This window comes from Porites lutea, chromosome 10 (genome assembly GCF_958299795.1).
Source record: "Porites lutea chromosome 10, jaPorLute2.1, whole genome shotgun sequence".
In the NCBI taxonomy this organism is placed as follows: domain Eukaryota; kingdom Metazoa; phylum Cnidaria; class Anthozoa; order Scleractinia; family Poritidae; genus Porites; species Porites lutea.
In genome coordinates, this window is record NC_133210.1 from 8,479,891 (window position 1) to 8,551,979 (window position 72,089).

Consider the following 72,089-nt stretch of genomic DNA (forward strand, 5'->3'; position numbering starts at 1 on the left):
GTATATTTTACGTAAAATTATTCTTCCATCCGACAGCACGAGTGTGAACTGTCATGCCATATCTGTATCAATTCTGTTGCACCGACAATGTTAACGCTTTATTGATACTCTTTTTCAGTTACCCTTTAAGATTGTTCCGGTAAGAAGTTTCAAAAACACCAAGATTTGCCAACAAGCGGAGCTGTTGATCTTGAGCAGTTCACAATCAATGGAAGCCAGTTTCCTGCCTTCACCAACTCTAGAAAGGATACTGATAGATACAACACAAAGTCATTCATCTACAAAAAGAACAACTTTACTGGAAAATTTTCTCTCTACCAAACTATATCGGAGTAGAAGATATGGAATACTTTACAATTGCTGATAAATATTATCTTGCCGTTGCCAATTTCCAATCACATCTACGCGGCGACTAAAGTCAGTTATTTATCAGTGGAACGGACAAGAGTTTGTTGTTTTTCAAAATGTTGCAATGAGAGGAGCAAGCAAATTAAAGTTCTTTAAAATAGGGAATGAATTGTTTCTTGCCATTGTAAACTTTGGATAATGTAGTACAGGAAACTGGAGACTTAGTTATTTACAAGTGAAGGAACAAGTCGTTTGATAAGTTTTCGGAGATATCCCCAACTCTTGGAAAGTTTGAAGGGGCCGCGTCATTTGCGATTAAGAATAAAACGTTTATTAGCTTTCGCGGGTATTCTGCTGGAGGTGAGGAAGTGGTCAGGGACGGGGTTCTCCAGACTACAAACCATACAAACGTATGAAGCTCGAGATGTGAAGTCGTTTCAAATGAATGGGCAAATATTCCTTGCAATTGCAAACTAAATTGGTGATGGAAGGAAATCCAACATTTTTACGCGGAATGGAAATGAGTTTGTCTCATTCCAGTCACTTTTTACTTTTGGAGCCATTGCCTGGCATCCATTTGTGATGTACGGTGAAACCTTCCTGGGTTTAGCCGATGCTTATGGAAACTCAATTGTGTATCAGGCCATTGGATCACGGTTCGTGAAGTATCAAGAAATTTCAACTCAGTGGGGCTCATGGTATAACCGCATTTGTGCACGGAGGTCACACCTACCTTGTTCTGGTAGTTAAGAAAAGTTCAATATTAACAACACAGTATACCAAGCTCACTATTTTACCTAAAAAACGTTTATAGAGCAAAGAATAAACCATGTAACATGATTTGTCAACGTTAAGTCTGTAGTAATTGATCACTAAACAAATGTATAAAATAACAAAAGAAAAAGTTGAATTTCAAGGGTTTTTTATGACACATTTTGGTCAGTACCAGCCATAACTGATACAAGATAAAACGTAAGATATCAAGAAACGAAAGATAGCCTGCGAATACAGCCGTCTCTCCTCGCTACTCGCCACCAGGGACGTTTTGCGGGGAACTGAGAGATGTCTGCGATTCGACCCCAAAAATTCCGTACTAATGACGTACATTTGTCCGGATTTTGGTCAACGAGTGCTGATTTGCCGACGTAGTATTGTTATTCTTTTAGCTATTGTTTACAACTGACAGACCAAAGACAAAAGATCACAAAGATCAAATGAAAACGCCATGAACCTAGTGAAAAACATTCGTATTCTTTTCTACAAGAAGCATTCGAGCTTTGCTACGGCTTGTTCGGAGAAGAACTCAGAACTTAACGATAATAGACTAGAAGAACAACAGAACAATATGACCAACATACTTCTTGAGGAAAGAAACTGGAAAAGTTTTAAACTGAATTTCCATATACAGTCTTTTATGTCAAGTCCTCTTTAACGAGAAGCATATCAGTGCTAGCTTCTATTTCGTGTAAGAGATCGTTTTGCACACCAATATAGCCGCCGTGACGTCATTTCAAAACGATCTATAGAAATGAATGGAATCCAATTTGATCTGTAATCACACGAGTGATCAAGAAAATCGGACGACCGCGTAGCGCGAGTTCGATTTGTTTATTCACGAGTATGATCACAGACCGAACTGGACGACACGAAGTTTTATCGTGATATTTAAGAGCGACTCCGCGTAAGTATCAACTAGACGTGGAAATAGCCAAAAAATGACCTGGCCTCAAACTCGGCCAGAATAAAGCCCTATGGGCCCTAGTTACAAAATCGTTGGTTTAAGTACGATCGAGTGGATAGTATTTTTTAACGAATTTTTTTCTTCCCGAGGCCTAAAATGGGCAAAAATCATGCAAAATTAGAGTCATATTCAGTAACTCGTACATTTTAAAATAAAGTTGGCTACTGAAATATAATGACACTCCACATTTTTACTATCTTTCCTCTATAATTTTAACTGATTAGTTCGCGATTTGGTAAACAAGAGATTTTTAAAGAAATTTTCAAAGTTGTTGACTCAAAATCGCTTAATCAACCGTCAAAATTTAGCACTTTTTCACGAGCTAAAAAAGCGGATTGGTACATGGCTTTGAACACCAAGGCTTGTTTAGCCTGAAAGAGCATTCTTTTTTCTTCAAATTAGCGAAATAAAATTTTTGGGTAAATGAAATCACGAGCGCTGACAAAGCGAAGCAAATGTAAGTGTTACACTAAAAACAGGCGAAAAACGTGACCTCTGACCGAAGCACAACCAAATGCGAATTACGGTAGGCGCCAAACCTTCAATTATTCGGTAAAGTCACAAGTAATCTGTTCCGTTTTCTGAATTTTATGCAGCGATTTAACGAATTAACAATTTTTAATCCAACGATACCCACCTGAGACTGTGTTAGTTTAAGAGTCCACAGAACTTCTCAGAAGATTCCTCGGAAAGACCTCAAGAAGGAAATGAATGAAGAATTTGAACTTATAACTGTAACAATTTCACTTGCCGCCACCGCAATGAACCAAAACAGCTGTCGAACTGCCACAGGCAAACCAGCTTTCAGTGCAGTCATGCAAGGCTTGTCACGTCACGTAATTCTGCCCAGCGCATTTGGGAAGGAGGGAAGAAACAAGAGCCATAATGGGTCTTGGGAAGAAATTATTGAACGCCGTGCGCTAAAACATTTATGAAATAAAATTAGCTTTGGACTGTTTCATTTTTGCCCTCGCTTAAGGTGCCTCTTCCGCCTCGGACTTGATGAGCAGGTGTTTTTAGGGGATTTGCAATTTCTCCCTCCCCACAAACGAAAAGTGTGAATTTTTTTTTCATCTTTGATCTCAACAACGTTACCCTAAATTTTCTGATTTTCCCTTCGCTTTATTTACAGACTGGTATAAATGACACATATCTTGGTCTCAAGTAAGGGAGGAAATATGGGAAAACATGACTCCCCTGAAAAGCCACCAAGGGAGGCTAAATGTTTGGTTGCCTTTTAGGCCAAATTCGCTTCATGGATCCGGATTTCTTGTCAGTGGAACTTGTGGAAGGCACAAGTGCAATAACTGGATCCAAGTGTAATAAAGGTCCATCCGTAACAACATTTGAACCCAAGTGTAATAAAGGTTTCATCTGTCACGACTGAGAAAATATGAGACATGTCCACAACGTCCTAAATATGGTTATCTTAACTTAAAAAGCTGACATCACGGTTCATGTGACCAAACTGAACTAGAAAAAAAAAGGAACGAGAAAAAATACCATAGAATCTAGCAATGGTTCTCAGTTAAAGTTTTGGCAAATTTTTGCTATGAAACGTGCTTTTAAAAAAAATTCATCGCTCCAGAACAAATAAATATGTCATTCCCGTTCGCTCACATAAAATGTCAGGCGAAACAATTTTAAACCCAGTGGACTGATCTGTTATTATTTTTCCCCTCAGTCTTCTTGTCATTTTCAATATTTCACTCACAGCTGAATTTTATTGATAGGATTTCATGACTGTCAGTACTTTGCAAAAATAAGTTCCCGCAAATAAAAATTACAGCAAAAATATTTCCCGCAAAAATTTACTCCAGAGGAAATACTGTATTCCCTAACTTAAATTCACTACACAAGAATACAGTACCAAGAAATCGTGTCTGTTCAATTGCAACTGGTCTCTTTTTTTCAGAAACAAATACTGACACACCCTTAGTATTGTTTGAAAATATGTATTTCTATTGCACGTACTCAATGAAAACGAGAATATTACAATGCTGGGTACTGGGTACTTCCTGAAATCGCAAAAATTAATCCCCAACAAGAAAAACCAGTCTGTCCTAATCGCAAAAATTAGTTCCCGCAAAACAAAAAAAATCGCCAACCCGCAAAAATAAACTCCCGCAAAAATTTCGTTCCACACGGTACTTGGAAAAATGATCGGTCGTTTCATCAACCAGGGTCAGGTCGTTATTTTTTGTTTCTTACTTGCGCCAGTTCAGGCTTATTAGACTACCTTTGTAATCACCAATGATGTTTATAATTACGTACTTTAGTTTCAAATTCAATTTTGGTAACGACCCCACAGTATCAGCCCCCGACAAAGGTTTGTGTTGCAAACCGACTAATACCGTGAAAAATGATATCATGTAATATATTCTTAAGTTTGTTTGTATTGGCTTTCTTTTCTCTTTTCGTCGATCAGTTCCTTCGATTTGTCCTTTCAACTTATCCAAATCTATTTTTGAGATCCGGATGTGGCCACTAGTTCATTGGCTTCCGAAGAGCTCAGTCCCTGTTGTTGGCTTTTAGCGGGGATGTTTCAACACAAGGAACCACCGAACCACAGGAAACCAAATGATTAGAAACGGCTCGCAACAAATATTCCTCTTGTTCTTCTAGGATACACATGATCAGCACAATTTTCATAATACATAAATAAAATGTTTTTCGTCCTACAAGTGAGCCTCTAATATAACTCGAAAAAATTGATTTACTTGCACACGCTAGCATAAGCCTTGATCGGCTCCGAACTCAGAGTAACATCTTTGCAGGGGGAGATCCAAGAATTTTTCATTGAGGTGGGGGGAGGTCCAAATTTTGGTTCAGAAAGTACTTTTGAATCCCCACACTCCCTCCCAGTAGTCACTGAGAAGGCGAGAGACGACTACGTGTTTCTCAATCTGTGAGAGTCAGTTGCCGTTGGCCCGGGAAATACACAGACTACGAAGGGTACCCAAAGACAATCACATTTTTGGATATCCCAGGAATTTAGTTTGGTGGCAAAATACAACACGCGTTTCATTAAAAAATTCAGCCAGTTAAACAGTGAAATACAAACCTATCGTTATAAGGACTTTAGTCTCAAACAAGTATCAGGTCTGATGGAGGGGGGGGGGGGGGGGGGGCTCGGATCCCCCTGGATCTGCCACTGCTTTGGTGCCCTTTGATATCCTTTCTACAGCATTCGGTAATTCGAACAAACCAATTGCTAACTACAGATGCACGTTCTGAACTTGAAACACAATAATTATAAACAGCAGATAAAATAAAGGAGGTGCACTGCGCTCCTCGAGCAAAAACAGGGGAAAAAGTTATTCTTTTCTTCAACTAGTTAGAAAAGATACAGTCCAAAGCTAGTTTTATGTCATAAATGTTTTAGCGCACAGCATGGAAGAATTTCTTCCCTCCTTTCCAAATGCGCGGGGCAGAATTACGTGACGTGACATGCTTTGCATGACTGCACTAAAAGCTGGTTTGCCTGTGGCAGTTCGACAGTTGTTTTCGTTTTCCCGTGAAGGCAAGTGAAATTTTTACAATTATAAGTTCAAATTCTTCATTCATTTGCTCCTGGAGGTCTTTCCGAGAAATCTTTTGAGAAGTTCTATGGACTCTTAAACTAACACAGTCTCAGGTGGGTATCGTTGGATTAAAAATTGTTAATTCGTTGAATCGCATAAATCGCTGCATAAAACTCAGAAAACGGAACAGATTTAATACGCGTGACTTTTGTTGTATTTTTTACCGCTTTGTGGACTTTTTGACACTTAATACTTTAACACAGCTTTATTTACAAAAAAATCTATACACGTTTCGGACCAATATTGTTTCGAGAAGTTACCGAATAATTGAAGGTTTGGCGCCTACCGTAATTCGCATTTGGTTGTGCTTCGGTCATAGGTCACGTTTTTTCTCCCGCTTTTAGTATAATATTTACATTTGCTTCGCTTTGTCAGCGCTCGTGATTTCATTTACCCAAAAAATTTATTTCGCTAATTTGAAGAAAAAACAATGCTCTTTCAGGCTAAACAAGCCTTGGTGTTCAAAGCCATGTACCAATCCGCTTTTTTATCTCGTGAAAAAGTGCTAAATTTTGATGGTTGATTAAGCGATTTTGAGTCAACAACTTTGAAAATTTCTAACAAAATCTCTTGTTGACCAAATCGCGAACTAATCAGTTAAAATTATAGAGGAAAGATAGTAAAAATGTGAAGTGTCATTATATTTTAGTAGCCAACTTTATTTTAAAATGTACGAGTTACTGAATATGACTCTAATTTTGCATGATTTTTGCCCGTTTTAGGCCTCGGGAAGAAAAAAATTCGTTAAAAAAATATTATTCACTCGATCGTACTTAAACCAACGATTTTGTAACTAGGGCCCATAGGGCTTTATTCTGGTTGAGTTTGAGGGCAGGTCATTTTTTGACTAATTCTACGTCTAGTTGATATTTACGCGGAGTCGCTCTTAAAGCTTTTGATTTTTAAAATTAAAACACTAGATATTCCAAGAGTTTTTTCGCCAGAAGTGAAAAAACAAAATCAAGTGTGTGCGCATGATGGCGCGCACCTTCCAATAGATCGTTTTCACATGACGTAACGGCGGCCATATTTGTGTACAAAACAATGACTTGGCGACCATGTTTGTGTACAAAAAACATCGTGTGGGAATTGAACTCTTTTCACGCGTTAAAACTCTGTTTTATTCCAAGCAATTTGCAGAGCTGCTGACCACGTGATTGAGGCGACAACGGCGACGTCCATGAAAATGTCACTGAAAAATAGACTCCGTATCCTTTCAAACCATTTCGCGATTTTCCGAAGTCGTCCTGTTACTTAAAAGAAGGGGATTTAGACTGGAACTGAAGAGAGGGGGCAGCGCCCGAGTTCAGAAAGAGATCATAGAATTTATTTCCTTGCCGTTCTCGTCCTCAAAAATTTAAAATTTGGTCATTTCACGTCGTAGTTGTGCAGAGATGGCAAAGAATTGTACAAAAAAGTGTGGCAAGGATGTATCGAATACTTTGTTTTTGTAACTATCTTTTAATATTCTTTTCTCAAAATAACGAGCTTCTTATCGCTGAAAACGCTTCACTGCTGAGCAACTTGTTTACTTCAATTTATTCGAAAAAGCACCTAAGTAAAATAGCACTTTATGCCAAAAATATTAGGTACGGAGCAAACGCGCCGAGGAAGAAATTTAAATATCCAACCTAATGTAAACGTTAAAAAAATAGTAAGTGCTTATTCAATCGAAAAGTATCGAATGTTTCTTTTTACAACGTTTGTATTTCGTACAATGTAAACTGTTTGTTCCTCCCGGCTTTTCTTACTATTATTAATTATTATTAAAACTATATACATCGTCGTAAAAATATTTCCATCATTTTTACTCTCTATTTTGGCCTGTCACTGGAGACATGCCGTGTGGTTCTTTTTAGCTTTTTTAAGTTCTCGTGGACATTTTCACTTTGCGGATCCAGCTTCAGAGCCTTTCTGTAGTATATACCGGCTTGCTCGTGTTTCCCCCATCTGTGATATAACACTCCTGTCAAGTAAACAAAAACGATAGCGTTATATCTTGGAATTAAGTTGAGACTGCGTTTAGGCACAGATACAAGTTACTTAAAAGCGACAATAGATAATCCGAACGGTACAACTAGCTTTTTCATTACTATATTAGTTATTACCGTAAACTACTTGAAAAGCATAATAAACTTTGTCCAGTAAAGAACATGCTCAGTAGCGTTTACTTCAATGGTTACACTTTATAATCGACCTTAAGCTGCGATCAGGCCTCCTTTTTTTCGGGGAAGAACGAAATTCGGCGAGATAGGGGCGGACAGGTAAAAGCAAAAGAAAGAAGGACCGCCTTATCGCAGGTTAAATCGACCTATACAGCATAATAAACACTACAACAGGAAAATAATGCTCAGAAACTTCATTTGGATGGTCACACTTTAGGATTTAAATCACAGACTCAGAAGTTAGTATTATCTTGAACATCATAATAAAGGGCACCAAAGCAAAGAACTCCTCAGTAGCTTTTACCTGAATGGTCACGTCACATTGTAGGATTTCATCCCCAGTTAGAACCATTTTTACAGCAAAATAACCAGAAAGAGTAACAACTCAAGGAAGTCTTACCAAGATTTCCATAAATTTCCGCGGAATTAGGTTTCAGCTTCAAAGCTATTAGGAAGTGTTTCTCAGCCTCCTACAAAAGAACAAATAATTACTCAACTTCACTTTAATTTCCCTCATTAAAGATTCGTACAGTATGCAAAGAAATGCAGGCTAACAGGATGAGCGAACTTGAATACGCTTTGGGTTTCGCGTTCCTAACTTTAGCCTGCCCCACAGACGAAACTTAACTCTAGACTGTTCACAGTCCCCTATTTTCCTGTAAGATTGTCGAGATCGAGCGCTTTGCGTTACGGGCTGCCGCCTTGCTTGAGTGTCGAAACTACTTAGGGGGCGGGGCGGTTTGGGAGGAAGAGCTATAATCCCTGACGCCAGCCCCCTCGGTACATTTGCAAATCAAGATGGCCGCCATTAATTGTGAGACGCGCTATATCTCGACGATCTCACGGAAAATAAGGGACTGTGAACAGTCTAACTTAACTCTGGTTAAGTCTGGTTACTAACTGGGGTTAAGATCACATCTGCGACGCAGGCTATACTGACTAAATGCAATTTAATATTCCTTGGAGAGTTCTATGGGGAGAACATTGAGAAATAGACATGTGTCCATCATTCATCGTGTGCAACAGTCAATAATCAGCGATCTAACCAGATGCCAACCTATGGTCTCCACCCTCCCCTCTCTTCCCTTTTTCTCTCTCCACTCCACCCTCCCCGGGAGCGGGTTCACAGCCTATGCTATACATAAATTCATTAAGCACGAGAGACGCTGCGTTTGAACTGATCCCTCTCCTCGCAGAGGCAACTTTATTGAGGAGGGGGTGGGGGGGGGGGGGGGGAGAAAGCGCGCGGGGGACGATTTCCCGCCTATTTTCACCTCCCATTATACCCGTGTCTAGCCTGCGAACAGCAGACGCATTTCCGGTCGTCGCTTCTCTCCCTCCGAAAAATTTTTCGGAGGGAGAGAAGCGACGATCGGAAATGCGTCTGCTGTTCGCAGGCTAACCCGTGTCCTGTTTATTTTATTCTTGAAATACCACTGGAAGCCTTTACGGGGAACACAGAACCAGACCTACAATCCCCTTCACCGGCGTCTTTGTCTGATCGTAGTGTAATTCTGTAACGAGTCACGTACCACAAACTCATCTTTCTGTCCGAGCATGTTAGCAAGGTTGAAATGAACTGACGGCTCGTTAGGAATATGGCTTTTAGCCTCTCTGATCACTGTTATCGCCGCATCTCTGTTACCTAGAAAGGGAAACCTGCCAGGCGTTACCTTAAAATTTAACTCGTCTGTTAAGAAACGTCTCTTCGCACATTAATTTTTTTAGTACACTGAGTTGTGAGCGACCAACTAAAATGCCAGGATTGTGTCACTGTGGTTGTCTAAGTGAGGTGGAGGCTTGCGAGAGTTTTGTTACTGGGGATCCGCCAGAAAAGGGACTTACTCATTTGAAGATCTAAGTAGGGGTAGGAGGAGAGTGATTAACTGAAAATACCCTACTATGGAAAAAATGTTTTTCAAGACTGTAGTTTAACCCTTGCAAGTTTTCCCACACCTTACAATAATTTCACTGTTTTCTTTAAGGGTTAAAAGGGTAATTAATCACTGATTAATGGGTCCAAAAATTAAGTCAGTTGCTCGGAATAGTCATCATCTGAATAAAAAACCGCAGGCCGACGTTGCACTCATTTTATCCCCCCTCCCACACCGCTCTCTCTCCATAAGTGCTACGTTTAGTTTTACGGGTATTTCAGTTCCTACACCGGAGAGGACAGACGTCAAACAAGGATAAATAAATGGGAATCGAACTCAGGACCTCTAGCATAGAAGGCCTGGCACTAACCAACATGAACTAACCTGAATCCTTACTCCTACGCTAGGAAAACGTTTGCTTGAGTTCTTTTTCGCTTTCCTAAAAAAGTGAGTTCTTTTCTCCCTTCCCTTATACAAATCGAAACAAATTTCCATGGTTGGCACTCAAGTGAAACCACGATCATCAAGTGAATGATTTCACTGCCAATTTTTGAACGTTTTCACATCATTTCTATGATCGATAAGAGTATGGACCATGGAAATTTATTGTCGATTTGTCTTGTACAATAACATTAAGAGTCTTTGACGTCCACTCGTTAAATAATTCTCCACAAACTGCGCGCAAGAGAAAGAGGAAAACAAATTGCGCCACCATCACGTAATTTCCATCACGTCGGACCATTGGAAAAGTTATGGGGGAAGGGGGGGGGTGGTGAAGCATCATAAAAATATATTTGTGCAAGGGAAAATCTTATGAAAAAAATTCATGCAGGCCGAGTACCCCCCAAAAATATTCCCGCACTAGCCTAAAAAAAATTCAAGCAAAGGGAAATGTTCACGAAAAAAAATTGATGTGGCTCGAAAATTTCCCATCCACTCTCCCCAACCCCATAATTATTCTAATGGTCCGTCCGTTATCGACGGTTATCGACCATAGCTCTCGACCAATCAGCACAAAAATCGCTCAGTTACCGTAAAATCCTTCCTCCCCACCCGTTAAAAGGCTCCTTGCAGACATTTACCTGACTTTTCTAAGAGCAGAGCATGATTCATCCAGGCACCCACATGATCGTTTTTTAAATTGATGGCTGTTTTAGCGGGGCTCCCGCGCGCGCGAAGCGCGCGTGGGACAGAGCCCCATACTCATGGAATATGGTCAACCTCTTTTCGTTTGGTTGTCACGTGATTGACCGAGCGTACGTACGTACGTACGTACGTACGTACGTACGCGTCTACAGATTGTACGGGTGGGGTAGGGGAGACTATCAAAAGGAAGGGAGGGGTGTCTCAGGCGTGTCTTGGCAAGTCCACATCTTTAATATAGGATTTTAGGACATTCACAATATGGTCAATTGACAGCTGTCAAAACAGGATAGCCACTGACCAGTATCCCATGACCATATCGCGGGCTCATGTGTCAACTCATCGAGGTGACGTGATTTATTTGGAAGCTGTCCGCTGACCAGTTAATTGTTTTACTAGATCGCGAACAATGTTCAATCTCATACTTTTACTAGTTAAACTGATAATGCACACATATTGGACATCAATGTTTTGATCAATTGACAGCTGTCAAAACAGGGTACCCGCTGACCAGTATCACTTGACCGTATCGCGGGCTCAGGTGTCGACCCTTCGAGGTCAAGCATTTTTTTTAAGTTATCCGCTGACAAGTTACTAGTTTTCAAGTGATCGCAGGCTCAAGTTCAAGTTTTTTCAAAGTTCATATGAAATATGTTGTGTTTATGTGCTACACAATTAAAATTTTGATTGCAAACTGACCTCGGACGCGAAAATTCAGCCAGCTGTTACAGGCAGGGAAGACAGTTGCTTTTGACTTTTCTCACCATGGTCACGCGTTGGTCACGCTCTACGTCCAATTTTTATGCTCTGATTGGTCAAAATTTGACAGGTGAGTTCATGCGGGAAATTTATGCAGCATCTTGAATCTTGTTTACTTTGACAGCTGAAGCTGACAGAGTTTTGTGTCAACTTGTGATGTTTTTAACTGTCTTTTTCCACTGGATGTGCAAAATGAAATTCAGCTGCTATCAGGAGTCCTCTGTTATTCATGGCTAGTTTGTTTATTGGGTTTTTGGTTGAGGAATACGTCGCTTGTCAAAGTCGGATATCCGATTTCGGATGGCATCGTTTTCGTTTTCACCTTGCTTGATGCGTAAAAGGATTGCAAAGTCTGAAGCGATACTGGCTTTTCTTGATACCTTTCAGGAGCTGCATCTCGAATGGTAAGCCAGAGAAATTATTGTATTTGATGTTTGTTTTTTTGGATCTAATTTAATGAAGTCGAGCGGAGTTTATGCGGTCATTTAGTTTATGCACGTTTGTAAGATTTGAGACAATGATCTGACCGAGTATCAGGTTTGATATAAGCTTACAGAACTTTAAAAAGCCTTTCGACAGTTTCTCACCGCAAATAGAAAGAAAACATTCCAAACAATATTTAGTTATAATTCTGGCCGGAAAAGAAAGCTTTGAGCGATTTTCTTGCCTCGAGTTCGTCTTTGAAAAAAGCAAACACCGGGAAGCCGGCTTAAAACATAAACTTAAGCTTGAAGCTTGAAGACTCAGGATTTTTAGGGATACTTTAAAATTTGTCTTCCTGAATGAAAATTGTTGTTTTTGTATATGTTTCACCGAATTATATTTCTTTTATTGATTGTTAGTAGTCTCTCTTGTAATTTTAATCGCTGTGCCGATTGTTTTCAGTCGTTCAGTGAACATCGCTTGCAGGAGTACTCAAAATGCCGCGCGTTAATAAACCATTAAATAAAAAATAAACAGAATAAATTCTTTATAATGTTGGAGCGTAACTCTGTTAATGTTCATTCAAACACTCGCCACAGCTCACACTACAAAAGTGAGAACCGGATGGCCGTATAGGTGATTTTGGAAATTTTTTTAACAGTTTATGAATATTGAATGAGTGCAATTTGTATTGTGAAATACTGCTTTCTGTCCGAGGTCTGCCGGTATGATAAAAACAGTGCCTCATACTACTGTTTCACCTGAGATGTGATGTATAAATGGTATAAAAGGTTGGTTTACACGCACCCAGATTTGTTGACAAGATTTTGCAAAGTAAACTTGTCGAACGCAAAAAAGTTGGTCTGATTTTTTTTTCCACTAATTAATCTACGGTGATTAAGAGCCGTTATGGCTCTTAAATGTGATCGAAGATGATTACCAGTTTTTGGGTGTACATATGAGGCTATCAACTCGATGTAAGATTTGGTTCACTCTTGGGCTGTTTGCAAATTATTTTTCTCTAAAATCAGGTAGCCTTTCCCTCAAAAGTCACATAAATGTGCTCTAAAGTTAACTGAATTGTGGAATTCGAATACAAGTTTATTGTTTAATTTAAATTATAAATTTATTAATGGGAGCCTCGCTTTTAGCCCTGGCTAAATCTATATATTAAATGCGGCAATGGCTTTTACAGTTTTGTCTTGATCGATGTACTGGAGGTGAAGATTTTAAGGTCAGTATAAATACGCATGAAAAAGCAATGAATGGGAAACTATCCAGGGTTCACGTAAAAGGATCATTGTATCTGCACTGCTTGCACTATGCATTTTGAACGTTTAAAAACTATTGACCTTTTTTTCTTACCAGATTTCCAAGGTTGAAAAAGGCGTCTGGATATCTTGGTCTGTATTTTATAGCGTTGCTGTAGCATTTTTCGGCTTCCTAAGAAACAATTTTGTAGGATCAGAGAGTTCGAAGTTGTGCGGAAGAAATAATCGTGCAGAGAGAATCAAAGGAAAGAAATAGGAAAAACTGGCACAAGACGAGGCACAAGTTCGATTTGAGTATACCCTTAATTCTCTCTCTGCTAGATTGGCTCACCATCACCTGCGCGCCTGGCCGCTCTCCGGTTTTTACACAGAAAAACAAAGCTCGCTGGAAGGTCAAATCGTAATCAATAATTTGTGGAAACATGAATAAAGCTATCAAACTCACATCTTCTTTATGCAATGCTGCCTTTACGGTGCCTAAGTTCATCCAGCCCGCCGCAAAGTTATTCCTGTACACAAGAATGGCTACGTTAATAAGTTATCTCACACCCCGCTTTTTTTCTTGGCTTTCTCCCACCAGCTCTTTTTTCGATTACGAAATATTGAGTATTGTTGCATAATTTCCCCATATTTTCCCCTCCCCGCCCTCTAGAACTCACACTTCCCACTCTTTCCTCTCCCGCCTCTCGTACCCCTTCCGCCCCCTAATTCTCCCAACCCCTGTCCTCCCCCGTTACTGCAAATGTTAAGGTCACTAATGCGTTTACAACTTCAAATGACTTCAAATTAGAGAGAAAAACGCTTAAGTAAAATATTGCAAAAAGACTAACCTTATTTCTATAGCTTTTTCTAGCAGTGCTTCAGCTTCTAGGTATCTTCCATCATCCTTAAAAAAAAAAAACATTTTTTTTACACTAAAATTTTAAAACTAACCCATTTTAAATCTACTAATAAATTACAACTTCAGACAGTCTTGCAAAACCAAAAAATATATTCAAGAAATAGCCTCCTTCTTCTAAATGCAACGTGAGTAAACCGTGATTATTACGGAGCGCTCTACAAAGTTCCAAAGGTCCTGAATTTTTTTCAGGCTTCTTACGCAATTGCATAAATTGCGATCATAACTGCGAGGATCACTCTTCATTTGATTTCATTTCCGCAGTTCTTATATGATTCATTTCATATACATCTATCACATTTATCTCTTGAACACACAATTGACCAGCTCCCAACATCAGTGGCTTCATAGCTCAGTTGGTTAAAGCATCGCACCAGTATCGCGAGGTCACGGGTTCAAATCCCGTTAAGTCCTGAATTTTTTCAGGCTTCTTACGCAATTGCACAAATTGTGTTCATAACTGCGAGGATCATTCTTCATTTGATGAATGGAAAACTTTTCAAAAAAGGACAACCTCGCGAGTTGTACCCAGTTTTTTGGTTGAATCGATCGCCTTCGATCATTAGTAGCTTTTCGGGTTTTAGATGAGTTTCCTATCTGTTTATTCTCATTTCATTTTGGTCGAATAGAAAGGGCCGAAAATTCAAAAACCTAGAGAATGCATTCTTTGCAGGGTTTGTATCCCAAAAGAATCATTCTATAGTTACATCCTACGATTATTGAATTGATTTGCGATGCAAAAATCCGCCATGGGGTCTTTTTAGCGATAATTACAATGACAAATATGATCTTGGTGTGATCTTGCTTCTTGTCAGAGGATCATTTTTGAAAGGAACCTTTATTGAAATGTTCACTGCCACAAAAACTAAGTACGCATATTTTGGAGTATTCACATGTTTACTACCTCTCCGTTATTGAACGTCTCATGTGCGTCAAAAATAAAATACATGTACGTCATACCTTGATAAGGTTTCCCAAATTGTTTAAAGCTTGATCGTATGTTGGGTTTAACCTGCCAATTAAGGGAATTAAAATCAGTTGATATCATTCTAGTCTTTTTTTTTCCCCAGACATGCAAGGTTTAGAACAGCAAAACTTTACTAGAAATACGCGAATCGCATAACCTCGCGAAGCAAGGGGGAAAATTAAGGGAAAAAAGCCGTTAGGGTAGAGAAAATATATGAAAAAAATGCAAACAAAACAAAACAAAAAGAAAGGAAAAGAAAAACGAGCGCTTCCAAGAATCAAACACAGTACATCCTGTGTATTGGCGCAATTCTATACGGTACGTGAGGATGTGTCCAATCTGAAATAAATATTTCTTTAAAACATTACCTGTGGACCTTCCGCATGCGCAGGCAAGGGCCGTTCCCGAAACCTTTTCATGCTTGGATAAAACTGCAGGCTATTTTTTTATTGTTAAAACCACTCAAAGGAAACTTCATTCAGGTACAGGGAAGAACGATCAAATAAACCACTGAGTACAATGAGTGTTTATCAGTTGTACACGGTACCTGACTGCTTCTCTATAAAACTTCTCAGCAATCACTGCCTGTCCTTTTTCAGCTTTCAGCTTGCCAATGTTGTAGTGAACCTGTTGAAGGGACAAAATTGATCATAAATATACTAAGGTCCAAAAGAACAACAGCCATCTCCCATACGCAACCAGGTAAAAATGCCAGCAATAGGTGGTTACGGGGAACAGGGGCTAGTTCATGCTATTTGTTATTCTTTTTCAAAAAACGCTACAAAACGTTTTTTGCATCAATTGAATTCCAAAATTAACTAAGTCCCGATTTGTTGTTTAAGACTATATTAAGGTATGAAAGCTGTTTCCTGTCGTCTGTTTTCCAGTTCTAATGACATGCCCGCGAGAATCACCAAAACAAATTACTACGGTTTGTGCTTCGTCATAATTTTAAAGAAGCATTTTGTGTATGGGAAAGGGAACTAGGTAATTTTTTTTTTTGGGGGGGGGGGTGGGGGGGCACTTTATTGGGGCAAAACTGCAATCATGAAAGGACTAACAAGAAGATTTATGATTAAAGAAATACAATAAAAATAATTAATTATAATCACAAGAATAATTAAAAAAACAATTGCTGATCCCCAAAAGGGCAAGTGCAAACGGGACCCTAGACCCATGCAAGGCACTGCACTGTTGTTACTTACAATTACAATTTCAATTACAATGCTAATGAATAGCTTATTTTACCCTTGAAAAAAAATTAATTCAAAGCCTAGATGTAGGTTAACAAAAAAAGTGAACAAAAAAATACAAGAAAGTGGATGTGTTGGGCACAGTCACTTCGAACTGTGACTTAAGCACAGAATTGTCCTTCCGTCCTGACAAAACAGGGTCCAACAGTATCCACCTGACATAGCCCCTTTTTCTGGAGGAGGTCACTTCCTAGAGTTTTCCACCTTGACCGGCAAGACTGATTACTAACAGTATTTTGGATAAATGGTCCTTTATGGGAGGTCTTGCTAGCTGCAATCATGACTGTGAGAACATCCCTTCAGCTATTTCATTTACCTTGGCATTGAGTGGACAAACAGTGAGTCCAGAAGTGAATAAAATGTCTTCATCAACCCACTCTGCGGATCTCTGAAAAAAGGAAGAAGGCAATATAAAAACAGCCACAACTCCAAGAACGTTTTCAGGCGAACACCAGAGGGACAAATCTGTATTATGGAGAAGCTCATATTTTCTAAGCTTACAGGGTTCTCTTTAAGTGCTGGCAACTGGCTAAAAAAACGACTAGGTTTGAGCCACATACTTTTTAGGAAAAAGGGTAAAGCAAGGCCGAATGCAAGCCTGAAATTAACTACAGAACTTGATTGCTAAGCCACCTACATTTACATCCTAGCTGTATACTTTAAAACTTACTGAGAACCCTGAGCTCAGTATCTTTTGACAGGGGGTGCCTGTATCATAGTAGTATCAGAGGGGGAAAGGGTATGACAAAGACTTTAAGTCCATGAAATGTGAGGCAAGAACTGGCCCCCACGAAGATTTCTTAGGAATTTGCCACAAGTCCCTTGCCTAACCTGGAAACGTCTGCATAGGAAGCAAGTCAAAGCAAATTACGTAATAACTTTTGGTACAGAATATAACATGGTGATATAGATGGTAAAAACATGGATGAAAGGGAGACTGCAATGCAATTACACCCTCACTCTTTGATTGTCTAACATCAGGCTTAATTCCAGGCACCCCTTTGATATGATTATCTGAGGCTCTATGAGCAGAAGGGTCATTTTTCTTACCTGTACTGTTCGAGCCATGTACAAAGCTATCAGTGCACCAACAATAAATCCTAAAACCTACAGGTGCAGGGCAGCAGAAAATGTCAAATAATTAATTCTTGTCAGGGTGTTACACAGGGCGCAGAGGTGTTATTTGTCTCTTTATTATATCATACAGTGTAGCTGCTGTTATTCGTCCACAGTCATTACCTTGAGTGGTTTTCTGGAGCATTGGATAATATTTAACCAGGTTTGTAAGACGATCGCATGAAGGTTTGCTTGATTCCACAGTATAAAGTCAAAGGGAATGTGCGCTATCAACTGTAAAATTTAACTACAATCAACAACCAAGGTCACAAATAACTCCTCTGTGCCCTGTGCATGTTACACATGTATATTGCTATACACTGCTTATGCTGGTGAAGGTTTCGGCTCCATACTGTGTACCCAGCGTACCCTTCAACCCTTTAAGCCCCAATATCCACATACAAATTCTCCACACTGATATTTATACATTTACTTAGAGATACGTTGAGAGAGTTAAATAAAAGATCAAAGCATTTTCTCTTTGGTGATCACTTAATTAATTCTCATAACCATTTCTCTTGACAATGTTTGGATATCGTTTGGGGAAAATTATTGATGTTGGTCACCATCTGGACTTAAAGGGTTAATCCATGTACTAGTATGCAATGTGATGGTGCCTGGACCCTGCATACCAGTGTCAGGGTTGTCATGGTTACAAGGTACACTCAGCTGCAGTTCTTGGCTCCACCAGCCTCTTAGGTACTTCCCCTCCTTGTGCTCCTCTTTTGGTCAGTTAAATTCAAAGGATAAATACTACCCATAATCTGCCTAATGGAGTGTTTCCCCTGGAAAAAAACAGTCGCTTCCTCCAACAAGGTCAAGCCACATTGCTAAAAAGAGCATGGCACCTAAATAACATACATGTACATGTAAGCAGTCTTAATTTCAAACCAGCATATTACACATCTTTGAAGACTGACAAGTGAATATATACTGCTATACATCATTCTGCTCACCTTTTTTCCAAAGTATTTCTTGCTTAGTGTGGCAAATCCAAGAACAGTGATCAGACAAGAGCCAATACTGGAGAGATACAGCACCCTTTCAGCTACAACAAAACCAACTGTGAAGAAGATATTTGACGCTGGAAGGAATGGCCCTTGTAGAACCAGACATATGCAAAACCTATGCTCATGCTATTTGTTTACTATGTTGGACTATGTTTCAGCTATGTTATGTTCACTATTGCCTATGTATTAACTATGTTACACACCAAACAACATAGTCCAAAGTATGCAAAATCTATGTTGAAACTATGTTTAGGCTATTTGAAAAGCACATAGCTTTTGAATACCTATGCAAATACTATTCAAAATCTTTTCATAGTCTTTACATAGCTATGTATTTACTATGCAATAGAAAGTTCTGCTTTTCCTTCCGATTAGCATCCTATGTATTCACTATGCATCAAAGCAAAATAGTTTTTACATAGCATCTCGATCTTCACTTTTATTTCCAACAAATTTCTTAGCTTTTACATAGTGCTATGTATATTCTATGCTATGTGATGAAACATATTTGCAGCCTATGTATTCACTATGTGACATTTTAATTTAGCTTTATCATGAGATAAAGGTTACATAGCTTTTACATAGATGTATTTTTCCTGGATCACTCATATGAAATAATGTAGTCTATGCGTTTCCTATGTGATATTCCAACATAGCTTTTAAGTGACAAGGCATGTTGATGGTACAGGTTAAATAGCGCTTACAGAAGGCTAAGCATACTTCTAAAGTAAAAAGCAGTGTTTTAAACTAAAACACTGAAAAATCATGCACTATAATTCTTTTTGTGCTTGTAGATAGTTTCTTAGTGAGAAGATTTTTGTTAAGCATTGAATCGCTACATCCATCATCCCTGTCTTAACTTTCCTTTCTAGCTTTTCCCTAGAGTTTCTTCACTTGAAACGATACTTCCATGCATCATTTTCTTCTTTTATATTGGGTTCGATCCTTCGTCTTGATTGTGGACGTCTCCTGAATATAACTGCATGGTCAAAACTGCGAAACGCTAGCTGCAGTCCTCGGTGTTTGTCAGCCATTTTGTTTCCACTAGTTCCCAGGGAAGCCCGTGAGTTCAACACATGCGTATTTTGTGTTTTATCGTCACGTGGGCCTTTTCAACCAATGAAAAGGTGTGAAAATTGACTGTTTCCACGCGGGCGCTTTCAAGTCAAAGAAGACGAGCTGTAAGCGTATGTTTTTGCAAGAAGACGCTTCTTTTTACTTCAATTTCCAGTCTTTTTCCTGCCAGGTTCAACGAAAAGTATTCCTAACGTTGGTAAGTGATATTTTTCTCAATGAAGTTTCGATTTGCCTGTGTTGTCTCCCCTTTTTGCGTATCTGAACAAGGATCGGTCACCTTCGATCACGCTTTGATACTCCTTCGTTTCAATTCTAAAACGTCAGGTTGTTTTTGTGTTCATTTGCCTTAAAATCTCCACTTTTCTGATTGCAGATACTTATTCGTTGCAGTCAAAAGGAAACTGTATGGCACTGAAGAGCACGACATCAGCAAAAAGTCTACACGATAAGCAAATTAAGCAAACTTTAACTTGGGGTTTCGATTCTGAAACCTCCATGAAAATACTGCATTTGTGTTACTACTAGTGTTCGTGGCATTATATTGCTATAGTTTTTCAATTTTTCGTTTCAAAACCTATTTCTTACCAATGTAAAAGGTATTCTAATTCATATGTTTGTACTATTTTTACTATTTTGGTGATTTTTACGAGCGTATTTCAAACACTACATTTGCTTAAGCAGATCGAAACCTACATACATAAGAGACTATGTAAATTCTATGTAATTTCTGTTTGAACTCTAGTTAAAGCCTGTGTGTGTGATATGTTTTACCTATTCAAATACTATTAAAATCCTATTTCAAACCTATGCAAAGACTATTTGTTCTGTGTTTTCCCTATTTTAATGCTATGCAAAGTATATGTCACCTTTAAAAAGGCTATGTTTTTCATATGTTTTTACTATTTCTAGGCTATCTAAATTCTAAGCAAACCCTATTCAAAAGCTATTTAATCAACTGTTCCCTATTCCATTTTACTATGTAAACTCTATTTCAGTCCTATGTGAAGGCTATTTATTTTCTATGATTTTTCTATGAGGTTGACTATGAAGTCTAAAATCTCTTTCCACAAGCTAAGTAAACTCTATGTAAAGGCTATGTGGAAACTATGTCATTTCTTCCTTTATTCCTACCTTTAAAAACTGCATAGCTTTTAAGTAGGTTCCGTTTGACTAGCGAAAACATAGCATTTTCGATACAAAAAACATAGTCCTGGCATAGAAACAACATAGGATCTGGTTAAAGCAATGTATGACTGATTGACATAGGTTTTACATAGCTTTGTGACATAGCATTTGCATAGATTCTACATAGTGTCTGATTCTACAAGGGGGAACAGCAAGGATAGCAAGTCCCATGGTTAGAATCCTGAAAAAAAGAAGATTATCTCTCTTGTCAAACACAACATGCAATATGAACTGCAAATGCAATGTACCACGATGTACATGTGTTATCAAGCACAGGTAATTGATGCTTGCATGATTGTATTATTTGAAGTTGGTATGATCATGTTTGTAGAATTTAGACCAATTTATTTTTCCATTTCTCCCACACAGACATTCTTAGGACTCCATCACACATTGACAGTTCTGCCCCATGACTGTTGGGGAGGACTGCATTACGAGCCGAAAGAACATCTGCTTGGGAGGCCTATTAATAATTATTCCAACACACAGACAATTATTACTGGAAAAAAAGTAAGAGCCACAGGACCAAATTACTGTTAAGTAAATGCATGTGAATCTTAACAACCTACAAGTTGAACAGTTAAGTAAAAAACAAGATGTTGATATATATTGGTCCAAGAATTCACTTTGCATTCACATCAGAAAATTGACTGGCTCAGCTTAATTAAGGCATTCTCCCTCCCTTGGTGTTTGTGCCAGATAAACTTGAAAGTGATACAATATTATTATGTGCTGATGGCCCACAACTACATGGTCTGCTATTACATTTCTAATCAGAACAAAGTTAACTTTGTATTCAGGTTACACAATACCAGAATGGAATATCACACCACATGAATTAAATTTGTATTCAAAACTGGAATGAACTCATTCCAGAATGACTTTTGTAGGAATGAAACTTTGTCTTTGTATCATTAAGTAAACATATACAGAGTAATAAAGTTATGGAGATGGGACGGACTCATTTCAAAATTAAAGTATTCTGTGCGTAGCCCCTAAAAGAACCCTACCGTTTTATTTGCAAATTCCTCCCACATACACAGTACGCAAGAAGCAGGAGAAGCACAGTCCACATGGCAACAATGCAGAGTATACGTGGATCACTATACGTGTTGATTATTGGTACACAACCCATTGACCAATCAAAACAAAGCCATTGAGGTACAAGGAGAAGCCAGGCATTAATGGCATAGAGATAGTTATAATTAATTATCTGTGTGTGGGAAAAAAAAAACAGCCGTTGCAGTTAATTCATCTAAATGAAATAATATAACATTGAACTAACGAGTCAACAAACTACTGAAATTAAACCAGTAAATTTGTATCTTTCTGGTCTATGTATTTAAGAGGGATGTAGGTCAAAAGGATTAATGCCTTTATATTTTCATAACTGTGCTATAATCAAGTTGGAAAAATGACCTTCTGCAACAAAAATAAATAAACAGAAGATATATTAACTGAAGATTCATCCAGTAAATTTATTCTGAATGCATTCTTCTGTACTCACTCTCATAATAAGAGACTTCTCAAATGATGTCGGATTATCAATGACCTGGAACACTGGAGGTGAGGAACCCATGACATGCCATCGACATAGCAGAAGGAGGATACCAGTGACTAGTAAAGCCACTTGTCTAAAAATCAGGCCTTTCAGCCATGTAGTGGCTGCCTTTTTCTCCTACAAAGAATGTACAAGTCAGAATTATAATTAACATTGATATTAACACCAAACCATATTTTATTCCAAATATGGCCACCCCTGATTGTGCACTGCCCTCAAATAAGCACTGCATTTAGGACAAAAGAGTTAATACATTGTAAGTGCTGTCCCAGAATAAGCACCACAGCCCCAATATAATAAAATCAAAAGAAGTTATTTCTGTTAGTGTGATACAGAAAATACTAATATCCCAGTTAAAACAACTTTCAAATAAACGCCCCCCTCAAGTAAGTGACAGCCACCCTCCATTGATGGTTGTCAAAAGTAGCCGGCTGCCGGCGAAAATTGCCACCTACTTGGTTCGTATCAGCTGGCTACTCTGTTTGGCATTTCTTTACAGATGGCGTTTTTTAAATAAAATATCCCTGGACTGGCTGCTTACTTTGACAACTCAGCCATAAACTTGAAAGCTTTCTGACAACCAGGCTGCACCATCGAATAAGTGCCACATTTGAGGCGCAAAAAATATTCACTTTGCTTTTTGAGTGATGGTAATCAATTTATTGTAGCCTCCTATATAGGTGCATGCCCTCTTTCTGCATTAAAAAGGCTAATGTAATAAAACAAGGTATTTTTTGGCTGTAACAATTGTTATTATAAACTGGTTTAACAAAGAGAAAAAGAAGCTATTTTAGGCAAGCAATGAGATCGTGTTTACAATTTTTATAGTTTGATCATAAAGTCACCTTTAAATAAATGGTTCCATTTCTGTCCCCTTTGGTAGTTGTAGCTCTCATTATAAGCATAAGTGGATCTACCTCACACACAACAATGACATCATAAACACAACAAATACCCTAAAAAGACAAAAATGTTTTTGTTTGCATGATGAGTCAAGAAAAGCCTGACATGGGAGACTACAGATGATGCTTTAAATGTGTTTTATTGGGAATTGCGGATGTTTATTCTGGATGTGGTGTACCACTGCATAGGCCCCTGGAACTTTTCACTCAGTCTATCCAGGAGCATGTCCAGATACACTAGCCTACAATGTAGCATAAACACAATTCTTGCAGACCACAAATCTCTCCCCTATCTACTTCTGACAACTCTCTGATTCATCACTATGAAGGATCAGCACTCAACTGAAATTCAGTGGCAAACCTATTATTCTCATCATCAATTTAGTTGATAAAAGTAAATCTTTTGGTCCGGCTTATACAGATCATATCAACCTGATGTTATAATTGAAATTCACTTAAAATTTGATATATTACCAAGACTGTGATCCCTTGCTCTTTACAAAGCATTGCGACACTACAAAACACCATACTCATTGCAAGATATGTCCAAGAGAAATATTCAGGAGACCCATCTTCTGCATCTGTAAACAAGAAAAAGTCACATTTGTAAATTATATGTGGTAATGTTGCTGTTCCTTTGGCTAATTTAATGAATTAATAATGAATTTATATAGTGCCAATGAATGCTATTGAAAATATTTAAAAGCACTTAACATCAACACATTTTAAAAATGATGAGGCTACTACTAGTTCTCATTGATAACAGCAGTGAGTTCCATAACATGAGCAAAGGTGTGATCCCCAAGAGAATAGCAGTTGACTTTTGGAATGTACAGAAGAGATTGTGTACATGAGAAAAGAGCACATGCACAATTAGCAGCATGTTTCAAGGACAGAGATTTTTGATGTAGGCTACACTGTAAATGATAGTTTGAAAGTATAATAAACACAGCAACTGGATGTATGGCATAAAGGGGAGAACGTACACCGCTTCATGATTGCTGTGGCAGACAAAAATTTATTATTCCATTGCATGATCATAAAACCTTACCTATCTCCCCAGGAAAATGTATTTTTAAGACCCATTCCAGATCAGACATGCTAGTGGCTGGTCCAAAATTTACTGGCCACTCAATTGTAAATGAATGTGCATGACAAACCTTAATTTATCAGGGCTTCTGATATTTTGTGGTAATACTTTTATCAACCTAGACATTTTCTGTACTTACCAATGTCACAGCATCTTGAATAAAACAGAAAGGAAAGGATAAAGAAAAGTGCACTCAAAAGATCTGCTCTACCAACTAAGCCTGCAACCTAAAAAACATTAAGGGCATTAAATTCGTGAGAGGTGCCTGGAATAAAGCCCCATGCCGGGGGGGGGGGGGGGGGGTGAAAACTATAGAAATTTTTCGGTGGGGATGTGCAACTGGGACCCTGGAACCCTTTATATGAGATTCTTCCCACGTATCTTGTAAATCTTGTTGCTATCTTTCTGTTTACCAGGTTCTTGTGTTAGTAATCCCATAATACAGACTTGTACCGAGTCCAGTTTTATGTTATGAAATCCAGCAATGTTACCATTTTTAAATTTATGAGAATAATAGAGGGGGGCGGGGGTGGGCATGCTCCCATATCTCAAAAAGATACTAGTGTATGTTGACCCACTATTGAGAAATCATCCAAACAACATTCTCAAAATCATGACTTTTGACCTGCAGCCCATACACTGTTTGCAACCTGAACGAAATGGAAAAAAATGTGATTGTAGATTACACAGTTGTACGGGAGTATCCCCTCCTCATGTCTAAATGGTGGCTAATATTATTATTACCTTCTGTAATACAGTCAGAGCAAGCATGATATGACCTGAAATTAAGGCTGATTTACACCATACAAGGTTTTTGTATGTCTTGCATGTCAAGTGCTTATGATAAGCTTATGACACATTTTGTACCTATAAAAATCTAAAGTATGTGGTAGGTTTCATTTACACCAATATTACAACTTGTGCGGAAGGCTTGTGGTAAGCAAATCACATGTGACAAAGTTGTTCAGTGTAAATTGCATGTGGCTTTTAGCCTGGGTTCCAGAGGTTATTTTTTTTCTTATCATACTGTAAGCACCGTTTTACTTCATCTTAGGCATTTTGAGAACAGGCCTCTGGAGCCAGAATAATTGGCTTTAAGATACCCTTGAAAAATTAATGTGCTACTGATGATAAATCTTTGAGGCAAATTTTCAATTTTAAAACATCCAATTTCAACTCCAAATTTTTTTATCTCATAATTTGAAATGGTGAACCAACCTTAAGTAAAAATATCATTAAATATTTATTCAACTGTTATTATGGTAACAACTCAAATATTTAACGAAAATTGTAACTACCTGCTAACCTTAAAAAGTAAATAATTTTACAAGCATAAAAAATAGGTAAGCTTAGGTAGTTGGTAACTAGGCAAAGGAGCTTAAATTGAGGTCAGCAATATAAAAAATATCTTAGATTAAAGTTAGAGATACTCATATTTAACTTACACTTTCCGTGTGAATTGGATGCACCGCAAAAATGAGGGCGCCGACCAAACTTGCCTTAGGAGCAGAAAATTGAATGCTTGTGGATTCGCCAGTTAAGCTTATCTCATTCTCGTTAGAGGTCCTTTTTCTGGCGCTAATGAGAACTGAAAAAAGTTTCAAAGTTAACACTGAAACCACAGCATGAAGTATGACATTGAAGAGATGAAATTCCCAAGGTTTTAGTCCACCAGCCAGCCAGTAATTAAATCTAAAAGTCAAAATAGTCAGTGGGCGATAACTTTTGTGGCTTAGATTGGAAGAGATGTTTGTTCCCCAAAAGTCATGAAGAAACAGGTTTCCAAGCGGGACCTCAGGTTTTAGGTCCTTGTTACCCACAATAGCCTCAGAATCGTCGAACACAAATCCTGCATTGCAGGAATTCCAATAACAAATTATTGAAACAAAGAATACGATGACAGATGCAACGTGAAACGAAAAGCTGGGAACGGGAAAATCACAATCAATTTCTCCACCGCCCACCACAAAGTCAAAATATGCATCTTTGCGTTCCTCTTCGACGAAATCTTTCCCATTTCTTCTGCGGGGTCTGCTTCCATTTGCTCTGAACTTGGACGCCATAAAACAAGCCTCTTTAAAGGTAATTTGAGGCGAATTTTTAAGCTAATTTCCAGCGGGTGGAACTCAACATTTTCAAACAAAGCGCGAACAAAACCAAAACACCATCCTAGCACCTGCAGACGAAAGCTTCCACTTTCTAGGGAGGGGTAAGAAGAGAAGTCAAAGTTGTTGCTAAAAACAACATATAACGATAGAGACGTTATTTCATTCAGTATCAAAAAAATTCCCTCAAATGAGACCTAAGATCCTCATGGCAGTATACGATAAAAAATATGCAATTTTGACAGTCAAATTTTGCAACAACCCGAGCAACAACCTCGATTTTACCTTCCTCTCCCTAGAAGGGTAGCCAACAAAGCCGCATAGAATGCTGGGACTGTCTAATCAAACATGGCGGATTTATGGGCAAGTAAGTTAAGATTGATGTTAATATGGCGTGCAGTCAGGTCTAGTTTAAAAGCTGAAGAGGTCACATAGCCTTGTCATAATTTGTTATTTTTTACAAGTATTTAGCACATATAAACGGGTGTCATCCTTTTGATTTTCACCCCGGAAGTAAGGTATCATTTTACTGTTGCGCAATGTTTCAGTTATGCTACGTGGAAATTTTGGTGATTGGGTTCACATTAGCTTATATGAGAGCTAAGTTATCGGCTTTTGAGGTATATATTGATCCTTTGGTATGTGTGCATGTCATTTGAATTAGAATACAGGGTCTTGTCATCGCTTGATGCGGTCTTGCCTCGGTCGATTAGTTTGTAATTTTGCAGTGCAGTTTGATCAGTTTATTTTTAGATAATTACACTAGTACTGGCCGTGGATTAGCCTTTGATCATGATAAATGGATGATCAACTCCCTCCCTACTTAGGAGTTCGATGCTATTGGTTTTATCTCCTTTTTATGTTCTATTAAATTTGTCTTTGTTGATTTCTCGGAAATCTGAACCGAGAAAAATTAATTATTAAGTCAACTCAGATCAGCTGTAGTGTACACAAATGAGAAGTCAATATTATTGTCTTGTCTACTTGATTTATTGTCTCATGTTCTTGCTTTCTTTTTTTACAGCACTATAGTACAGTATAAGGATCATTGATTACTTCGATAAAATTTTAAACATGGCACAGCTGTTGGAGCCACTTCCATTGGAGATGGAGAGGTAGTTAACCACTGATTTATTTTTAATTATTTTCCAAAATGAAGTTATTATACCATATGGTTTTGTCTTAACCTACTCCGATTCTACTTTTCTGTAAAACCAAAAACATATATTTGTTTGTGATGTTGTGATATTTTACAAAACAGATCCTCTCTACAAAGACGTGAAAAGGATGGCGAGCATACATTAGGTGAGAATAATAAGATTCACAATAAGCTCTCTTACAGTGCGACTAGTGTAACCGGGGCCACTTAGACAAAGTTGACCAATCAGATTACAGGAAAATAACACTACATTCACTCTAACAGACCTTGCAGGAAACACAAGCTTCTTTTCAGTGGGTTCAAAAGGTCAGGTCTGTGGGCTGTAATTGGTTGATTTCGATCCATGTTGTTTATTTTGATCCGGGATTTTGATTATGATTGATAACTAACTTTCTCAGAATGTATTGTTATTTTCCTTTTTATATCTATTTCTTTTTTTTATGGTAATGTTACAGTAATGATGAACGCACAAAAATAATGGCTCTTGTAAAAATACAAGAGTTCAACCAGTTTCAGAGTAACAAGTGGATTTCGTTGTTCATAAAATATACAGTATTTTATGACCTTATTTGATTATTGTTATTGTTTTGTTATCATCATCTTCATTATTTTCATTGTTATGATGATAATATTTTTTTTTGACAGTGGATTACAGTAAAGTACCCCGGTCAAGTGGAGATGGCATGGAGTATTCTTCTAGTAATTCCAGCGATGGAAGTATCTCTGAGGGGAGTGATGATAGTGAACTGTCGCAAAGAAAAATTACATCTTTACCAACAACTACAAAAAGCCAAATGTTTGGAAACAAAGCAGTTTGTTCCTCAACTGGGAGAAAAAGCATGGCACAACCAAAGAACTATCAAGAAAAGCAGAGGAATACAAATACTCAGGACATACTTAACCACCAGATTCAAAGTGGACATGGTTACTCACCAACATCTGTCTTAAGAACTGAAAATAAATATTATGCAGAAAATGATGAACACCCCAAACCTAAGGCAATTTATCAACAAAACTCAACAAATATTTTACTGCAAGGTGCTGAGTTACCGAGATTAGACCATCAGTTGGGAATATCATTAAAAGGAAATGATCAAGTTCCATCTTTAGCTCTGCCAGTCGCAGATCTCAGCTATAAAGAACTTGCTGTGAAGACTACTGTGGTAGAACACAGAGCAGAGTTTGTGGATAGTCAGAAAGTTATTAATGACCTTGAGGAACAAAACTCTAAGTTGGTTGAGGAGAAAACAAAGCTTTCTGTGCAGCTTGGTGTCCAGACTAAGGTTTGTACAAAAAATAATAACTAATTGTTACCGGTAGTTAAAATATATGTTTTCTGAACCCCAAGATCATGATCAGGCCACTCTTTTTTGTTCCCCGCTCTGATGACATAAGGAACATTTTATTTTTTATCTTTTTTGTTATTGTACAATTTCTCTGTCAAATTTTACAGTGTGACCGAGAAAACCGTGAACACTTAAAATATTTTAAGAATGTTTATTGTGTTACGACCAATCACAGCAAAGATCAGGGCACGCCAACTAGCTACAAAACCACGAAAACTAATAAATATTCTTGCCTGCAGTTTAGTTTCTCACGCCCAATTGGCTTTTATCTTGCAACACAATAACATTCCAGAAATATTTCTGGTGTTCACGGTTTTCCCAGTTTGATTGTAAAAATCAGTCGATGAGTATAACAAAAGAGTTTTTAGCAAGTAAAGATTAGTTAAAGGTGATAAGAAAAAGCATTTGTAGTAAGTAGCAGACTTTTAATTTTGTTGCAAAGCAAGGTGTAATATTATTATTATTTGGCCCCATCAGGGTAAATGAAGACAGGTGACAGGGCTTGAAACAGCGACACAAGACACAAGAAGAGCAACAAAGTTGGATTCAAACTGAACATGATACCATAGAACACAACTGATAACACAAATAGACATTTTTTCCTCCTTTTCAAAATAGTGGTTTCAATAGTGCAAAGTCTTTGATATCAAGCTACTTTTTTATTCTCAAGTAAACAAAACTTCATTTTCATATGGAATGTTTTAAATTTACACTTGACAAATTCATTTTGACATGCAATATCAAAGTCTCACTTAGTCTACATTCACATGGCACCAGGCAAATTTTTAACCAAATGAAAATTTGTGCATTTAGGTGTTCTGTTCACATAGAACCACATTAACCATACCAAAATCTAGATGCCTAGCTATTCAAAGCTCCGTGTGAACAGAGCAAAAATATTGAACTGTCACGTGTGAACTAATAATATCGTCCCAGGGAGCCTTTAAGAGATGGGGGGCAGGGATTTCCCCCGCTACTATGAGCATGGCCCCCGTCTACTTTCAAAGGAAAATAGAAGAAAAATAGAACCAGAAAAAACCCATAGCTGTTTGATTTCCCACCTACTTGTTGTATTTACCCAGCAACTTGAAATCTTAGTGACAACCCTGTTGTCCAGTCATATTTTTCAGCTGGTTGAAAATTCATCTTGTGCCATGTGAATGTAGCGTTAGTTTCTCGAGCAAATACAAGGCAAATTGGAAAGAGAACAAAAAGTTAATCAGAAGCTGACCCCTTTAAAGCTTTTTTCATGCATCCTTTCATTTATGCCTTTCATCAAGGGAGGAAAAAATTCAAAATGAAATTGTGATGACATCACAAGAGAAAGGTTTGTCTTCTTACACTAGGTAATGAGAGGAAAGTCTTAAGTAAAGTGTTAATAGGTCATAAATCTTTTTTTTTCTCTCTTCTGAACAGGTAAATGGAGAGATAAAGAGGTTACTAGTAGCATCAGTTGGAGAAGATATTAGGCAAAGGTATTTCAAAATTCTATAACTGCTTCTGGTAGGTTGGAAAAAATGTAAAGAAATATTCACAAATTAGATGGATACATATATTGTAGGTTTAATTTTTTTTGTGTTGCGTTTTTTCAAAAAGAGTTTATTTTTCATTTTTGTCTCAGAACTGAGTGCATGGATTTTCTGCCTCAGCCATTGCAAATTGTAATACTAATTTTACAAAATTTTGTTGTTCTTACAAAATCAGGTTGGAAGACTTGGTCAATAGAAATGTCCAGCAAACTGTTGAACTTAAACACTGGAAAAAAGTGTGTGAAGAATACTCTGAGGAGTCAGACAGGCTTGAGATTGAATGTGATGTATGGAGGACAAAATTTCTTGCAAGCAGGTAAGAGTGGTGTTTTACTGTCTCATTGCCTACATGCAAGTTTCGCATCTTGCTCATCAGGAACAGTAAAAAGTTGTCAACCAAAAAATGCAGGTACTTGGAGCGATCAACTCAGTCTTTCTTTTATTGTCAGCGAAAATCACACATTTACCTAGTATGTAATCTTTAAAAAAAAATACTTCCATAACAGGGGCGGATCCAAGAATTGTTTTAGGAGGGGTGCACTCACCAATAAACCACATAGTTTTTTTTTCGCAGAATACCAGTTGTATTAGAAAACCACAGGTCATCTCAGGGAGGGGGTGCGAACCCCCTGCACCCTCCCCCTAGATCCGCCCCTGCATAATAATGTATCCCTGCAGCATTTGCACCTTAGTTGTGGGTCTCACATACAGGTAGAAATTTTTCATCTCAGCTCAATGCTTTTGGCCCAATTTCTCATGCTTGGCAGGAAAAATGTGTGCTATCGCAGTCTTAAATGATACATTCTAAAAAGATGTCATAATGATTACAACATGTTATAACATCAGGGCTGTAACTTTAGATTTCAAGTTGTCAGGTGTATGCTGATTTAAAGCAGGGAATTGACCAGCTAGGAGGTTAAATTGGATCTGTTTCCCATTTGTTTTCCTCTGAAGGTAGCCAGGGGTCATTTTGTTAGTAGCCCAGGAAAATCCCTAGCCCCCGGCCAATAGTCACAGCCCTTTAACATGAAATAAACCTGAACCAATTTTTAAGAAGAGAAATTCAGTCAAAGTGAATGATCGTACTTTCCCAAAAACCTCCCAATGTTAGTAGGAAAGTCACTGTTGCTCATTTGGAGAACTTCAGAACTCTTTTGAACGTCTTCAGAAATCATCGGATGCCTAAGAATATATTGAGATCATCTACAAAAAATTGTGGCACTTGCAGAGCTTCTCATGAGGATGAAAATCTAGACAAGTTGACTCCTCTTCAGTACCTAAATGTTAAATAAAAACATAGTGTTTTTGCCTTAAGAATGATGTCTGATGAACTATCGAGTTGGAAGGTAGCACTCTATGCCAGATACCGACAAGCACAGAGTGCTTTGCAGAGATTGTTAGATGAGAGAGCTCAGCTGCAGCAGTACTTGATTGATACCAAGAGGCAAGTAACAAGCTTGGCTTCTATTGACATAAATCTTATAGGACCCACATACCTGCTTCAGCATCTTCTTTATGTTCACTGACATCATCATCATCATCATCATCATCATCACCATCATAATTATCAGCATGATAGTAATAACAATGATAATAAACAGTTATAATAATTAATATAGTAGTAATCAATTATGATAATTATAACTTTGCAAGTTAATTAAAATTTAATAAAATAAGCACAAGCACAAGGATCTGAAAAAAGAAGAGAAAAATATTTTTTTTATAATTTCTTGTCTTTGCTTTTACATTGTGCACGTGCATCAGAAGCATTCATTTTCTTTCGAAACAAGACTCTTACACTTGCACTTATACTTACATTGCCAGTGTAAACCAGACTTAATTGGATGGATATTTGGTCAAAAACTTGGACATTTGGCCCTGAAAAAAATTATTTGTCCTGGCCTATGTCTTTATTCTATTCTATTTTATTTTTTGATTTTTTTTAAATAGAAATGCATCCAACTGCTCTTATGTGGTCATTTGTTGTTCAAACATTTAGTTAGTCTGCTGCTTTCATTATTAATAAGAAGAATAAGAATAAATACTTAACTATCCACTTCCCTTATGGGGCTTTTGAGGGATAATGAAACAATAATTCAAATAGAACATAATATGTTTAAGAATCCCAACTGGTAGGAGGCGAACCAGTGGGCTATTTACAAGCGTGGCCAAAGATTTGAACTTGGGACTACCAAGAACAAATCCAGCTGGTGCTTAGGGCAGGACTATTGAACTCATGGCTTCCAGATTACAAGTCCCAACTGCTAAGCCATGCTGTGGTAGGTTCCCTGCTAGGAGAGGCTTCTTGTTCGGCGAATACTTCTGCTTGCGGGGAGTATAGTAGGGCTGGGCTTTACATAAAAAAATGAGCTACTCCTTATTGTCATCTGTGGATATGTCCTGTAAGCTTAAATTGATTAGTCTCCCTCACAGCCATTTTCATCTCATCACTCAATGCTCCTTTTTGGGGAACATCATTGCGTAAGGTAAAGGTGCACACAAGCCAAAGGCCCAAATGGCCGGAACTTATCCTGGTTTCATTAGCATGAAGCACCTAGGAGTATTGCTACTCCCCCCTTGACGGGATGTTAGTCCATTGCAGGGTTACTTCCCAGCAGGTATGCCGCCGTTACCCATTATACACCTGGGTGAAGAGGCAAAGTGGAGTTAAGTTCCTTGTTTAAGGAAACAACACGACAGGCGAGTCTTGAACCCCGGACCTCCAGATCCAGAGGTCGAGGTGTTAACCACACAGCCACACATGCCTCCTAACATCATTGCGTGACGAGACGAAAACAGCTGTGATATGAGATATTGTCCTCTTTCCTTGTCAGTGAAATTACATACAGATACATGAGTAGAAAAATTTATCAGTGGGTTCTAGTTTTTAAAAGGAGCACTTCTTTTAGTCTGCTACACAGTTGTTCTTTGTGTCATCACACAACGCTCCCTCTCTCCTCCGCAGAGGCTCCCGCTGGGTATCCCCATCAAAATAGCAATAATCGGAGGAGAGAGCAACGCTCCTGTTTGTGAGGAGGAGCATTGTGTGATGACACAAAGACAGCTGTGGAGCAGACTATACCTCGTTGGGAGAATTTTTAATTTTTATAATGTATAACCCATAACATAGTAGATTCCCATAATAAAGTGAATTCTTAAGTAATTCACTTTTTTGTTTTTGTTTTTTACATTGCAGGTGTATTCAGTCCTTACATTCAATGCTAAAAAGCACAGGTGGTATTCTTCAAGGATCCTTTCCTTCATTGTCCTCCGCAAATGAACAGAACATTGTAGAAATTGCTTCATTAAACAACTCCTTGGCTGAAGAAACTTTAGATCTTGCTCAGAATGTTTTGCCAGCGTTGTCACTCTCAGAGACATCACTTATGTTAACTCATGAGTCAGTGGAGAACACAGAAAAACTCAAGATGGGACCAACTTCTGCTGAAAAACTAGCTTTACAGGTGAATTTTACGTGGCTGCCTTGTGATTATAAGTGCACTGCATACTCAGGAGAAAGACTAAAAAAAGTTGTAAAATTCAAATAAAAGCTTTTTGTTAGTAATTCAGGAGACATTAAGTCTGGAGACTGTCTCTTTTGCAGTACACCCCCTACCCCACCTAAAAAGTACTGATGAAAAAGGCCGTGGAAACTGTCCTATGATCGAAAACATTTTTGAATTTTTGAAAAATGGCGCAAAATTCCAAATTTAAACAGTAAAGTTAAAAATGCTATTTTATCCGGGAGATTTGGTGACCTGTACGGGGGACAGAGTGAACTATGCAGTACACGAAAAATTTGGGAGACTTGGCAGTGATTTCTTTTGTCTCCTCTGTAATAATATTTCCCTACTAGCAGAGGTCTCTCAATGCATGAAACTGCATGTACAGTACTAGTGTTTCCTTTACAACCAGTAAAGTTTTAATCACGCGCGACACAACTTACAGAACCAGTTTGCACAATAACAACTGTGCGCTCCAAAAGAAATCCAGCATGGAGTCTCAACAGGACACGCGCATTCTACAATAAATGAAACCAGTTCTGAAAACCAGTCAGTTTCGGCCACAAATGTGTTCGGCGGCTACACGGAAGAACGCGTCGAGGGCCGACAGAGGGCTTCCTCTATCCTCTCCTTATTCTTCTCTTGTTGTGAGAGACCTGCTAGCAGGGAATTATAATAAGTGTAATGAACTGTAGTTTCTCTCTATTCCAATATCATTCTGCCTTTCTCGTACCTTTTACCCCCAGAGTCATTACTTCGAAGAAATAAATGTATTGTAGTTCTACTAATCAGTGGATGAAATTCTGTTTTGTGATCAATCACCCTTCAATTGAAACCTCTTCAGCAGTACTTTTCACAAAGTGACATTTGTCTTCAGCACTTCACCTCATGAAATTTGGCGTATCTCATAGAATTCCTTGAATTTTGAATGTTCATGACCAACTCTTAAAATTTCATGTAAAGGTTTGGTCTGGTACCACACACGTGGAAGATCGCGCACCCCTGTTAAAGGTTTCCGGTCCAGCAAGACACGCTGTTCAAGACCCTGAATAGTGCAATTGTATACCCGGTTTATGACCCCGAAATCTAAATCTAAATCTAAATCTAAATAATTACTGTATACTATTATAAATCTGTCATATTGGATGTAAGATAACCTTACCCTGTTCAGCAGAACATCCCTGTTAAGATGCCCCCTCCGCCCAACGGGCCAAGGACAGATTTGACTGAAAACAGAGCCATTTTTTTCTGTTCATTAGGTCTTATCAGATGACGTGGATCTTCAAGCCGAACAACAGCAACTCAGAGGTGTTATGAAAAGAATGTCGCAGCAGTACATTGGTCATGATTATCAAAGCCGGTTTGCTACCAAGAACTTCAGAGTAACTTATGACTGCTGTGAGAGGTGTACGGGAGCTCTTCAAGTGGTGTAGACACAGGCAGACCACCCTCTGTTCTCAGAAGAAACACTTGCCTGTTCCATGCTAGCCTCTCACGCAGATAGTGGAGTGTGGCTCGAAGTCAGAGAGGATCATTATACCTTTTTGGGAAACTGTCAACCTACCCCTCCCCTCAGCCAACATGTTGCCTTAAGTGAGAAGTAAGTGTTAATGTTGGCTTAGGGGAGGGGTAGGTGGGCAGTTTCCCAGAAACTGATAATGATGCAGAAAAATGTAAGGGGGGAGAGAGGAGGAAACTTCTCTTCGTTCTTTCGCTTTTACTCCCTTTTCCACTGCGTCGCTGTTTTTCCTGCTCAAATAAATTTTCAAAAATATCCAAATACGAGTGGACGAGGCCTTGCATTGTGCCATTAAGTGATCACGCAAATAGGAGCTGGTCAACTCCGGGTTTAGTGCTATAACAGTAGAGAGGCTTTATTAAACCGAGGTGGAAAAAAAAACCACCTCAGAGAATACAGACACATTGAACAACGTTTTTTCGTTTTCATATATTAATTTCTTGACGGACAATGCGCGGGTTGAATTGAATGTACTCACTCGTACATGAAAAGGAGAAAGGCTTCGATAGAATTCTGACAATTTGTAAATATAAATAAATATAAATTCACACGGACTTTTACATCTGTTTTATACAAATAATGCATTGACATATTACAGCCACGGTCGAAGAGTAACAAAGAGTACATTTCTTTGTCTGTCACTAAGTGGCTTTCCTGCCTTCTCCGTTTAGTTCTAGGAGGTTCAGAATCGCAAACCTAAGGTCTTGGGCTTGTTTCCCGCTTAGAAATCTAGCTGAATTTGTCTCTCCGTCGTTCCGGGTTCGACATTAGGAAGCTTTAGCGTCGACGACGGCGAAGGCAACGTGAAAGCCAACAAAACGGAAGAAAAAGATTTAACAAGCAAAACAGCATCACACTTTTTTGTTCATTTCCTTGCCGTCAATGCACGACTACGACGTGGAGTTCTCTTATGCGGCGTTTTATGGAGCACGTAAACACACGGCCACGAATCTTTCTTTTTCCTTCAAAACTTGGGTTCGGTCCCGAGTAATTCAATTCCAGGGAAATTCACCTTCATTTGACATTTTCCAAAAGTGACTGAGTAATACCGACAAAGTTTGCAACAACAGTAAGTCTGTAAATAGTTTTGATTTTGCTACCGTTTGGCCGTCGTCGTTGCTGTAAAAGGTTCCTATTACGTTGTTTTCCCGGGACGGCAACTTCGTAAGGAAACGATCCGGGGTGTACTCCCATATTAAGGGCAGACTCATGCCCAGTCGTTATTTGTGTTTTAGGGGTGAAAGAGACGAGGGAAAAATTGTCGCCCCCTTCGCATAAGTCCCCGCGCGCCTCAACCTAACCCCGGCACCCTCTCTTACCTATTTTCCTCACCCCCAAAGCACATAAATAGCTACTAGGTACGGGTCTGTTTTAAGGGGGTGGGGTTATCGTCGGGAAAATTAGAATTACTGGGCGTGGCTCAATCTTTATTTGACCCCTAAAAGATACAGCTCTGAAACAAAAGCAAGATAAATTGTTATCATATTAATTTGAATAGAGAAGATGTTATTGAATGCTTCCTTCTGCGTTAAGTTTATTTTTTCTTTTCGTCTGTTTCGTTCTTTATTTCTTCACGCACAACCGTAAGCGAAACCATCATCCGAAGGTAACTGAAATGTGCGTTTCGTGCTGAAAACCTCAAGCTGAACCTGTATCCGCAATTTAGACTCCTTGACGAGACGACCAGTATCACCGCTCTTTTAATAACGGAACTATTTCCCCGGGAGAAATTAAGAATAATAATAGTAATAATAGTGATGATGATGATGATGATGATGATGATGATGATAATATTAATAATAATAATAATAATAATAATAATAATAATAATAATAATAATAAAGGTCTTTATTCAAGGTTTTAAACGTTAAAACTTACAAGTTCTATTATAAAATGAAGATAAAACTGTGTGAGTCTAAAAAAGTATTAATAAAAATAAATAAATACTAAATTACAATCTATTTAAAATCAAAGAGACAAATTAGCAATGACCAGGGCGATTTGAATTTCAATCAGATTTCCGACGGCTTGTTAGCCTGGGTATCAGAGGTTCTTTTTCTCTGGCGTTCAGCTGGATGTTTCGGTGTCACTAGTAGGACTTAACCGCAACCGGAAAACGCGCATAAAATGTCTCTGGCACCCAGGGTAAAGGTTGTATGCACTTCTTTCATTCTAGACTAGGAATGCCACTGATGTGGCATCACTCCCTTCATCGGACATAAACGCTTCTACTTCGGCTTCCATACTGGCTCTGTAACCTTCTCTGTGGTAGGTTGAGAACATCGTCGAAGTAAACACTGATTGATCGTCAAATGTTGTGGGAAGGCTCCACAAATTGCCTGTGACAAACTACGACATGCGTCTCCATGGCAACATTCACAGCAACAAAACGTCAATCGATCAGCTTCCTCCGCGGATAACTCAGGCCCATTTCCTCACAGACTCCTCTCGATGTCAACGCATCCACGTCTCGCATCGTATGGTTGTTACACCTTTATCAGGATGTCTGGGCTTTATGTAGAGTATTTCCCCTTCAGCAACCTTAGTCTTCCCGTCTCCGTTGGTATTTTTGTCATAATAATGCACTTTGAACCTATATGCGTATTACAGGTGTAAAGTTGACCTTAATTAGTTTATACGGAGAGCGATTCGGTTTGAACTCGCTCTGTCGAGCCAGCCTGTTTACCCCAGCTAATGATTTCCAATCGTTACAAGCTAATTTCTAGCTATATTAAACTTGCGACCCCAAATTTTAGAGCAATCATTCACTTATTCTACAAACGTTTCAAAACTGATGGGTGGATTTACGGGTACCCTGCGTAGCAGGTGCCGGTTATTAGGGAGTTTTAGCAACAACGATGGCGACCGCAACGAGAAAGTCAAAAAAGACGTGAAAATGCCTAATTTCACGTTTTAAAGAAGACTCAAACAAGGGACGACGAGATTTTCTTTCTTTTTCTAAACTTGAGTGCGGTCCTCAAGAAATCAACTCCAGGGAAATTTGCCTCCATTAGAAATTTTCAGCGAATTTGAATAAACGCGACAAAGTTGAAAAAAACGCCAATTCATTCTAAAATTGACGTTTTCGCTGCCGTCGCCGTTGTCGATGCTAAAAGTCCCTATTTATTTAAAGTCCGCGCGAGGGCAACACGAGAAGGGGTGAGGAGGCCTCCTCTCTTTTTCTCCCCTCGCGCGTCCTCGAGATTTCTTCCTTCGCCCTAGAAAACAAACCGGCGCCTGCTGCGGGGGCTAATGTAGGGGGTCCGAACCAAAAGACCCTCACTGCACGGCGATATCACGTGCGTGAGAAGGAATCGGGTAATAGGAATAAATAAGAAAAAAAGTTACTAAGTAACAAAAGATAAATAGAGAGCTAGATTTCTTTCAAGAATAGAGTTCCTCTGTGGAGGAGCGTTCACTTGATAGATTGTATTGGGTCTTCCAACCTCTCCCCAGGCCTTGTTTCCTTCCCTTCTCTCTCCATCTCCTATTTTCTAGGGTAAAAGCCATGGGAGCGAGGTTCTTAGATGTTCTTGTCAGAGGGTCACTTTGAAAAATTGTACAACCTAAGAAACTGACCTGTAACTTCTAGGCTGCCGGATCCAACCCTTGTTTCCACGACGTTATCCCGTATATCCTCTGCAATGTCCAGTCCATCCATCCCTGAAAATGAACAACCGAGCTTTTTTCTGGCCAAATCTAAAGCTGTCAAAAGAGAGCTTCCACAGTCTTCGTCTAATATGGTACGACCTCCATCCACCGACACAATTTTACTCAGTCTTAAAACTTCAAGAGTGGAAGGATACCCAAGTTTGGGAGCTGGAGGCCTGGGACCTTGGTTGACAATTTTCATTGCGTTGCGAATAAAGTTGACGTAATAGACATTGACAGTCAACCACCTTTTAAAAGAAATTCATGCTAATTCCACGTGTCATGGAGGACGTACTGACAAGCAACGACAATTGGAAAAGTCCTCTTAATCTTCTTCAATAAAGACAACTGTCACTAATTTTCTGGGCCCAGTTCTTCGAAGGCCGATTAATGCTAATCCGGGGTTAATTTTTAATCCGCGTTTCTTTTCCTGTCGTTCAAAAGCATTTAGACTTGCTACAAGTCAGCCTCACGAGTTTCTTAGCGAGCGGACCGAGCTTAATTTTACGCCGCGAAGCAGCCAAGCGAGCGACGAAGTCACGAGAGGACAAAGGACTTTTTTGAAAGTCAAAAAAGTATTTTCCGGGTTAATTTCCTCAGTCTATTCTTTTTAGAGCATCCAATTAAAAAATCACATGCAAAAAGGATTAAACTGAATTACTTTTAAAGCTTTCATACCTGAATTCAAATTTCGCAATAACCCTGGGTTCGCTTAACCCACCTTTCAACCTCGCCCTGGTGGGAAAATGAAGTTTTCCGTTGAGTCTATTTTCTTACACTACGTTGAATCGGTGAAGTTTCCCTAATACATAAGACAGCCAAAATATAGTCATATGTGCATTGGCGGGGAATAAGGGCTGAGAAGTGGAAAATTACTTATTAAAAATAATAGTTTAAAGAGGTAAATATTGTTAACTTGTTAGAACACCTTCTTCCAGCCATTAACCCAGAAAAGCCTTTGCAAAACGTTATTTGGTCTTTCACCACACAGGGTGCCAGAGGTTTTTTTCCCATTGGAACCCGCGAAAGCGAGTCGCCAAGCTGCGAGAAAATATAATCTCTCGCCGACCAGGCTGCGGTTGTTCAAACGACGGATAGCGCTATCCACCGGATAAATCACTATCCAGTGGATAAGTATTAGGGAAACTGATTGCGTTATCCGCTAGATAGAGATTTAAAACCAGTGGATAGCTTTATCCACGTTTTGAACAACTGGGGCCAGCACTTTAACACTTCGCACGAAGGAAAAATAGCGCCGCTATTTTTTCTTCGTCCCTTCCCATCAGGGGAGACCCGCCCGCCCCTTAACCTAACCCCCAATCTTCTCTCAACCCCAAAACATATAAATAGAGCTGGGTACGAGTCTGAGATATAACTATGACAAAGGTCGACGGTCTGTTTTTTTTTTTGTTGTTGTTGTTGTTGTTTTTTAAATGACCCTGAGGCACCATGGCTTAAACTGACGGACAACCAAAGGAGTACCGCGACGTTAATGACTTATCAGGTCATGCAGTCATTCATTGGTCAAACCATTTACATGATCACTAATTTGAAATGAGAAATGCCAAAGTATAAAGCAAGTCTAGTGCGGAACAATGTTATTTTAATAATACTTATAGCGTTACGTGTATTTCAGCCAGTCTATATCTAATAAGCATTTTGCAAAGCATTAAAACAATAGTTAATTATGTAATCCCTAGATTCTTATTTAAACCTCTCCGTTTATAATTTTCACTACTGACAGTAATAAATACAATCGTTTACGAAAAATTCGCCTTGCACTAAAAACCTCGGTGAAATCCAACATGACAGTTGATCTTCAGCTATCTTCTCTGTTAGTGGCTAACTTTTAAGGCTCGTCATTCAGTTAAAACCTTAATCACTGTTAATAGCTTTACGTTTCTAGCTTTATACTTCTTTGATCGCATACGCTGGTTGCTGGAAATCCTACTTAGTCCCCCTTTTTTTCTGCGTGAAAGATTAGTCTATACTAGCCAAGTAAAAATCTTTACACTCTATAAGGGAGATTTACATTCCTGGATGATGGGCTCCTGATTAGACCTGGAGGGCCTTACTGTTACACTTTTTTTTTTACACTTAAAGCTCTTTTTATGTTTGTTTTAATTCTTTCAGTATTTTCTTAGCTTAGTTTTTAAGTAAATATCTATGAATTTACTGTTTATACTCGTTCCGTCTTAAACTGTCCGATTATTGGGGATGCTCCTTCTTCTCCATATCAATCAGCACTAGCTAAAGGAGGTACGTTGTAATACGGACGATCTTCATTGTGTTTGTTTACATTCAAATATGGTGCATCCCTTTCCATTATCGCCTCCAGTTTTTCGATCAAACGGTAGAAACTGGGACGAATGTAAGGGTCTTCCTCCCAACAGTCAGAAATCAGCTCATATCTGTTATGAATAGGAAAAAAATAGAACCATTCAATGCTAATTAACTAGAGCTCCAGTCAATTATTAGACCGTGTCAATATATAAGCCACTTTATAGCTCGTATGTTTTGTTTTCCCAATGGAGGTCCCAGGGGAATTTGACCCTTTGTCTACTATGCTTACATATGCACTGGAATAACACGAAATTTGAAAGAAACAGTTCCTTGGAGTATTATCACATGACCTGTATGACCTGTATTGGCAAACAAAATATACAAGCGAAAGGGGTCTATTGGATGAAAGAAATTTTTTCAGTAGGAAAGGCCTCTCAGCTTCATGAGTTTACAGGGAGGCTCCACCCTGAGGTCCAACGCCTTTTATACAGCATTTTTGACCGAAAAGGTACCCGTTTCATATACATTCCTTACCTGCCTACCCTGAAAAATAGTACGACTACTTCATTTTCTTAAGCCTTTGAGGGAAACATCAAGTATACAATAGAAGGTGCATCTGTTTAAAATATATTTTAATGTACATTACCGAAGTTGAAAAGTTTCCTACCATTTCACACATTATATACTCGTGAAATTCGTATCTTTCCACGCAAATGTGGCATAAAAAGGCACTCCTTTTGGGTGAAGCTTCCACGTAAAGCCCAATAACATGGGCTCCTAGAACTTTTGGGTTATCTCGTGATTCCCCATTCTTTCATCCACCCATTATTTTGTAAAGAGATCCGGGAAGGCTCCGCCCCGAGATCCACCCCCTTACTATTTTGTACTATCATTATTTTTGGACAGAGAAGGTACCTCTTTCCTATACATTCTACTGATAAGTGGTACTGTACCCCTTTCAGATATCTAGTCCAGAGAACGTTTTACCCCTTTTAATAGCTGTAAAAGCACCTCCCTTTAAATATGAGTTAAATCACTAGACTACAAAACTTTCTCGACTTTTTCACAGCCAAAAAATCCTTCTGTAGCCCTCTTAGGTCATTTTACAGACCGAAATGACAGAATTCCCTAATACCCTTTCATATACCTCGACTAGCGAAATTCCTGTACCAGAAGACTGAGAAAGGTACCCCTTTCGGGCGGAGCCTCCCCTTACAGGCCATTATAGGGAGTACTCCCCCGGCCCCAGGGAAGAGATTATAATAACTTAATCACTGTTAATGGTGCCTTTATTGGCCATAAAGCGTGGAGGGTTTAGAGCAAAACTTACAATGTGTTATCTGCTTTATCTGAAATGGCAAATGGTTTTGAAAATGTGGTCTAGTTGTTTCCTTGTTAAAAAAGTGAGGATCCCAACAAATGTTTACCCTTAATCTTGCCGTCCGTCTGGTCAGTATTTGATATGATCATAGAGGGCGTTAACATAATTGACGAATTCGTACATTGCAACGTTCGCTGTGAATTGTAACTGAACAGAGGCACGGAAAACTTAAATTGAATCTAATTGTTAATTCTAAGACGACCCTGATCAAGAAACGTACACGTCATCGGTGCACATGTCAGGCCTTTCCATGCGATAACCTGTACTGAGCAGTCGATACAGCTCTGAGTTGGTCAGCGTGGGATATGGTACGCCTCCTGGCGATTGCGAGAAAGAAAAATATAATAATTACATATTGGCAACTGATCAGTAAGATATTATTGAATAGCTTATATTCAAGATGCTATTATCCCCATATTCAATAATGCCATTTTGCAAAAAAATGTTCTTTGAATGGTGGTCTGATGGCCAATGCACTCAAATGTGTTAAAAAGAAAGCAGGTGCTTAATAATATGGCTTCTTTTTTCCCCGTAACTTTCAATGCTCGCAAATACAATCCATTGTCACATATAGTTTTCATCCTGAGGAGAGGTCTTACAGCACTTAAAATTAACAGAGCTCAGATCAGACAAAACAAAAGTCCAGCTTGCCGCAAATGAAACATTACGCTAAAGAAAAACCAGCTTGTTTCCTGGTAGCAGTAACCTTAATAACAATCATACAAGTTAAGTCACATCCCACCATGGCAAAAAAGGGGAACAGGGTTCCTTGGATGCGTTAATGTTTGACAAGATTTTACGATAGCAGTCAAAACAATTTTTCAGACGGCGCTGCTTGGTCGACAATGTGACGGATGGCGCAATTTATTTAAAATCATCGGAAACGAAACCCAAAATGAACTGTCAATTTTATTGCAAGAAAAGACAAACAAACAAATCGACAATATTCATTGTCTATGATAATGTTCTCTTATCGACCCTAGAATGACGTCAAAATATATAATGGTCAAACTTTGCAGTGACGTCTTTCTCCAGCAGGTCGTGCATGGCTCCACCTGAGTTTCTAATTGTCATTTTTATAGTATAAGAGTTACATACCATGGAAAATTTTTGTCCTTTTGTCAATTAACTTTAAGTTTAAAATGATAAGTATGAACCGTAAAATGATCCGCTTACCCAATGTAGCCATCTCCCAAAGAACAACACCAAAAGACCAACTATCAAAAAAAGCACAAAGGGGTTATAACAATGTACAGATTCACCGCATTTAAATTGTTTATTCCCGTCTTTATCTTTTTTTCTTTTATTTGATGGACGAACGAAAAAATGCGAGTGCCAAACCTTTCGTGCATCGCGTTTGATTGAATTAAATAATACCAGGTATGACCTCCATTGTCGTGTTCTTAGAATTTTGTGTCGAGAAAACGAAAAGGCAATGAATAATCTACCTGCATTCGCCCCAAAAAGGTTTTCCCTCAGGTTTTAGACAAACAAGGGGAGCAAACTTAGGTAACCAAACTACACTCCTTTGTCAAAGCAACGGGAACAGAAAGGAAAAGGGAGCGCTAGAATTGATAGACCCACAATCTCAAGTAGATCGTTAACATCTACCAGCAACTAATTGCCCAGATGAAAGAGAATAACTTCTAAGTGATGATTTAATATGCTTTGAATTAAATTCCAACGGCGCCGGGCTGAAATTCCATCACTGACAGACACTTTTGGGCTAAGTACGAAGAAACCACAAGAATCAGTTTCACAGGTTTGGTTTTAACCTAGTAACAGATGGTCGCCTACCTATACCAAAGTCAAATCTGTAATGGCCCAGGCGTTAAAGTTACTGATGAGGATTTCAGGGTCTTTTTTTGGTGAACCAAACGAAATTTACCGAAGATGCTTCCTATAAGTAGCCGACGTTGTCTTGTCAGAGGGAAGTCAATCCTGGCCATTCTGGGAATAATATTCCGATTTTGGTCGAATTTTACTTCGTAAAACTAGTGAAACTGTAATTGGTCTTCGTAGCGCACCGTTTACATCGCAATACAAATTTTTCCTAAGCATTCGCGCGACAGTCTTAGCAGTCGGAAAGTCTTAGCAAAGAAAATTATTACTTGTCGGTTCCACTGCCTGTAGATGTAATTTTTTTTGTCTGGTGATTATCATATAGCAAATCTGAAACGCTCAGCGTGTAATTTTGAGTTTTGCATGTAACTGGAGAATTGTAAAGGATTGGAAGAATCCTCCTCTTTTTAGCTATTTTTAGACAGGGATTCTTTCAATTCTCTGATTCCATATTTGGGCAAAAAAAAATGGGCTTTTGATTGGACGCCTTTTAACCCCAGCATTGTTATAAACAAAAAAGGGGAGTTTAGGCTAAGAATGAATTAACTGAATTATCTCCGTGCTGCAACTGTGTCCGCTAACACGACATTCTCTCTAAAACTCGTAGTAGAATGAAGACGACAATCACGTTTTCCCGCCAAAACGACGCTGGTTCACGCGCGCGCACTACTTAGTACTGAGAAAATCTCGTACTCGCAGTCGTACTCGTTCTCAAATCTAAAGCTCTCTATTTTACGGCAACTACGTTTTTGAGAATTGATAGCCTGCGAAAACATCCGTTTCTCACAAGCTCTTCGCCGCTGGGGACGTTTCGCGCGGAGGAACGTCTGCGACTCAGGGGCAGAAATTCCATACTGATTACGCAAACCATTTTTTTTTCATAATAAATCCGGTAGTCATGGGGTTCCAAATATGAATTTGTACAATTTTACTTGTCTTCTGGTCGATTCTGGTAAAGTGTTGTGTTAATCTGCCAACGAGGCGCAGCAAAACTCAAATGCTTCTTCTAGAGAACACTATATTCCACAAATGTTGACTGTTTTGTCAGAGATTCTTCGCGTTTACATCTGACCTTTGTGGCCTTTTGTCTTTTGTCTACTCCGTCTACCAATCAGCCCCTCCCACCGGATTCCGGACAGATTTTACGTCATCAGTATGGAATTTCTGTCGCTGAAACGCAGACGTTCCTCCTCGCGAAAAGTCCTCAGTGGCGAAGAGCGAGGAGAAACGGATGTTTTCGCAGGCTAAAGAAGAGATTACAGTAGTAGAAACGTTTCAATCAGGCGTTATTTCCTTATCAAGGGAGAGGGAATCGCTAACTCACACGTCACTTTTGGTCGTGTAAACGCCTTGGTAAAGTGATTCTGGGGCCATCCATTTCACAGGAAGTTTTTTAGACTTCTCTGAGCTGGTCACATCTTCATAAATTTGTTTCATCAACCCAAAGTCTGACACTTTAATCTGGTTGTCATGGCCAACAAGAACATTACGGGCAGCAAGGTCTCTGTGAACAAGATTGTTTTCTGCGAGATGATTCTAATAAAAATTAGGAAACGAAAAATACCATTAAAATTATCTCAAACCATAATCAGTTAACGGGAGTACCCCGAACACTAAGCGGTTAGTTGAAGTTAAAAAAATACTACGAGACAAATGAAGCACTGATCTGATCCAGATTTTTACGTCCAGATGCGTAACGAAACTGGGTCGACCGATCGACTTAGAAAATTTTTCATCTAACCCATTTAAATGAAAAAAAAAAACTGTACTCATATCTAGAAAAACAATCAGTTTAATTATCCCATCTAATTCATGCTTATACAATATTGACTTTTGAATTTCCTGTGCCTTGTTATACTCAGAATCAAAATCAAAGCAACATTATATAGAAAATACGATCAAATTACCATTCCTTTAGCTATTTGCCAAGCAAAGGAAAACAGTTGTTTGGCAGAAAAGCCCTCCTCTATGTCTTCGTCGTCTGACTCCTGTAGGTTATCGTTTGAAAGTGACATAGCAGAAGCTTGTCTTTGTCCTGGTGATGCTGATGTGCTGGGAAGCAGTTCTTTCTCGGTTACTTTGAATTGCTTATCCTACAGTTAAATATTGTTTTGGGTTGAAACAGCAGAACCCTCAAGTTATTAGTAAATAAGTAACTAACAGACCGAAAGATAAAAAAAAACTGACATTTGTTCAAGCCAAAAACGAGCTAAAGTTTGGTATTATCTGTTGGAAGTAATCAATGATGACGTTTATCTGCTTTTAATTTTGAAAATTTTATACGGAAATTTAGGCTTTCCAACTCTTTCAGCGTTTTGGATGCTTTTAAATGTATGTGTTCTTAGGTTTTAGCATGTATTTTTGCTTAAAAAGTGGAAGTGACAATCCCAAAACTGAAAATAGCTCAAGAGAATGAACGTAGGACGTTGTGATGTAATTCAAGGCAGCAATGTGTGATGTAATTCAAGGGGACCCAAGTTTTACTAGGTTGTTGTGTTCTTCTAACGTCAAACCTAACATAATGAGGTGCCCTAGTGGCATTTTTCTTTAGTAGTGAATAGTTTTTGTGGTGTTTTTATTTTCATCTTACATCTACTTCAGTGGAAGTCGATGGAATCACTTCAAGAATGGCATCTTTGTTGTTTTGTGGAGAAGACACTGCAATGTCTTCTTGGTCTTGGTGTGCAGAATGTTCATCTTCCTTTACTTCATCCTCAATGGCGAAACTTTGCTAAACGATAAAGAAAATGACGATGACATTTACAAGTAGAAAAAGTGTTACCCTGTATTGAAAATTTGTGTCGCAATCTTTGTCTGCAACGCAATCATTAAAACATGGAGTCAAGGTTAGCCCAGTCTACTGTATCCAGGGGGCACCCAGCGACGGTTTCCTCCTAAATACGTTCAAAAAACGTTTCAGGCAATCCAGAGTAGATTTTGGACTCTAGAAACACATTCTAAGCGGCGCTATAAAATTTGTATAAGTTAGGTCATCCTTGGGGACTTTAGGTCTTTTCGAAATTACAAGGGCTTCAGAATTATTTTCCCGAAAATTTTAGATGCAATTTATCTTTTTACAAAAGTGAGAATTTTTCTGATTCCTCTCTCAATCGCATTAATTTTTAATCCGAAAATTTTAGTTTTCCTTTTCCTACGAAAAGCAGCATTACTTGGGGAGTGAGATGCGAAAAATTAAGCCTCAGAAAATCGTTGGGAATTTATTGCATAAGTTTCGAAAATTGTACATGTGTGCATGAATGGAACGGTCATCTAGAAATTTGTAGCCGTCCTCAAGCAATAGAAAATTCTGGGAAATATTTGTTTCTGCGAACAGATATTTTACAGAAAACCAGTCATTGGCTGCCCCTGTGTATCTTTATTACTATTTGTGACTCCTAAATTGCAATCACTCGAACCGCCATACAAACCTTTATGAAGGGTTACGCAACACCGATTCTCACTCCTTAACAACATGCCAATTACAGCACTGAAGAAAACGTACCGGCTCCGCAGTATCAACAGTACCCTACGCATGCGTATAACAATATCATCCGGGCAGTGGCAGCCGTAAACAGCTGTCTCGCTTTGTTGGGTCTCATAAGCATGGCATAACCGTCGAGCCGATGAACTGACAAAGCCGTGTATCAAAGGCCCTTTTACATGCCGAGGCGAGTGCGAGTGCAAGAGCACTCCATACCGCCGAGTTGGTACATGTGCTTCAGTGCTGAAATTGGTATTATTCTCACTTGTGAGCTTGGGGAAAATGTGATAAAACGATGAAATTCTGTTGGCCCAAGAACAAGACTTAATAGAACAGGAATTTAGTGCGCAAAAGATGAAATTTGTCTTTATCTAACGTTCGCAATTCGCAAACCCCAATATTCCATTTCCCAGGTAACAGTCGCTTGTAACCCGATATATTTTCACATAAAGGTCACGTTTAGCGTCACCCAAAACACGTAAAGAATAAAGGTATTACATTACATCCTTCTTTAAGACGTAAGATAAGGCCGCCTAAGGCTGAGGCATTTCCTTCTTACTTCAGAAAAATTGTGATTGGCCGACGCCATGTCCTGTGTGAAGTCAGCCTGGCGTAATGAGGCCATTTCCATGGTCACTTGTGCCTTCTTTGATAGTTTACTTTCCTCTCTTTCCTGTAGGTGAAAGATATGCAGATTAATGGGCTCTTATTTTCGACGAAAGCGTTTGCCTTGTCAGGGATATAAAAAAAGGTACTGAACTAAAAATGGCACTTTCTTGGTGTTGAGGATAGCTGTGTAGAAGGCCTAAATGTAATAAACGACCCTAAATGTAATAACATTTTGTCCTAAATGTAATAAACTCATAAGTTGCAAATTACAGTAATTACTCAAATAAGCGCCGCAACGGGGGCGGGGGGGGGACATTTAATATGCGCCGCGGCACTTACTATGGTTTTAAGGGCCATCCTCAAATAAGCGCCGCATTTTTGGAGAAAAAATTTCCTTATACACTGTGTAACTTGCCGTTTACATATAAATTGCTTGTAAAGGGACAAAATAAAAAAAAACCTGTAAGCCTTAAAAGGTTTTTCATACTTCATTATTTTTTGTTAAACAAATTTACTGCAAAAACCGTGGACGAATATCCTTTTGGTTGTCAACGTTGGATCTCTAGAAAAGAGATCTAATCCGCTAAAAAATTAAGAACAAAAAACGAAAAGTCTATATGGGCCTGTTTACATGGAGGTGGGGGACCCCAGGTAGGTGAGTTAACCCGCTTTCGTGGGTAACCCTCCTGTCCACATAATCTCTCATTTAAATTTGATCACCTTTACATGATAAGTGGGGTGACCCGCCGCATGTTATTTCACCTATCTGGGGTCCCCTACCTCCATGTAAACAAGCCCTAAAGACTACTGTACAGCTGAAAACAACTTTTATAAATAACTAAGATAGTACGCGCGCGCCCTGATTGGCCGAGAGATGTGTTTGCATGAGAGTATGTAAACATGTGTGGAGTCAAGATGTTTTGCTCTTCGAGCGCTAATCACACAAGCACGAATTTTAAAATGTTTTTTAGTTGAAAACTCGACAAATTTACTTTATTTACCCATTCCCTCGTCGGATGAAACTTAAAAAAATCTTTACAAACATGCTGTACCAATTTTTATTTCGCTTAAGCTGACATTTTAAGCGAGAAAAACCCTTTTTTGGAATGCATCTTTATTGACAAACAAGAACTGATTACACGTACATCAAGCCTCGTGTACAAGACTTCGCGACTGGTAAGAGTTTCTCTTTTAATCATTAACCTAAACAAAGAGTTTTTCTTTTTCTCGGGAAAGTTATTTTATAAAAGAAATAGAAAACGTTTTTTCCTGTGTTTGCATAGCCTGATATAAACACGAGAGGGGTTGACGAAGTCGAGGGTTTGCACAACTGTCTCGAATTCTGCAAACACAGGAAAAAAAGTTTTCTGTTGCTTAAAAAATACCATTACTTTGTCGTTTTACAAGCAACTTATTTTTCAACGTTAAGTTTCACAATGCATAAGGAAATGTACCGAATTTTACGCGAATTAGTGCCGCGGCGCTTATTAACTTTTTCTCCAAAAATACGGCACTTATTTGAGCGCGGTGCTTAATACCATATTAATACCGCTTAGTACCGTATTTACACGAATAAGCGCCGCGGTGCTAATTAACTCCTCCTCCAAACGCCGCGCTTATTTGAGGGCGGCGCTTATTCGAGTAATTACTGCAATTTGCAACTTAAGAGTTTATTACATTTAGGGAAAATTGTTATTACATTTAGGACTTTATTACATTTAGGGTTGTTTATTACATTTGGGCCTTCTACAAGGTGCAATCACCAAATGACGTAATACAAAAGATTGAAAAGCCACTGAGCAGTACCCACTAGCTAATCAACAAAAGCTAACCAACAAAAGTCTTCGCAACACTAAGAAACACCCCTAAAGGCAGCCATTTCTGTCGTGCCTGAAAGTTAGTACCCATGCTCTCACCAAAATGGGACTGTGCCACCTTGCGGAAAATGCTCACCAGTTTTTGAAAATTGCTCAAAAGTAATATTTAATTTAAATTAGATCACAAAATATACCTGTGGATTCATTTGCCAGACCTGCCAAGATTTATCGAATGCACGTTTGAGTGCTTCGATTGATTGTATTCTGGTATAGGAGTGACCCGGAGAGATTGTTCTTTTGAAACCTTTCATCTCATTAGTAATAATATATAGATTTAGCCAGGGCTAAAAGCGAAGCTCCCATTAATAAATTTATAATTTAAATTAAACAATAAACTTGTATTCGAATTCCATAATTCAGTTAACTTTAGAGCACATTTATGTGACTTTTGAGGGAAAGGCTACCTGATTTTAGAGAAAAATAATTTGCAAACAGCCCAAGAGTGAACCAAAACTTACATCGAGTTGATAGCCTCATATGTACACCCAAAAACTGGTAATCATCTTCGATCACATTTAAGAGCCATAATGGCTCTTGATCACCGTAGATTAATTAGTGGGAAAAAAATCAGGCCAACTTTTTGGCGTTCGACAAGTTTACTTTGCAAAATCTTGTCAACAAATCTGGGTGCGGGTAAACCAACCTTTTATACCATTTATACATCACATCTGAGGTGAAACAGTAGTATGAGGCACTGTTTTTATCATACCGGCAAACCTCGGACAGAAAGCAGTATTTCACAATACAAATTAGACTCATTCAATATTCATAAACTGTTAAAAAAATTTCCAAAATCACCTATACGGCCATCCGGTTCTCACTTTTGTAGTGCGAGCTGTGGCGAGTGTTTGAATGAACATTAACAGAGTTACGCTCCAACATTATAAAGAATTTATTCTGTTTATTTTTTATTTAATGGTTTATTAACGCGCGGCATTTTGAGTACTCCTGCAAGCGATGTTCACTGAACGACTGAAAACAATCGGCACAGCGATTAAAATTACAAGAGAGACTACTAACAATCAATAAAAGAAATATAATTCGGAGAAACATATACAGAGACAACAATTTTCATTCAGGAAGACAATTAAAGTATCCCTACAAATCCTGAGTCTTCAAGCTTCAAGCTTAAGTTTATGTTTTAAGCCGGCTTCCCGGTGTTTGCTTTTTTCAAAGACGAACTCGAGGCAAGAAAATCGCTCAAAGCTTTCTTTTCCGGCCAGAATTATAACTAAATATTCTTTGGAACGTTTTCTTTCTATTTGCGGTAAAGAAACTGTCTAAAGGCTTTTTATAGTTCTGTATTAAAGCTTGTATCAAAGCTGATACTCGGTCAGATCATTGTCTCAAATCTTACAAACGTGCATAAACTAAATGACCGCATAAACTCCGCCCGACTTCATTAAATTAGATCCTAAAAAACAAACATCAAATACAATAATTTCTCTGGCTTACCATTCGAGACGCAGCTCCTGAAAGGTATCAAGAAAAGCCAGTATCGCTTCAGACTTTGCAATCCTCTTACGCATCAAGCAAGGTGAAAACGAAAACGATGCCATCCGAAATCGGATTTGCGACAAGCGACGTTTTCCTCAACCAAAAACCCAATAAACAAACTAGCCATGAATAACAGAGGACTCCTGACAACAGCTGAATTTCATTTTGCACATCCAGTGGAAAAAGACAGTTAAAAACATTACAAGTTGACATAAAACTCTGTCAGCTTCAGCTGTCAAAGTAAACAAGATTCAAGATGCTGCATAAATTTTCCGCATGAACTCACCTGTCACATTTTGACCAATCAGAGCATAAAAAATTGGACGTAGAGCGTGACCAACGCGTGACCATGGTGAGAAAAGTCAAAAGCAACTGTTTTCCCTGCCCGTAACAGCTTGCTAAATTTTCGCGTCCGAGGTCAGTTTGCAATCAAAATTTTAATTGTGTAGCACATAAACACAACATATTTCATATGAATTTAGATAAAAATTTGAACTTGAGCCTGCGATCACTTGAAAACTAGTAACTTGTCAGCGGATAACTTCATAAAATACTTGACCTCGATGGGTCGACACCTGAGCCCGCGATACGGTCAAGTGATACTGGTCAGCGGGTACCCTGTTTTGACAGCTGTCAATTGATCAAAACATTGATGTCCAATATGTGTGCATTATCAGTTAAACTAGTAAAAGTATAAGATTGAACATTGTTCGCGATCTAGTTAAACAATTAACTGGTCAGCGGACAGCTTCCAAATAAATCACGTCACCTCGATGAGTTGACACATGAGCCTGCGATATGGTCATGGGATACTGGTCAGTGGCTATCCTGTTTTGACAGCTGTCAATTGACCATAGTGTGAATGTCCTAAAATCCTATATTAAAGATGTGGACTTGCCAAGACACGCCTGAGACACCCCTCCCTTCCTTTTGATAGTCTCCCCTACCCCACCCGTACAATCTGTAGACGCGTACGTACGTATGTACGTACGTACGTACGTACGTACGCTCGGTCAATCACGTGACAACCAAACGAAAAGAGGTTGACCATATTCCATGAGTATGGGGCTCTGTCCCACGCGCGCTTCGCGCGCGCGGGAGCCCCGCTATTAACATTTCACAGAGCGACTACTACTATAACAGGGGTTACCTAGTCAAAGTTGACCGATTGCATAGCAGGAAAATAACAATACATTCCGAGGAAGTTAGTTGTCAATAATAATTACCACGAAACGAAATCAACAACATGGATTGAAATCAACCAGTTACAAACTTGAGACGTGACCTTTTGAACCCTAACTGGGAGGTCCGTTAGAGTGTTGAGGGGGGCGAAAAATGTAAACGTTAGATGTATTGTATTTTATTGCAAAGCGCGGCCGCAAAATTTAGCGAAGAAATTGCTGGTAGATGACAAAATAACAACTTATGTCAAACAAATACGTCTCCTGGGTGTTAAATGAAAAGTTTCGGATAGAAAGACATTGCTGGTCTGGTGAAACATTTTTGCTTTCATAAACGTTTGCTATCAGTAATTAAATTTAGTGCTTCGAGTAACTTATTGTTTCCTTACGACCTGTTCATTGGCCCACAACCAACTTTCTTGGAATGTATTGTTATTTTCCTGTAATCCGATTGGTCAACTTTGTCTAAGTGGCTCGGGTTACAGTAGTCGCACTGTAAACATACATTAGAAATTCTTTGTCAGACGGTATTGTGGAAGGAGGATGCCAATTTACCGAGCCAGGAATCGACGCAAGACTCGACAATTTTTCGCTTTCCCGCCATTTTCACCTCCTGCAAGTCACCATTGTTAGTTAGTTAAGCAGTCTGCTGTCTAAGCGACAATGTCTGTTTCATGAAGAGTTCAAGGTTTAATCAGGTTCCTCCAGGTCGTTCTGTCCTTTGCTCGCTGCCTACAAGAATCTACTAAAATGTTCTTCCGCTTCAGGTTTCTTTTCACGATGTCACGCGTTGAATCTTAGCCTAGCTCGTCCTTGATTTCTCTTTCCATCGCGTAACTGGGAATACAACAGCTGCCTGGGAAGCCCGGTAAAGTTAATTCGTGGCAATCATGGAAAGTGAGCTCGCTGTTAGTGTTAAGGTTAGGGTTAGGGTTAGGGTTAGGAGTCCTTGCTCGAGTCCTGGCTTTAATTTGATCTTAGTCTATCTCTTGTGGACGTAATCAATGGCTCTAGATCAGCATGCGATTTCCAGAGTTTTTCTCGTTGGCTTATTTCGGAGCACGGTCAATAAAGATGTTGACTTTTTCTTACGCGGAAAATTGTAACTTATTTCTCAGCAAATTTCCTCATTGTCTGTATGCCTTATCCACGCTCAGTATAATTAAATTTAAGAAAAATGAAATGAAATATTCAAGTATTTCCTTCTTACAAGATGGCCTTGAAAAGTCGACGCCAGCTCCTGTCGGACCTCATCATTGCTTTCTTCTGATAATGGAGTCAGTTCTACTATTTCATGCGATTGTTTGCTTTCCTGCGTGGAAAAATTAAATTAAATTTTAAAAAGATTTTAATACACTTCTGGCCCTTCTCTCTGTCACTCAATGCTGGAGTTTCATCATAGAGAGGCAGTTCAAGATATTTTTACGAAAAAAAAAATTAAGTGCATTTTTAAGTATGTGATTCATCCGTCTTTCTAATCGATATAATTGTTAATTGTTTAACTATTGTCAGTTTTTAAGACAACCGTTAAGGTAGCAAAATGTTGTGGAATCTTGTACTGCGTTTAAGCATGCCTCAAATATGCATTCGCCAGTTACTCTATATAACGAGAATCTGGACTTTCGATGTATTGAAGACTAAAGATAAAAAATCCCCTACCTATAGCTTGATTAAATTCAACAAATAAACTAAAAGAAGCATTGACAATAGCTCAAGTTTTTGTTTTGTGATAAGCCTACTTGACCCCCAAACGTCTCTATCATTTTTCAAAACGTCTTTGTAGTTGACTTTCTTCAAAAAGTGGTGATGCTCTGTTCCCGAAAAGTGAAATTATTGGAGACAATTCTTACAAGCGCAAATAAACTAGAATTAAAATATTTTAGCCCTTAACTGGCTGATTAGTTTCTCACTTCGTTGCCGAGATAATAAGAAGTCGACGCTGTGTCCTCACTGTTATCCTGTAATAATGGGGTCTTTTCCACGCTCACTTGCAATTGTGTTTTCTGCGCTTGCTTAATCTGTTCCTCAGCCACTTTGCTAACCTGAGTGAAAGGAAGCAGGAAAATGAATCTTTCACAGACACGCCATCAAAAAATAGAGCCAAAACCATTCAATTCATAAGAGATGAAAGGAGATGAATCTGCAAACATTCTTGCCAAGGTTCATGTCTGGGACGCTTTTTGCGTGACAGATATTCTGATTAACTGTGTTACCCTTATCAGCGTATAGAGCTCTGCAATTGTATGGCGATATCATGTTGGCGGCCCTCTGCATGAGGAACACAAATATAGCGGCCGGAAAATAACAGAAACATCTGTCATTGAGTTTGCCATGAAGCGAGTAGACATCTCTAGAGAGCCCGTACAAGTAAAATTAATACTTACTCAAATACAATGAAAAAATTCAATGTTCGCTACAGCAAAGTCTCCAAATAATAAGTCAGTCTTTGTCGTCTTTTAACCTAGGTAAAAGCTTTCAGGACAGCGGCCATTAACGACGCCTCATGAAATAGTTAAGAAATTCAAACTTGTTCTATCATAAAACGAAGAACCATTTCGACCGGAAACACTGCAAAAATTATACGTCTTCAGCTGCTCTAACAGCTCAGTAAATTAAAACACAGATTAGGCTAAATAATTCTTTATTTTGAATTTTGATTACGTCACGTGCAAACCATTGAGCAATAATCAGATGAGTAGGCTAGATAGGTCATAAAACCAAAAAGTAGAATGAAGAATAGCAAAACGTTTTACAACAGAGCTAGTATGGAAAGTTAGATACAATTTAAGAACAAGCTTACTTGATCACTGGTCACTCCATGATCCCTCAGAGCCTCCTTGTCAGCATATGATCTCTCGGAGGCTTGAATGTCGATGATCTAGATTAATCCATCAAGTTCTAATGATAAGTCGTATAACAATTTCCAATGGTACAAAAACAGATTCGGAATTTTGTCTCCCTGTACTTGTTTCACAATCATTCAGTTTTAAAATAAATGTTGAATTTCGTTCATCTCCTTACCCTTTTTCTTCTGCGGCGTAACCACGTCAGTAGGTCACCACAAGGAACGTATTCTATGACCAGGAACATTTTCTCCTGAATCGTGCAGCATCCAACCATGGATACAACGTTCTTATGTGAACCCAACAGTTTCATCTGCTCAATCTCAAACGTGAACTCTTCTTTCTGTGTTTTAGATGGATCATCTAAAGGCAATTGCATACACGATATAGTCTTTTTTATCTTGCAGTGACAGCATTATTAAGTGCTAGATTTTTCATTTGCGAAGTTATATACTTCGTCCGATTTTTAGCGCACCCCACGCTTGCTTTGAGGCACAAAGTACAGATCTATTCCACCGTGTAACAGAATGTCGAGAAATATTCAGGCATTTCGTATTATACTATTTAGTTTACCACTGCATTCTCGCAGCAGCCCGGAGAGGTACCTGACCCCTGGAAAATTTGGGCGTTGGTATGGGTGAGATGAGACCACGTGATTTCCTTTACCCTATTTCAGACCTGCCGCTGTTCTTAAATGATGAATGAAAAAGATGAGTAAGTAAAAAAGGAATAGTAGAATAAAATAAAATGAAAACAGACTTTGTACCATGGAGAACAAAACCTTATCCTATTTCAGGTTGACCCGAATCGTGGAAATCTTTACCAAATTTCAGACCAAAAAGGGGTCAAAAACTATTGATACCCTTTGGTCCCGCTCACACCCCCTCTAGCTCTAAGAAAGTACTCCCTGGGTTTGGGTCTAGCAACCATCACGTTGAAGTCGTAGCTCAAATTCATAGTTTTATCTCCCTCCATCCTCATTGTCCTTGCCTCAAAAGACTTGCTGTGTAAACCGAGGAACTTGGATTACCAAAGAAGGAGGGGGGGGGAATCTATTGAATAGAGCTTGCATTATTTAACACCAAACATATTTCAGTGTTGTGCTTCAGTTTTATCCATTGGTCAATTTCTAGTTTGTGTGTAGTAATTTATAAAACTTTGCATGTGTTAAGAGCTAACTAGCTTAAACCTATTCTAGTGATAATTGTGTTCTTGACCTCGAAAAAGCAGCCAAAGATGAAAGACGCTTGCTAAGGTTTTTTAACGACTGTTTATCGTTGCCTGTTCCTGAGACCCCATCACAGCTGGATTCATGGACAAATTTTTGAGATTTAAAACCCGAAAATAAAGGAGGCAATTTTTTTTCCTTCGACGCTGCCATCGATGGGTCAGCGGAGCCACAAATGTTGGGATGTCGGAAACTGCCAGTATTAATATAATATTTGCTTTTTCTCAGCGCTGGAGTTTTCATTATCTTATTTGGCCTACTGCGAGAGTCATCGTAGCTCTTCTTCGTCGGCTTCATCGTAGTCGTTAAGGAAATTTATACCTCTGTGGCCTGTGACACTGACGATCGATATGTTCTGAACTTACAATCTTTGCTTTCTTCAGCTTCCTGACTGTTGTTTTTCTTGCACAATGATTCGTACACTTTTTTCTCACTTTCTTTAAGGCTGTAGTACCAGCTGCGGATACTTTCATTATGTGAGTTGTGGTATTTTCGCCCATGTGTTTAGTTTGGACCAAATGTTTAAATTTTCGGTTTCGTTTGCTACTGAGGTAGAAAAAAATACTGACCATCGCATGGATGTTTTAATAGAGGTCTTCGCTCCACAAAAGACTCAAAGGGAGCAACAAATAACGTACATGACTTGAAATCCCTGTTGTTATCATGGAATTGTATCCTTGTTCATTTAAATGCCTGAAGAGTGTAGCTGTTATGGTTTTCGTGTGGTTGCAACCGTTTTTGTTAACTCGTGGGTACGCGCGAGCGTACCACGAGTTATTGCAGGGACAGAGATATGCAAATGAGTCACTCGCTCACTCGTAGTAGACGGACTTCGTAATTAATCGGGTCCGAACTCGAGAGTGCGAAGATGTATCGCTTCCGAAGAAGCACGCGCTCTTGAAGTTCGGTAGGATCAAATTCTTCGCTGAGAGCGTGTGCATCGTTCGGCGTTCGCTGCTCAGACTCAGAGTTTTCTTTATGGCAAATTTTCTACAGCACGGTTAGAGGTCTTACCAAATTTAAGACACGTAGGAGTCTTTCAAATAAGTACGATGGTTAACTTGGGGATTGGATTTCAAGAGCCTTTGACTCGTCCAGGCGTTAAACTTGACGAGAAAATGAGCAATTACTCTTCTGACTCCGAAAGATCACGGGGGATATACAAATTCCAGCTTGCTGGAAAGTGATCTGAAAGTGAGAAAATGTCATGCGATGCTAGTCTTAAGAACCTGTATGGGCCAAAAATGGATGTGATTTTAACCATTAGCTTCAAAATAACAGCAGAAATCGAGATAAGAAAACATATGTTTTGCCTCCTACTTTGCTGACGAGGTGTATCGGCTTTGTAAAGCACATGTTATTCTGTTCATTCGTTGCCATGAAATGCGTTGGCATTGTTTTTTCACTGTCAATAGCTCCGTTAATGCGGCTCGATCATACTGAACGAATTTGCTGGCGGAAGTTCCATGGATAACGCATTAAATTAAAGAGTTTTCGCCAAAGTGATGTAATCGGCCTTCGTGGTGTAGTGGTAAAGTAAAGTCGCATGCAGCCGAAGATTCTTGGGTTCAAGTCCTGCTTTGAACCGCTCTTTTTTATCTTCTTTCTTTCTTTTTTTCCCGTTTTTGACTTGTTTTGTTTGCTTATTTGTTTTGTTGTTTTTCTATAAATATGTACCTAAATAACCGTTATTTGATAAAATGCAATAAACAAAAAGAAAAGTATTGTGTTTGCAGAGCAAAGATAGTATATTAAATATATTTTACATGGATAAACAATCTGAATTTCTATCATTTCCTTCAATTTACTGTGGGAAAACCAGAGTTGATAACCATTTGATCATTTTCTAAACAATGTTCCCACGAGTTGACGATAGGCTTTCTTTGATTCTTTATTTTTTTACTTTAGCGTAGTCTGTTATAAGTAGCTTATTTTTTAGTTTCTCTGGCTCATTTTCCTCGATTTTGTTGACAGTATTTTTCTCTTAGAAACGCATTTTCGATACATTTAGCCAGAAAAACGTACTTTTTACTGTGTTCGGGTTTTTGGAATATTTTTTTAATTTTTCTATTGTTGTTTTGCTTACAAATTAAATCCCGTCGTCGTATGCTGAAAACCATGGCCATTTTCTTGAATTTTTGTCGTTAAAACAACTCTAAACTGATTGGTTCTTGTTGGTTTCTTTTGTGTTTTCAGCCAATCAGAAAGCATTTGTAATTTTCACTCGTGTTACAGAAGAGCTGCACTCCTTTCTCAGCCAATCAGAATTGAGTATTTTTTCGTGTATATTATTAGTTTACTTAAATCCCTCAGCTTTTCTTGTTATGTGAAGAGGACTAAAGGCAATCACAATATTTAAGACTCCATGGCTTTGTCTGTCTTTTATTACCAATTCTTACCATGTAAGACTTTGACAGCAACCACCTGAGGTGCCTTTTTTGTGGATAACAAGGGCCGTTTTGAAATGTCAGTGTCAAACGCCTCCAACCCAACTCTCTTCCTAAATGTTGCTTTGTAAACCACGCCAAACGCTCCTCTCCCCAGCTCTTCGTCGTATTCTATTTGCTCAGGCAGAATTTCCCACTTGTCAAGAGGTATGATCTCGCGTTGTGAGTAAGGTAATCTGGATAAAAGGGGAAAACAATGCTGAACAAGACGCTGTGTGAGCGTATATTTGGGCGTGGTCGTACTACAGGTATGATACTTTGAACATGCCTTATTACAGCTAAAGAACTGTCATCATATCTTACCAGAGAAGACAAATCCTTTACTCCACTTGTTTGCTGAACCACACGGCTTATACAGTATGTCCCAATCCACAACAAAAATAGTGTCATTTCACGACAATATTTGAAAATATGCACATCTTCAATGCAGACATGCTTGGAGCCAAATTGCAACATAGGACATAAGTGGTTACAGCCCGGAGAGTAAGGTTTATCTCAGCTCTACTGATACTGACAGATGTGTTTTCACACCCATAACTTTGTACAGTGTATTCCGGTTACTAACAAGGGCAAATAAAGTTCCTTAAGTCCAGTATCCACAAGGATTAATAAGAGAGTAACACATTGCATAAACTGCTATAGGGCAGCACTGTTTACAGGAACATTGGTAACTATTAACATTTGTTAGTATATATACACACTCAGTGATCTTGGTGATTTAAGCAATCTGATTGGTTCGCTATCTCGGACTATTCAACAATATTCACCTCCTAGCGAGTGGATAATGTGTGAGCTCGGTGTTTTTCCCATTTTTTTACAGAACGATCTTTTAAAAGTCGACAAAACCCTAGGGCTGACTTTTTTTTAAGGCAAGAAAAGACTTGGAAGGATTCAATACGGCGTTTTTCAATTAACTGTAGCTGAGTTTTGTGGTCGATGGATTGTTTACAACTCCCGTGTATTCGCGTAGAAGAAGCCGTTTCGTGAACTCAGCGTTTTGTAACAAGAAAATTTTGGCTCAATTTTGACAAACAAATTTAAAAGGAAATGTTTGCAGAAATTCTACGTTTCAAGTAAACAGGAAAAACAATGATACAGGAAGACGACGTCTTACCTCGAGCAACCGAGCCACCATTTTTGTCAGCACTTCATGCGAAGAACGACACAACAAACCCTTTTGGCTATAAACTTGGCGAGTCAACAAAAAACAACACAGCTCTACTTTTCTTCTCAGGTAACGAAACAATTCAAACTTTTAGCGGTTCCATTTAAGCCATTACGCTGTTGTTTGCGAAATGATAAACTTGTGAATTGCCACGTTTGAAAATTCTGCAAAGATCTATTTTTTAAACTTACGCGTGATTTGATCTGCCAACCAAATCGTACTTTTGAATGGTTTCCTCACTGATTTTGTTGAGATCACTTCGTGTGTATATACTAAAACAATTATTCTTTTCAATTTCGGTGAATAGTGGCTTTGGGAATATTTACCTCGCCGCTTTCGCGGCTCGGTAAATATTTTGCCACTATTCACCTCAATTTCAAAGAATAATTGTTAAATATACTACAATTTTCAGCATTGCTTGAGAAAAGATGAAGTTCAAAGGTGGCAGTACACCTTTAAGTTCATATATATCCTCATTCCTATGCAGAGTCTGAAAATACTGTACTAATTTATGCATGGATGGTATTTCCAACAATACACATGTCCCTTCATACGACTGTTATGATGCATATCTCTAGCATGAGAATGAAATACATTATATACCCCAGCCTCAGTGCTGTAGATACCAAAACCAATAATTGCCACCGTTAAAATGAATGAGATGTAGTTCAGTGCCAAGAGTGTTGGAAATGCTGTAACCTGTCAGTGGCATATACAGTAGTGATGGATGTTACAAGTATAACTGTCACTGTATTCAAGGTGGAAAAATTGCTCAAACACTGTAACCTTTCCTGGCAATTCTGTTAACATTGACATAGATTGTCTTGCAAGCATTGACAGACAAGAATATAATTGAATAACAACAATCATTATTTGAGTCATATCAGCAACTGAAGTCATCTTTGTTATCTTACTGTAAATTAAAGAGCACGGAGCTCATTGCTACACATCGTTGTCCACCGTTTTCCCCAAATCCTGTAACATTTCCTTGACAGTATGGAGCATTAATTGTTTTTATAGCATCCACATAAACTGAAGGTCCTTGATTCTTCTCTATATCAGTACAAAGCTTAAATTGGCCAAAATTAACCCGGTGATTCAAACTGTTTTAAGCACTATAAAATGGATAATTACATGTACAGAGGGGCAAATTCTTACTTAGAAGCCTATTTGGATATCTCATTCCACCTAAATCGCCTGTGCTCTGCTGCTTGGACGACAGATACACCTTCCCTCGTTTACGAACTAGTTTTTGTAGTTGTCCCTTAAGTAAAACCTCATACTGTTACTGTTACTTCTGTACCTGTTTAAGTGTAAACCTTTTCTACTTTTAACGTAACAGTGAATTTCAGACGACAATGGTGTATTTTTCCGAATACTCTTCCATACAAAAAGTGTCAGTTTCCGTGTTTTCTGTAACAAAGATTTTAATTTGTTCATTGGTAGTCTGCTAGGGGGACGACGGTAACCGGTCATTTTGTTCCATGGTCAGATCGTTCAGATCGTTCCAATCAATAGTCAGATCGTTCCATAAAATAGTCAGTTCGTTCCACATATGAAAAGTCAAGTAAATCTTTCTAAATTTGTTGAGTGAACTTTATCGAGAAGAAAAAGGTTTCGCTCATACCACAAGCTGATAAAATAATAATCGATCCAAAGTTGGTTCGATCCATCCTAAATCGTTTGAAAACAAACAAGGGACGATTTCAGCCAGCCACGGGCCTTAACATTTAAACCGGTGCTTCGAGAGTTTTGAGCTAGAATCGATCGATAGTTTTGAAAGATATAGCACAACAAGTAAAAGCTATGCCGCTCTGAAGGTACAGTATTTCGAAGCGCTTGTAACCTAAATATTTCTTTGTAGCGGCCGATTTATGCAAATTTTGAAAACAACGCGAGTTTCGAATTACAATCTCGACTTTATGGTAATTTGTCATGCCGAAAATATAATGGACTAACCTGGTTTAAACCAGTGAAATTGTAAGTCCTGTTATAAATAAATTTCCCACGACGAGATCTCAATTCAACTTCTTTTATTTCCTCCACAACACAATTTTCCTTCTGTACAACTAGCTCATTACCTTCTCTTGTCGTCACCCCGCTGCCATCAAAACACTAACACAAAACTTGCTGATAATGCAAAATCCCGACGCACAGCATCGTATGAAAAAACACAACACGCAATACAAAAACAAGTACATTAACCGTCACCCTGCTAAACAAAATTGAAATAACAAAAAGAATTGTTGCAGTTATCACAGTAGTTCCAAAAGAAGCCTGAGTCCCTTTTGGTGTCAATTGTTGACAATCGTCTCTTCCTTCATCGGAACAGATTTTTATCACGGGCAACTCGTTGTGCTCCGTAATGCAAAACTCAAAATCACTATTGTCACAGTGATAACCAGCTACACAACCTTGCGACTCTCAAACTTGTTAAACATTCCTCTGTTAAAACTCTTATCCATTTTACACGTACACTCCTGATATTCCGATTTGTTATTACGTCTATGGGGTCCATGAGTCTTTCATGTCATTGAATGTCTTGATAATTTCCTTTGTTTTTCTTTGAGTTCGCGGACCAGCCCATTCCGAAAACACTCAGTGTTATTTTTTTAGTGTGGGCCTACCGCGAACAGTGTGTGCATTTGTAAGTTTAACCCGGGATAACATGATTGAACAATATATTAACACGTTCCCTGAAACGCCGCGGCCAAATGTTATCCAAACTGCTTTGCACTGCTGCTTCGAAAAATTTCGGATCAAACGATATCCAAATCGTCCCTCATTGGATCATCCAGTCGACCTAACAAAATCGACCAATCACAAAAACTGGACATAAAATAAAGAAAACAGCAAATTCAGATGACCTCTTAGGAAACACGCAATTAAAACTGTCTTTCTATGATTGGTGCATTTCGATTCTCTCGTCAAAAAAATGTCAGACGTCAATCATCTTAGCGGACCTCTTAGGAAACGAAAGTTTTTCTTCAACGGGTTCAAAAGGTAATTGTTTATGATTTGTGATTGGTGGATTTCGATCCGTTTTTTGTGTTTCTGTGTTTCGAGGTTCGTTGCTTGCGATCTTATTGTGACCAAAACCCGACGTTAATATTCCAAATATTTTTGATAGATTTCATCCCTGGACTTCAGACTTCCAAATTTCGATGAGGCAAAAATACTGAAGATTCAGATTAACTTTAGAGATCGTTAAAGTGCCATTAAGTGCCGTGTGCAAGCAGAGCTTTCTTTCCCACATGCCTTTTACCTTAATTGTACAAGACGTTCTCATGGCAGACATTCGCCTCGCTTCGCTTGTTTACTTGCCTTGTTTACGTTAGCACGTATTGCGTGCCTATTGCACATTTGCGTCAAAACAAGCCGTTTCCATTACTCTATTTGGGCCGCGCCCAAATAATTAATAGTCTGAGCACAATACACCGAATGCAAATATGGCGGACCTCTCGGCCGGCCCGGGTCTAGTTGCGAGAAAGCGAGGCTAGTGAGGCCTCAAGAGTTTTGTTTTGACTGCGCGTCTTAGCGATTGAGTCGATCGATATGGTTTGCTTCGAGTTGTTGCATGCCTGAGGGCCACCAAAAAGAAGATTTTACTCTAGCTGGAATAGCCTTTACTTTCCCGAGATCTTTTCACAAAGAAAGTTAAGCATTCATGCGATTCGGCGCGGCGATGGGAAGCACTTTACAGCGAAAGTGTGCTCGCTTCACTTGCTTTAGATGAGAGGACTCACGAAAGTATTTGAATGAAATAATTTTCACAAGAGATGGTGTTGTTCCAAGATATTTGCATTGTCTGTTATTTATCCAACAAAAGCTAAACATTCTCGAGAACGGGAGCATCCGCTGTGGACTGTAAGATCTTTTAGATTTCACGCTGAAAACAGCTGCATTAAAATATAACAACAACAACAATAACAACCGCCTGTTAATCCTACAAGCGTGGCCTGTGAAACTATGTAAGAACCAGAAGAAAGCGACATATTTCAAAAACGGTCCTTGACCAAAGTGCATTGAAAAACTACCAGAGGAACCGTTTCCAACTAAGAAAGTAAGAAGAAGAAGGTTCTGGCAGAGAAAGAGCGTGCAAGTATTCGAGCATTGTATTTGACCTTGCGCGTGATCTATTTTAGCAACTTGTCGAATGGTTTCGAGATAAACTAACAGCGATTTTCCATACATTGCTTCTTTTATGGCACTGCTCAAACCCTTGAACACAAGATCGTGAAGACTGTGAAAACATTCGGCCTTGTTTTCTGTCGTCGTGTCCCTGAGAGCGCCTAAAGACGGCAGATTCACTCGTTCTCGAGGATAAATTTACCTTTCCTTGGTAAGAGAACGGACAAAGCAAACTTGAAACAGAACCATGCATCTTTCAGTTATTCACCCATTCTAACAGTTTCGTGAGTCTTCTCTTCTGAAATGAAGCGAGCACACTTTCGTTCTTTTAACTCCGTGATAGTAAAGTGCCTCCATTCGCCGCGCCGAATCACTTGAATCCATTTCTTTCTTCGTAAAGAACCTTGGCAGAACCTTGGCAAAGGGAAGATAGTTAACTTTCGTCTCTGCTGGAGTTAAATCTCCTCTTTGATGGCTCTTAAGCACGTAACAACTCGAAGGAAACCATATTGATCGACTAAATCGCGAAGACGCGCAGTCAAAACAAAACTCTCGAGGCCTCACTAGCCTCGCTTTCGCGCAACTAGACCCGGGCCGACCGAGAGATCCGCCATATTTGCATTCGGTGTATTGAATTACTCGAATACCGTAAACCTTACCAACAATTAAAAACATGGTGCTTGTAAATATGAATCATTAAGGTTATGGTAACCCGGTCTTTTTATCGTATAAGTGTAGAAGTGTAGTATTTTCGTTACAGCGATCTTGCCCAAGCTCCTTTAAAAGGCCTTTCGAAATCTAGCGGCCTCTTCCGGATGAAGGATACAGACTCGAGTTAGAATGAAGTGGGATCAGGCAGGAAGAGAAACAACAAACCATCCTAAAGAGGTGCCAGGAAAGGCAAGGGCAAGCCATACATAAAAACCCCTTTGTCTTCTCTGGAAGAAGATAATGAATACAGGAGGCTGTATGTACCATAAATACTCGTTGGAGCAAGACCACTGTTATTAGTCTCGACTGGTTATTATAATCCTTAGTCAATATGGTTAACCTGGCACTGGTGCATCGGAGGAATATGGCCGAAGCAGTAAACTGTTTTCCTTGAAAATTAATTATAAACAGCCAGCTGAGCGGCGGGATAAGGACAATTATGAAATGTTTTAAAAAGGACAGTCCAGTAATACTGATTTCTTAGACGCAATCATTTATTATTCGCATATTCGTAGGATTTTTCTCCCTCCTTGAAGAAACATAACGTTCTTTGATTTATCTTTAATAAAAGGTAGCCTTCTTGGTGTTAACTGTGCACCAGCCGGAGTTGTAATCACGTGTTGTAATTTAATATTTCCAACAACAGCGCCGTAAAATTAAAAACAATAACTAACGATTAATGAATGAGGCTGAGTATCTCATGAAGAATTATGGAGATCGAGGAGGGTGTTATCCGTCGAGGCCGTAGGCCGAGGCGGACAACACCCTCCGAGATCTCCATTATTCTTCGTATGATACGAAAGCCGAATTTAACAATTGTTTTATTATTCATTCAAAATAATTCCTAGTTTAAAAACATGCTTACTTCCATCGATGCAGTCGATGTTAAGTTCATCTCCGATATTGCACGTTTAGGGTTGTTCAGGTCCGCAAATATTCTCCAAATAGCAGATTTCGCCCTTCGAGTTGTCTTCTTGCTGTTCTTGCCATGTTTTTTTGCTTAGTTCTTACTCTTGAAACGACTGAAATGTCCGCCATTTTTGTTTTCACAACCAAAGCAACTCAACCTCGTCCCCAGGTCTTCTCGGTTAACTTTGCATTAGTAGGCAAGAACGCTGCACTTTTAACGTTATCGGTTCATTAAACGCAAAATTCTTCCAAATTTGGTCATCAGTAGCTGTTTATGGTGAATTATGCGTGTACTTTTAGTCAATCAGAATCTGGGAGATATTTTGAATGAATAATAAGAATAATTAAATTCCTTAACAAAGGCTGGGCCGTAATTTTTTTTTCAAATTTTCTCCATTGCTGAAAAGATTCGTTTTCCCAAATTGCGCCCTCATTGTGTGAATCTTGGCCGTTGTTGAGGCCTCAAATGTAATAAATGACCCTAAATGTAATAAAGGTCCTAATTGCAATAACGTTTGGCCCTAAATGTAATACAGGTCCTAAATGTAATAACTTTTGGCCCTAAATGTAATAAAGGTCCTAAGTGTAATTCTTTCAGCTCTTATTATGCTTAGCCGGGTCATAAGAAGATTTCATAGTGTTTGCTTTCAGCCTTATTACAGGTTAACTGAGCGCAAGAATGTGTCTAGGGAAGAATCAAACACTAAATACCCCAGGCAGATCCCCTATATAGCCATTTGAGTAAAAACTTATTATTATTCATGTGGTGAAATCCTGGGAAAAAAAGTTAGCATAAAATTCACTTCAAGAAGTACTCCTGGTAGAAAACAAAATCAAAGTCAGGAAGTCAGAAAAACTATCAAGATATACTGCCCTTAATATCTTGCTGTTTATATATAACTTCGTGTTCACAGCATTCTGTATGGACCAACCGACATACTCTTTTGGAAAATGATAAATAAATAAATAAATAAATAAACCATCTCTTTTTTTGGCGCAAGTTACCCCACAGGCAAAAGTAGTTAATTTACTACAATTGTTTCTAATGAACATTAATACTTCCTTCAATTACTAAATTACTACTGTATTTTGAAAACTTTTGTGAACTCGCGTTTTACGATGTAGGGATGTAGTAGGAAACACGATCGAGACGTAGTTAATTAATAAGTGTTTTTCCTACTTTTTGAGCGCTCTAGCCGCTTTCTAAGTTTATGAATATCTATGAAGACTACAATAGGGCGAAGAAAGTGAATCGCCAGCTGGCTATAAAATTAATATCGCATCAGACCGTCGCATGTTTCAGTAAGGGACTTTATCAAGTTTGGGGCTGTTATACTATATACATGCGGTGTACTGTTAAGACTTCCATCACATTAAGGGCTAAAACCTATTACACATATAATATTATAAGACCCTTTATTACATTTAGGGCCAAAAGTTATTACAATTAGGACCTTTATTACATTTAGGGCTAAAAGTTATTACACTTAGGACCTTTATTACATTTAGGGTCATTTATTACATTTGAGGCCTCAACACCGTTCATTACTTTCTCGAAGGAAACTGCCATTCCCCTTTAGTTCCTAGTGACTGCATCCTCCATTTTATTCCTTTTTCCTGACGCCTTTCTCCCTGGCCAGCTGGTGCAAATATAGGGTGGTCTGTAAGGAAGCCTAATTGTTGCCATACAGACCTATGTCCTATGGCTAGATAATACAGAGTACGCCTTCATCTCCTAATTAGACTTAGACTAAAGAACCAAATATTCAATGAAACTCAACCGCAAGCAATTCTATCGCCAAGCCAAAATAAATATAACATACACTAACTTACAAGGAAAACAAATATTGCAACCGCGCTTGTTTGTCCGCTTTTAGAGAAAACCAACCCTACTCGGTCCAAAACCAGACTACGATGAGCATTCCCGAGTGCAAACTTTTGCTTCTGTGTTTGTCGTATGCCTTCAACGACAGAAAAAAAAAGAAACCTAAGCACGCGACTGACCGAACACAAACGAGCGACGAGGAATGGTGACGTCAACAATCACATTGCTGAGTACCATTTACAGACGAAACATCAAATTGACTAGGACTCTGCGACATGTATAACGTATTTTACAGACTACTATCAATGTCTTACTTTAGAAAGCTGGTTTGCTAACTTAGAACAAACGCCACTGAATCGTAGCCAACAGTTACCAGCACCGTACAAACGACTTATTGACGAGATCAAGCAAAACTACGAGAGAACGACTGGAAACTGACAATTTGACTAACAATAGACGACGGATCGAATTGACCAATCAGACCAATAAACAGAGTATAATACCATCAACTGACGTGATACAACTCACTTTGACCCTGAACATGACTACCGCACAGGTTGTCGAAACGTCAGTCACTGTCAACAACAACAGTCCTATTCAGGACTACGTTAACCCGCACGGTTAAACTCAACCTACTTTAGAAAAAAAATTATAAACGTAGTACAAAGTAGTTATCAGAGCTGCGCAAACTGCACAAACCTTTGAGTAGTCTTCTTTCTTCTGTAGCACGAGACGAAGATAGCGATAGCCAACAGCAAAATGGCGGTCACACCAAGTGATATGTAAATGATCTTATCAATGGAGGTAGAATTTCTTGGAGAAGGTTTCGTCGTTGCTAAATAGGAAATGATATAAAACTACTGAGTATTTTAAATCAGTGGCGAATGGGAAGCTTTTGCCAAAAAGAACAAATTCCAATTCTACCTGAAACGCATGGACGCGTTTCAAAGAGTTCTTAAGAACTCTAAGTGCTCCTCGGGTAAACAAATTACAATTTTACAACTTTTTTTTTCAATGTGGTTACATTTTATCGCACTGAAGAGGTTTAATCATGCACGATAGTAGTCTTTTCTACTGAGTATCCAGCCGTATAAACAGTTTCAACTGATGTCGAACAGCGCAGCGACGCGACTACAATGGAATAGGGGAGTTTCCACTACTCTTGCGCATGGTGTGCTCGCTCAACTCTGTTCATGACCCGGGTATCATATTGTATGACCAAAAAGTAGATAAATTCCTTTTTGTGCAACCCAAAAAGACATTCTTTGCTTCCTGAGACCGGGGAAGGCTACCAAGGTCCCCGGCTCTATTGCTTTAAAACTGCTCACGATACGGTAACCAAAAGTATACCAAATGAACTTATCATTTTTAAAATATAGGCCAGTATAATTTGATTCACAAAATGAGGATATGTGACGTCATTGGTCAGTCTTTTTTATAAAATGTAGTCGATTCGTGACTGAATAAGCAAGTTGCAAACAGGTAAGTAAGTTACTCACAGTAAATATCTATTATTAAAACCTGAATCATTGGATAATGCAATTCTAGCGTTTTGACTGGCTTAGCCATCATGGTATATGACCCATTAGTAAAATCCAACTTGTGGTCTGTTATCAATGCTGCGTTCTGATTGGTTGAGTTACTAGTAGTCTATATGTTCTAGCCCACTAGTAGCGAAAAGCGCCGGCTTTCAAAACTAAAACAATGGCAGCTGAATCGCGTTTGCTAACTAAAGTTGTTTTGTCTCGATATTTTTGACCAACTAGTTGGATTTTACTAACACAATTATTCCTCTCGCCCTCAGAGTCCATCCGGGCTCGAGGAATAATATTGTTAATTATACCATGCTTTTCATATATGGTCAGTGTACGCGTCAATTCAAAATTGGAAGCTTTTAAGCTAGCTGAGATTTTTTTCGCAAAGGATAGAATGGTGCCCGCAGAAAACCGTTTTAATTCTTAGAATACTAGAAAATGCAATTCCATCGGGAAAAAAGGAAAAAACAAACAAAAAAGCCACAAGAGTTTGTTTAAAAGCTTATCGAAAAACACACGAAAATATATGAAACTAAAATACGGCGACCAGCTACGAAAGAAGACAAGTATTGTTTCTTCATGATCGTGACGCGTATTCACTTTACACAAGTCCATTGGGTGATATAGCCAGAAAACATGGCATACCATTTCATCCGTATGCAGTTGATACACCTATATACATCTATGTTTCTCGTTTACATCTAACTGCCCGAACCATACATCCTACGCAAAGGAGACAGTTGAACTGTGTGTTAAAGATATTAGAGACTTTAAGATCCGAGACGCGACGGCTGTAAGACGCGACAGGAAGTAAATTTTCAAAGAAGAGACATGTTACGCATGCTCAAGCCGTCGGTGTCACCACGTCGCGTCGAGAACGTAAGTTTTGCGAGTTTGACGTTCTGTACAAAACGTGAGTATATTTGTTCCTGTGCTTAAATTAAATGATGATATATTCCTCTAAACATGTAAAATCAGCCTTCTAGGATCATTGGAGGTAATTTCTGGCGACATTTTAGATGGCAGAGATGGAAGCATTTTGATTATTTTTAAATTTCTTTCAGGTGTACGAAGTTTATAAAATGGCAGCGCCATCGACTTCGACTTCGAGCAAGGCTTGCAAGTAAGTCACGAGCTAAAACTGCAAATAGTGAATGTAGGAGTCTTCTGCATACTCTTCTCGTCTCTTGTACCGTTGCAATTCTCGATTTATTGCGTTCATCTGCCGCTAAAAGCCAATTTTAAGCCTGTATTATTTAATTTAATGTTATTAAACTGCCTGTGTTTTTATGCTTCAGTAATGTTTTGGACACATGATCATGAATCCAATCTATGCAGAGAAGTCGTCAATATAAATCCCTACACAACTAAGAAAGGGTCAACACAAAGAAGCAGTATGTGGGAAAAAATAGCAGAGACCTTGAACAAATGCACTGTGCCGAAATTCAGGGTTGATAAGCGGTCTGTCCGAGACCACGAGGCAATCCTTGTTTACAAGCATAAGAAGAAACTTCTAGCTGAGGAAAAAGCAACTGGGATAACTCCCGATGAGCCAACGGAACTAGAAAACCTATTGGATATGATAATCGCGTTGGAGGAAAGTGGCGAAGTGGAATTACAGGAAACACAGGGAACAGCTAGCAAAAAACGTCAATACGATCGGGCTAAAGCGGAAGATGTTAGACTAAAAGCGATGGAGAAGCTGTCAGAGACGAAGAAAAGAGGTTCATCAGCGGATGAAAGCGATGACAAACCGAAGCGTCAACGAAGAAGTGGAGGCGATGCTATCGAACAAAGCACAAACAAAGCATTTCTTGGATTTTCTTAAATGATGCCATGGCTATTTCTGCGAAAGAATTGCCGAAGAATCACACTGATAAAGAGCGGTTTACAGCCGCGTCGTCTTGCATCGCGACGGAGATCTTAACTTTACTTTTCGCGCGCAAACGACGGCGTTCTAGTTCC

At 38.8% G+C, this 72,089-nt stretch overlaps 3 protein-coding genes and 1 pseudogene across 3 annotated transcripts; 1 reads left to right on the forward strand and 3 right to left on the reverse strand.

Moving 5' to 3' along the window:
- Positions 1-7,012: 7,012 nt before the first annotated feature.
- LOC140950602 (protein O-mannosyl-transferase TMTC4-like) lies at positions 7,013-26,531 on the reverse strand. Its single transcript, XM_073399840.1, has 20 exons — positions 25,813-26,531; positions 24,507-24,594; positions 23,752-23,858; positions 23,221-23,331; positions 22,322-22,492; positions 21,825-22,027; positions 20,955-20,995; positions 18,499-18,641; positions 17,477-17,533; positions 16,743-16,814; positions 15,721-15,800; positions 15,167-15,218; positions 14,139-14,194; positions 13,754-13,817; positions 13,403-13,480; positions 13,205-13,251; positions 10,795-10,862; positions 9,371-9,483; positions 8,239-8,308; positions 7,013-7,639 (listed from the first exon to the last, which is right to left on the reverse strand). Exons 1-20 carry the CDS (start codon positions 26,428-26,430, stop codon positions 7,488-7,490), a joined length of 2,391 nt encoding a protein of 796 aa, XP_073255941.1. The 5' UTR covers positions 26,431-26,531; the 3' UTR covers positions 7,013-7,487.
- A 962-nt stretch (positions 26,532-27,493) lies between these two features.
- On the forward strand, positions 27,494-37,042 carry LOC140950017 (golgin-45-like). Its single transcript, XM_073399176.1, has 8 exons — positions 27,494-27,587; positions 27,734-27,777; positions 28,277-28,914; positions 30,394-30,452; positions 30,682-30,822; positions 31,822-31,950; positions 33,703-33,970; positions 35,269-37,042. The coding sequence occupies exons 1-8, from the start codon at positions 27,547-27,549 to the stop codon at positions 35,440-35,442; spliced, it is 1,494 nt and encodes a 497-aa protein (XP_073255277.1). The 5' UTR covers positions 27,494-27,546; the 3' UTR covers positions 35,443-37,042.
- Positions 37,043-37,700: 658 nt separating this feature from the next.
- LOC140949456 (uncharacterized) lies at positions 37,701-40,012 on the reverse strand (annotated as a pseudogene).
- Positions 40,013-40,811: 799 nt separating this feature from the next.
- LOC140950018 (tyrosine-protein kinase receptor Tie-1-like) lies at positions 40,812-55,370 on the reverse strand. Its single transcript, XM_073399177.1, has 9 exons — positions 55,241-55,370; positions 54,541-54,642; positions 48,726-48,839; positions 47,276-47,416; positions 46,593-46,778; positions 46,010-46,221; positions 44,020-44,060; positions 43,064-43,160; positions 40,812-41,590 (listed from the first exon to the last, which is right to left on the reverse strand). The coding sequence occupies exons 3-9, from the start codon at positions 48,795-48,797 to the stop codon at positions 41,416-41,418; spliced, it is 924 nt and encodes a 307-aa protein (XP_073255278.1). The 5' UTR covers positions 48,798-48,839; positions 54,541-54,642; positions 55,241-55,370; the 3' UTR covers positions 40,812-41,415.
- Positions 55,371-72,089: the final 16,719 nt, after the last annotated feature.

Coding starts and splice junctions, on each gene's coding strand:
- LOC140950602 (XM_073399840.1), bottom strand. CDS start 26,430: ATGGCGTCCAAGTTCAGAGCAAATGGAAGCAGACCCCGCAGAAGAAAT. Junction 15,801..16,742: donor TTTGTCCACTCAATGCCAAG/GTAAATGAAATA, acceptor TCCCTTCAACAG/GTTCACTACAACATTGGCAA. Junction 13,252..13,402: donor TTTTCAACCTTGGAAATCTG/GTAAGAAAAAAA, acceptor CTTCACCTCCAG/TACATCGATCAAGACAAAAC.
- LOC140950017 (XM_073399176.1), top strand. CDS start 27,547: ATGGCACAGCTGTTGGAGCCACTTCCATTGGAGATGGAGAG. Junction 27,588..27,733: donor CTTCCATTGGAGATGGAGAG/GTAGTTAACCAC, acceptor TTTACAAAACAG/ATCCTCTCTACAAAGACGTG. Junction 28,915..30,393: donor AGCTTGGTGTCCAGACTAAG/GTTTGTACAAAA, acceptor TCTTCTGAACAG/GTAAATGGAGAGATAAAGAG.
- LOC140950018 (XM_073399177.1), bottom strand. CDS start 48,797: ATGGAAATGGCCTCATTACGCCAGGCTGACTTCACACAGGACATGGCG. Junction 47,417..48,725: donor CCAATCACAATTTTTCTGAA/GTAAGAAGGAAA, acceptor TTTATCGTTTAG/CAAAGTTTCGCCATTGAGGA. Junction 46,222..46,592: donor GGCAAATAGCTAAAGGAATG/GTAATTTGATCG, acceptor AATTTTTATTAG/AATCATCTCGCAGAAAACAA.